Source organism: Danio rerio, chromosome 22 (assembly GCF_052040795.2).
Source record: "Danio rerio strain M-AB ecotype USA chromosome 22, GRCz13ab, whole genome shotgun sequence".
Lineage (NCBI taxonomy): Eukaryota > Metazoa > Chordata > Actinopteri > Cypriniformes > Danionidae > Danio > Danio rerio.
In genome coordinates, this window is record NC_141042.1 from 27,184,856 (window position 1) to 27,256,944 (window position 72,089).

At 35.7% G+C, this 72,089-nt stretch overlaps 1 protein-coding gene and 3 long non-coding RNA genes across 5 annotated transcripts; 2 read left to right on the top strand and 2 right to left on the bottom strand.

Moving 5' to 3' along the window:
- Positions 1 to 18,420: 18,420 nt before the first annotated feature.
- On the bottom strand, positions 18,421 to 35,435 carry LOC141380281 (uncharacterized). The gene is made up of 4 exons (XR_015522185.1): positions 35,372 to 35,435; positions 32,900 to 33,025; positions 19,080 to 19,126; positions 18,421 to 18,982 (listed from the first exon to the last, which is right to left on the bottom strand). It is a non-coding gene; the product is annotated as an uncharacterized LOC141380281 (long non-coding RNA).
- Positions 35,436 to 35,473: 38 nt separating this feature from the next.
- On the top strand, positions 35,474 to 47,364 carry dnaja3b (DnaJ heat shock protein family (Hsp40) member A3b). 2 transcript variants are annotated; one of them, XM_087302510.1, is made up of 11 exons: positions 35,474 to 37,070; positions 37,163 to 37,872; positions 38,302 to 38,385; positions 39,183 to 39,383; positions 40,615 to 40,767; positions 42,991 to 43,138; positions 43,230 to 43,294; positions 45,009 to 45,137; positions 45,231 to 45,346; positions 46,393 to 46,490; positions 46,608 to 47,364. In XM_087302510.1, the coding sequence occupies exons 4-11, from the start codon at positions 39,363 to 39,365 to the stop codon at positions 46,712 to 46,714; spliced, it is 837 nt and encodes a 278-aa protein (XP_087158636.1). In that variant the 5' UTR covers positions 35,474 to 37,070; positions 37,163 to 37,872; positions 38,302 to 38,385; positions 39,183 to 39,362; the 3' UTR covers positions 46,715 to 47,364.
- Positions 47,365 to 59,542: 12,178 nt separating this feature from the next.
- On the bottom strand, positions 59,543 to 64,361 carry LOC147838532 (uncharacterized). Its single transcript, XR_015522189.1, has 2 exons — positions 60,870 to 64,361; positions 59,543 to 60,802 (listed from the first exon to the last, which is right to left on the bottom strand). It is a non-coding gene; the product is annotated as an uncharacterized LOC147838532 (long non-coding RNA).
- On the top strand, positions 61,338 to 69,348 carry LOC141380106 (uncharacterized). Its single transcript, XR_015522188.1, has 3 exons — positions 61,338 to 61,765; positions 65,629 to 65,795; positions 68,019 to 69,348. It is a non-coding gene; the product is annotated as an uncharacterized LOC141380106 (long non-coding RNA).
- The last annotated feature ends 2,741 nt before the right edge of the window (positions 69,349 to 72,089 follow it).

The window sequence follows — 72,089 nt, forward strand, 5'->3', positions numbered from 1 at the left end:
GGTTCAACCACTAGTCAATCCTACATGCAACATAGAACTTACATGAACACATTTCAAGCTCCTTTCTTAAATATATAATACTTACGTAACAGTTTAGTTTAGGTCACAATCAACACTACTAACTACTGGCTTATTACCTAGAGAAGATAATTTATAAACTAATTTCGAGAGGACCACATGCTTATGATTGACCACGGCTGGTCTCGCATTAGCTAGCATATGATCAATCAATACCAAAAAATTTTAAGAGGAACACTTTTGTACTTTTTTTGTACTAATATGTACCCTTGAAGTAATAATATGGACCTTTTAAGTACAAATTTGTACCTTTTGTAAAGATACCACCCGAATGACAGCTTGGGTACCTTTATTTATGAGCGTGAAGATTAATCCAGGAGGACTTGAAGGAGGACCAGGAGGATTAATCTACACGGCAGCTCAGTTATTAAAACTGTTGCTTCACAGCTAGAAGGTTGCTGGTTCAAGTCGGCTGGGCCAGTTGGTATTTTTACAGTCTGGTTTCACAGTTCAAAGACATGCGCTACACAGGTAAGTTAATTGAATGAACCAAATTGGCACAGTATATAAGTTTTACAGTACTGGGCATTTACAGCAGAAACATATGCCAGGATAATTAGCGGTTCATTCAGCCATGGTACCCCCTGATAACCAAGGAATAGGCCGAACAAATTCAGGGGAGCTCTCAAGACCTACCTGAGCCCAGACTCAATGAATTTGAAGGGAGCCCTGGGCTCGGGGACCTACTGAGCTCAGAGCTCTCACCCGGGACAGCTAGCCAAACATGCTTTATTATCAATCATCAGCTAAGTGTGAACTCTTGAATTGCTTATTATTAAGCAACTGTCTTATTCTGCATCCCTAATCCTACCAGAAACATAAACCCAACTTCTACATTACTAACTATTAATAAGCAGCTAATTAGTAGTTTATTAAGCTAGTAAAGTTGGTTTGTTAATACCGTAATTTGTGATCCTAAACTAAAGTGTTAACACCAAAACTTGTAATAAGCATTGCTAAGAACTTAATTTGGACAGATTTAAAGGTTTTGATTTATCTGTCCAATCGCTGATTTTTTAATTTGCTCTCTCTATTTAATTTCTGGACTGGTTTTATGGGGGCTTTCCAGGGTCACTTACACTACGTCACACTCACTGATTGGCTCATGCTCTCTCCTGAAATAGCTACATGCTGTTTTCTTCTACCTAACACGGTGAGCATGTGATGCAGCACACCGTGGCAAAACTAGATCATGCAGAGTCGATTGATTACAATGGCAGCTGTCTTGTTGCACTGCTAGATTGCAGTGTTGACAAGGTGCGAGCCAGCAAACTGTCCCCGTAAACACAGAAACAGATCCGCGAGACTGTTAATGCTTCATGTGCGTGTGATTGCAGAAACGTCAGACTGGGATACTGCAATGAAGCAACCTCACTCCCTGTTAAATACTCTGGACAGCATCGTCCATCATTTGGGTGTGCTCTGAGTGAAAGTGGGTTGTGAAATTATTCACTTTGGTTCTCCAAGAAGCAGATTGAAAGTCATTAAAGTTTTCATGAACCTAAAGACTTAGTTCACCCAACAATAAAAGCTAAAAGTTTTTCCAGCATGGAAACATGCCAGATTCTGAACACAATACAAATTATACCCTAAGAAATGCAAAACAGAATTAATACTACTGGTTGCTCTCTTCTATAATCTCTATGAAGTGACATTTTTAAGTTTAAAAAATATATATAAATTTCATGAAATTGGTCAACATATTGAAGTTTGTTCCTCGCCACTGTTGCCACTAGCTTGCTTGGTTTGGGATTTGCGGAGCTGCACATCAATGGATTTGCTCTTCAGTGTTTGGACTTTCAGCAGAGAAAATTAAACCACACTGAACTGAACTAGGCGGCACAGTGGCGCAGTAGGTAGTGCTGTCGCCTCACAGCATGAAGGTTGCTGGTTCGAGCCTCAGCTGGGTCAGTTGATGTTTCTGTGTGGAGTTTGCATGTTTTTCCCGTGTTCACGTGGGTTTCCTCCAGGTGCTCCGGTTTCCCCCACAGTCCAAAGACATGCAGTACAGGTGAATTGGGTAGGCTAAATTGTCCGTAGTTTATGAGTGTGAATGAGTGTGTATGGATGTTTTCCAAAGATATGATGCAGCTGGAAGGGCATCCGCTGTGTAAAACATATGCTGGATAAGTTGTCGGTTCATTCCGTAGTGGCAACCCCAGATTAATAAAGGGACTAAGCCGAAAATAAAATGAATGAATGAACTGAACAAAACCGACCTTTAATTCTGAAAACTGGACTGACACTGTTTCAATTTTCCAGAACTTCTATGTTAATCTGTTTGACTCAATCTACATTGTAAATGCGCTATAGAAATAAAGATGAATTAAACTGAATGTAATATTAGAAGAATTATGATTTAATTATAGTATCAGTATGTTAGTTTTAAGGATATCTAAAAGTGAGTGTGTTCCAAAACAGTGACAAAATTCATGTTTAGAAGACATAAACCTGATATAAACATCCAAAGCTTGCCGTCTATCACTTCCACCTAAATGGATTAATGATTTTTTTATGCTTCAGTTCTTCATCAAATCATCAATACTGCTTCAACTGAACATAAAAAACCCAATAAGTCCAATCGATCAATCAATCAGAAATGATTTACAGTTCTTTTAGAAACACATTCCTTTTAGAGACCTTAGGAGTTAACTTTTTTTAAAACTTTTTTCTGCAAATATCGACCAATGGCCTTAATATATTTTAAAAATACATGATACTCGGATTCTCAAATATGTGAAAGAACATGTGTTCCATCTTTAAATAGCTTAATAATGGTCATATTTTTTTATCTACTGCATGATGGATGATTGATGCAGCCTTGTTAGTCTATACTGTGTGGAGAGATTAGAGACGCTGGTTTTACAACATGTTAATTCATCAACTTCTCCCGCTATACATAAAGGCTGTTTTACTGGGAGAACAGTAGTGTTAACATTCTGGTTATCACTGATATGAAACATCCAATCATGCTTACAAATAGTCAAAATTGCCCTCTCTATACACATCAGCGTGTACTGATAAATTTTATGTTTAGCTAATGCTTATGTATATTTAATTGTCTGAAAACTAAAAATAAGAGTTGTTTGATTAAAAACACTTATAAATTGTAGTTTATGACAAGGGATACATTTACACAGCTTCTTAATAGTTCTATTGCAATTCTATAAATTAAGATAAGGTTAAAGCACGATTATACGAAGACATTATTTGATTGCTTTTTTGACATATTACAACACAATCAACTAGGAAGATTAAAAGTTTTTAAGAGAATTGTGTGAGCATTATCATTTATTTACCATAAAAATTATCAAAAGAAGGTACAATCACTATCAACCAGACAAATACACTGCTAAGAGCTACAACGTTATTAAATAGCGCGTTTTTTTTTTTTTTTTTTTTTGGTCTCTTGTTTCACAGTACAGTTTATAAGGAAGTTCTGTTCTGTTGTCTTTTCTTTAAAACAAACGTACAGTAAATCTGTTGAAGAAATACACAAAGACACAGCAACGAGATAACGGTGTTTAACTCTCGACACATTACAGTCAGCAAACACAATCTCAATTACCTTATCAGCTTTTCGTAAGCCAATAAAGCTCAGAATGCACATAGGTAGAAAGTGAAAGCAAATAAAGAAATGTTTGAACAAAAGTGCCATAAAAGCAATGATGACACATGTGAACATCTGAGGCCAGGGACATGCTGCCTTTTTACAGCTTTGGGAAGAGGAAGAACAACTGTGTGTTCACAAACAAAGTAAATTTGCTGACAGAACTTGACAGAAGAGTCCTCATTTCGGCCTGGGAAAAGCTAACCAGGGTTTGTCCAGCTTCAGGCTTACAGTATGATGACAGTGAAAAGGTACTGGATTATGCACAATGCTTGGAAAGCATAAATAAGAAAAAGATTCCAGGAAAGTTTCATGCCCCATATTTAATGTCACATCTAGAGTGATATATCCTCCTTCAAGGTTGCAATTACTTTTATAAAAGTACTTATTGGCAAAATTGCACACCTACAATGTTATAAAACAACTGCTAAATAACAGGTTCTGTATTTCGGGATTTACAGGTTTTTATTTTATATACGTTGTGTTTATATACAGTTATGCATTGCATTATAGGACCTTTATGTATACTCTGTCGACTTTTGATGTAAAAAAAAAACTGTAAACAGTTTAACAAAGTGACTTTTATTAACAGTATAGTAGTAATTAAATAATATTTCGTAATACACAGAGAAATATGTCCGTAAAATAACAGAAATGGTACTGGCAGTTTTTGTACCATGTTTTAAAACACCAACCAAGACAACATAACTCTTCAAACTATAGAGAATGTCAATAAAAATCAGTAAAAGATCGAAATTCCACAATGCAATTCAAAAGCATAAATAAATGAGGAAAACATGAATCCCGGAAAACAGTGTAACTCAACAAAATATACAACTATGTGCAAGATTAAGAATAAAGAACAACTATTACAGCTTTAACCGAAATATATAGAGTTAAATTACAAATATTAAATATGCAAAGTGACAAATAAGTTAAATTAAATAAGTACAAAACTTACCATATATATATATATATATATATATATATATATATATATATATATATATATATATATATATATATATATATATATATATATTTATACAAGTTCTGTCTGGTTCTTAAATCTGATTGGCTTATAGCTGTGCGATCTTCTGCAAATAACAGCACTCATCCAGCATATTTACACTTCACCCTTATGTATTACTCCCTCCACATCCAGCAACAAGCAGAGAACACACTAAAGTTTAACATATATTGCTGCTGTTGGACAACATAGTGTACTTTTGAGGCTTTTTTTAGTTGAAAATGCAGTTGTTTAGACTGCAACTATGCGGTTTATTTATAAGGACAGTGTCTATTTTTTAAATAATTTGAATTTCTGAGACATCACGTCAGCGGCCATTAGCCTGTCATACTGAGCAGAAGATGGCAACAGAGGCTTAGAAGAGAAATAGCGCAATTTCCAACTACAGCTGATCAAAGCATTATTAAAGAGGTTAGTGATATTATAAGTTGATCTCTCTCTTTTGTATGATGTAGGGTTGTATTTATACCATATAATTGTAGTGTATTGAGTGTAAGATGGGACTCAGATATCAGGTATGTTTGTATTTTGTGTTGGCCACTCTTTAACCCTGAGTTACTTTTCAAATGCCAATTGTTTGTTTCTAATGTGTGTCCAGTTTTTTTTTTACTGCAGACTAGTCCAGTAAACAGAAAGAAAGAAGAAATGCCTCCATATGCTTACCATTTTTCCTTATCGTAAATAACAATAATTTGCTAGTGTTTGCTTTGCTTTGCCTTTTTTGGGGTAAATTATTGTGATCTCCCATTTGCAATAGAGACATAATGGGAAATCTCTGTAGACTGATGACATTTCATGTTGTTCAGCCTGATAATCTTAAAATGTGAGCAAAATCACCTGTTTTGTCATCACTTTAGACATTACGCTAGAGTATCAAATACTAGATTTGAAATCAATCAAATACTAGCTATAATATGACGTTGATGATATAGCAGCGATTTCTGCTGTTCTGGCGCCAGCTGCATATGTGAATGAATGGCGGAAGAAAGTAGTTCCTCAAACAAAAGGATTTTGAGACTCTCCGTGTTTGATTTGATTTTTTTTTTTGTTCAGTTTTATGCTGTCGAACTGTTCTATAAACACAATATCACACTCATAGCAGTGCAATAGGGCTGTATATCATCACTGGTGGGACACTGCCAACACACACCTCCCACCAGTGACAATATACAGCGACATCGCACTGCTATGAGTGAATCATTGCTCACATGTATATATATATATATATATATATATATATATATATATATATATATATATATATATATATATATATATACACACACACACACACAGTTGAAGTCAGAATTAATAGCCCCCCTGTATTAGTAGCACCCCTGTTTCTTTTTTTACCCAATTTCTGTTAAATGGAGGGAAGATTGTTTAAGGACATTTCTAAGCATAACAGTTTTAAAAACTTATTTCTAATAACAGATATATTTTTTCTTTGTCATGATGACAGTAAATAATATTTTACTTGATATTTTTCAAGACACTTCTATACAGCTTAAAGTGAAATTTAAAGGCTTAACTAGGTTAATAAGGTGAACTAGGCAGGTTAGGGTAATTAGGCAAGTTATTGTATAACGATGGTTTGTTCTGCAGACTATCGAAAAAAAAAATTAGCTTAAAGGGGCTAATAATTTTGTCCCAAAAATGTTTTTAAAAAAAAATTAAAAACTGCTTTTATTCTAGCTGCAATAAAACAAATAAGAATTTCTCCATGAGAAAAATATTATTAGACATACTGTAAAAATGTCATTGCTCTGTTAAACATAATTTGGGAAATATTTAAAAAAGAAAATAAAAATCAAAAGGGGGCTAATAATTCTGACTTTAACTGTCTATATTTATATATCCTCACTCTGTTGCATCCAAAAATTGTGTGAAACGTTCTGCATTTCTAGTAACAGGAAAACGTGTTTTATTTCTCACAGTGTCATTTATGCTACACTTCTGAACTACAGCTAGTCATTTAATGCAGATTAATCTGAGCTGAATCCAAATGGCAATAACTCCACGGCGCCATTTAAGTCTTATATTAAAACGTTCATCAGCTCAAAGAGATTGCACTCCTTCACCTTTTTCTCAGAAACAGCCACATGTCTTTTTATGTGCCTGTCTTAAGTGTTTTTTTTTTTCTTAACTAATCGACATGTTGGCGGTACATCCCTGCACACTCCATTTCAATGTCCAAAACAAGCCAGAAGAAGTACCTGGAATTTTTCCCAAAACAACAGAACACATTCACCTCAGCGTTCCAATCCAGCTGCGTATTGCTGGATTGCCTATACATGCACGTGTGTATGCAATTTTTAAGCATAAAACATTCCTTGGTTGTTATTTCAATGAAATGACTAAAAACCTTAGGTCACCTTTAACTGGACTCTTTAAATGTAAAAGTGCAGCTGTTTCAACAGAACTGAACAGCAGACCCCTGTGACTTCAGGCATTCGCTCGCTCCCTTTGTCCTCCTTTTCTTCAACACTTCGTCTTCTATGATCTCACACCTTTCGCCGTTGTGAAAATAGCCAGCTGTAAATCTAACACAGAGTTCCAGATCGTTAACAATCTGTGGTAAATATGTGAAGCGCTGAGCGAAATAACAGAAAGAGCCAGTTGCTTTGAAGCGCATAGCAAATTTAGTGCTATTTGACTGATAATTATTTGACGCTCTGATAAATTTGAAATTGCAGATATGGTGTCATGTATGATGTCTGCATTGACTGAAGTTGTGTCAAAGGATAAAGGAGAAATGATGCATGATTGTGTTAAGCTTACTGTATATACACCTACAAGTGAAGTGGCAGAAACGCCCATAGAGAATGCAGAATGGGAGTTGTTTGTTGATGGTTCAGCACAAATCACTGAAGGTAACAGACGAGCAGGTTATGCAGTAACTTCTACCACAAAAGTAATAGCTTTAAGTTGTCTACCAGATCACTAGCCAGCTCAAGCTGCAGAACTAGTAGCCATGTGCGCTAGGTTCAGGATGAGTGACAAATATCTGATTCCAGATAAGCTTTTTGGGGTAATTCATGATTTTGGTGTCATTTGGCAAACTAGACAATTTCTAACTTCTGCTGGATCCAGGGCCGGACTGGGACTCCTTTTTAGCTCTGGAGTTTAAGCCTTAGACCGGCCCACCTCAGCCGATGACTGACTATATTAAAAAAACATCATTTCCAGTTCAGTTTCAAATGACAGTAACATGTCTTTTTCAAGGACACAGCTGCTTTAGAACTTCAAATGTTTTTCATAAATATGAGAACATTAATTCTTTATAGATATCCAGTCCTTTGTAACGGTCATCATACACACACACACACACAAAAGTACCCCTATAAGTAGCCCAAACAGTATTTTATGTCTTAACCCTGAAAATGAAAAAAACATATTGTACTTTGGTGAGATTCGATAACGTAACGTAACATGCTAACCACTAGACCACAATGGCGCTGTTAAGCACTGCTCGGTTATCTGCTGCTATTGATGTCTACTCTTTTTCTCCCCTTTTTAGATTTATGATCAAGTTATGTCAGATTTATTAATGTAGTGAATCATCTGATTTTCCTTGAGCAGGTTTAATATTCATTAATATTAATTAATACTCACTAAGGTGCTGCTGTTTGGGGTGGAATGGGGTGCCGCCCGCAGGTTAATGATGATCATCATTAACCTGGGGGCTGCATTTTGCTCACGGGGGTGCGAAAAAATAAATGAAAAGAGAGAAATTTGCGGCAAATTAATGGATAAAAGAGTGAGCTATGGTCAAATAAACAATTAAATGAAAAAAAATGCAACTGCTGAGAGTGCAAGCAGCTAGGGACACGTACGGGTCCTCGCGGCCAAAAAACGGACCAGCCCACCGGGAATTTTCCCGGTTCTCCCGATTAGCCAATCTGGGCCTTGCTGGATCCCCCATTAAGCATGCTGGATTAGTGAAAGATTTATTGTTTGCCCTGATACTTCCTAGGAAATTGGCGGTGATTAAAGTGAAAGCACATCTCTCAGCGAATGGAAGCTAAAGGAGATGCTCTTGCTGATATTGCTGCTAAACAGGTTTTTAATTTGCTAATGTACAAGTATGTTCAGGTAGTTCAGCACAGAAAACAATTCTGCCTCCCGAATCAATCATTGATTTACATTTACATTTAGTCATTTAGCAGATGCTTTTATTCTAAGCGACTTACAAATGAGGACAAGGAAGCAATTTACACAACTATAAGAGCAACAATGAATAAGTGCTGTAGGCAAGTTTCAGGTGTGTAAGGACAGTGTAAGAAGCAAAACATTAGTCTTTTTTTTCCTTTTTTTTTTTGTAGCTAGTGGAGGAGTCTGAGAGGGAATTGCATATTAGTAAGAAAAGTGGAGACTAAATAGTTGAGTTTTCAGTCACTTTTTGAAGACAGCGAGTGACTCTGCCGTTCTGATGCAGTTGATCTGTACAAAGATGTTCTTTTATATCAATATAACAAGTACACACTTTGAAGTAACGGCAAAATGGTAATTATTTTACCAAAATAAGAGGGATCATTTGAAACTTCAATGCGAGATTTGTCACAAACCAGTTTGAGTTTCTTTCTTCTGTTGAATAGAAAATATGATATTGTGAAAAATGTTAGAAACTGGTAACCATTGACGTTCATTGTATTTGTTTTTGGATGATTGCTGGTTTCCAAAACTCTTCTGACTATCTTACTTTGGGTTTACTAGAGTAAAAAAACTCATAATGGTTTGGAACCACTTAAGAGTGAGTAAATGGTGAGTACTTTTTTCGGGGGTAAACTATCCCTTTAATGTATGGGAAACTTGAAGTTTCTAGAGCTTCTGGAAGGCATTATGCTACAAAAATGCTTGTGATTAATCTACATTTAAGAATATATTCATGTATATGATTATATATAATTGTTTACAATAATATTCCTTCAACTTTTATGATTCTAAAACATAGTTCTATATAGAGCAAAATAAGTAATTCCATATATGAATTAGATTATGAAGAATTATGAAGATCCTGCTTTAGCTTTAATGCATCCTTTTCGCAAGTTATTTACAATTACTTTAATAAGTGAATTCCTGCAAATAATGTGGTATGAAGCTATACTGTATGTGTGTCTAGGGCATCCTCTTAAAATAAGCTGAAAAATATAGGTTGTACATTTAAGAAAACAACTATTTTTATGTCAAAATAATGAGAAAATTAAGTTGTGATAATGAAAAACAACCTTTAATAGGTCAAGATCACAAGAAAATTAAGTAGTGAACACGAGAAAACAACTTTTGATAGGTCGAGATCATGAGAAAATTTAGTGATCATGAGAAAACAAGAAGGAAAAGTATAATAATGTATGGCCTTTAAGGACTTAAAGTTGCATTGTGAAAAATGTATATATATATATATATATATATATATATATATATTTTAGAGTAAAGATATACATCAGGGTTTCTGCAGGTTTCATCCTGTCAAATTTAAGACTTTTTAAGAACCTTTTAAGACCGTTAAAAATGAAAAAAATGAAATTTTAGACTTATACAGGGTTTTCTATTGGTTTATTTTCTGTATTATCATGAGGAATCAAATAATAATTTTTTGTTTTGTTTTTTAATGGGGAATTTGCAGCAAAAAAAGTATCCTGCAATAAAAAACTTAAACATAAAAAATAAGGTTTTATTGAAATAGATTGCTGGTGATTGGTTGTATGTCGGCCCGATTAAATAGCTTAAATTAGACAAAATAAAATAAAGACCTGTTTAACATTTTTTAAAGGGCCATGAAACCCCCTCGTTTCAGCAGGGTGTTTTCACACCTCTTCTTTGGAAAAAGTCAGAAAAGTGGGGGTGTCCAGCTCTGTTTAGGGGGGAGTGTCGGAGAAATTAAAGTGGGAGGGTGTGGGAGTGTCTATTTGGGCACGCGCGAGTTTCAGTCAAAATACACAGGAGAAAGGGATGGTGTTTAACCTACATGGACATCTGTAGTCGAATTATTTGCCAAATTATTAAATGTCGGACTTTAACTGCAGTTCGGCTCTTTCATTCAGGGAATTCATTCATGCCGTGTATTTTTCATGCAATGTTTGATACCGCACGGCGAATGACAGAAAAAAAACTCCGCATTTCCCGGAAACTTAGATGCACACAGCAGGTAGCGTCAGAAAGCCGCGTGTGTTATTCCGGTCACAAAATGCAGTGCTAACATGTTTGCACTCAATGCAATAGTTAACTTATTTGATACGAACAAACTGAATATACAAAGAGCACTGATCGCTCACTTACCAAATCTGTAGAGACAGGACAATCACCAGCAACTAGAGCCGCGTCTTTATGAAGAGAAGACTACATCCGGAATCCGGATTTCAGCGTTTGCAGATGAGAACAGCTCTCAGGTAAACAATAATCCCCCTTAGACACGTAAATTATTGTTGTCGAGCGTCGCGTACACTGTAATCCACACGTGATCCAGATAAGCTCTCACAGAGAGAAAATGAAAACGAAACTTAATGGCAGCAAACTGTAAAAGCAACACTTCACGCTTGTTTTGCCAACACAACGTGGCGTCTCTGTGGTGTAAAGACGGTGACAGTAATGAATATTAATGAAGTTGCACAATAGAGCGCGCTGATTGGTTTGAACCAAGCCTTACTCATGCATTAATGCATCACACTGTAAGACGTAATAAGGCACACTCTGGCACAGACGCCCAGTCTGCACGCCGGAATACAACGCTATTATGTCATGACCGTGACGCAGCTTCAAAAATTCGTTTCAAACAGGAAGTACGAATTTGCTTGAAATAACGCAAAAACAACCAATTTACACTTTTTAGTGAAATATAGGTGTCCTAATAGTGTTTTTAGCAGTGTGGGACACATATACGACTGTCAACAGCTCAAAAAATGTGTTTTGGTGTTTCGTGACCCTTTAAGACCTACAACCCAATAGAGTAGAGGAACTAAGACGTCACTTTGTTGGCTAATCGGCTGCTAGCATAAAACTGGTTCCCTCGTGAAAATCCCTATAGGATTTTCCCATAGGGTTTTCGAAAATAGCAAATAATAAGCTCTGTGTTCAAACTCTGTTCATTACACTTACACGTTTTGTCCACTTAAGCACTTTTGGATCTAAATGCAAATGCAAGAACTGAAAAGCTAACATTAGGCTATAAACGGACTACAGTGCCCTCGGGGTGCTCTTCTGTGATGTCAGCACCACCTTGCTACAGAACTTATCAAGCTTATTTTTAGAAATAATGTCCATGACAAAGAGTTAATCTCTCCATTTATTATATTATAATCCACGGTACATATTATAAACAAATAAATATGCAAAAACACATAGACTTATGTGCCTTTTGAATCGTTTTTACATGGGAAATACATCTGTTTTGCTTTGCAGTTCTAAAAGTTTTAAAACTGTGTATAAATCTGCCTACATAGTATTATCATGAGACATATTTAAATAAGTGTATCGCTCGCGTACACTCAGCCTGCTTACCTTAAAAGATGAGAGAAATGAGGCGTGAGAAGAAACAAGTCAATCAAATGGCTGCAAGTTCCATCATCTTGGACACAGAGCAACATTCAATATTCCTTTTATGTCACGACGTACAGTGAAAAGCAGCCCATACAGTCACATCTGCTACACATTTTATGGAGGAGTGTAAATATTACAGTTATGACAGAGTTAAATGTGTTCAGATAAAGAAAAAAAAAGACGAAAAATCACTTGATCACGTTAAAATGGCAGTTAACATGCATGTATTTTTACACATTTATTCACACGTTTGCATTACTGAGAGCAGGAGGCTGCACTGGTAAGCAGTATCTTCATAATATTTATTAATTAAAAAAATGATCAACAAATGAATGTGTCTCGACTGTCTTTATAAGTGAAGGAATTATCTACACACAATCTGAATTCCCAATTAGAATAATACAACAAACTATAAAATACCATTCATGAAAATACCTAAATAACAGACAAATCCAAATGCCCAACCCAAGCGAGCTGTGCTCCAGACCAGATCACCTTGATGACGTATGTCTACGACACACTTGTAGTCCAATTTAGCAACTTGATAGCAACTGTCTTTTTAAAGAAGCATAACCGATTAAAAATTCAATAGTATGCTGTAACTGATGTGTTTTATGTCATAGAACAAAACATGAAAGTATCTTAAGTTTGTGTTAGCCACGGACCTTATTTAAGCAATTTTACTGAAACTCTATTCAAAAAACCTATTGACTTTGGGACGAGGGAACCGGAAGTGCTAAAATGCTAATTCGCTTCCGGGTTTTTGCATACAAATTGACGTCATAGTTTCTCCACTCTATATTTCAGTGAATTTAAGACATTTTAAGACCCAGTGGACACCCTATACATACAATTCTGTAAATGCATGTATAGGAAGACAAGTAGTGCTATAAATGTAAATACAGTATTTTTGCTTTAGATGATTTACAGTAATTTAATGGCGAACTGCTGCCAGTAAGTTACAGCACAGGAATAAATTGTTAAAAGTGTGTGAGCTCTTAATCTGAAGAAAGTTCCCTTTGCGGCCATTTGTTTTTCCACTAAAATATCTATTTGTGTCCCACTCAGTCAATGCAGGACTAAAATTCAGAAATGGCCATCAACATCTGCATAGGACTGTTCTCGCACACACATAGGGGAAAGCAACCTGATCGCTTATTTTTCATACGGACATACATAAATAAGCAAAAAACCAGCACAGACGCACACAAACTCTAGCCTCATTTTTCTCTTTGCTAAATTGCGGTGCACTGAGCTCACTATTTCCATCTGTGTAGATGAGGCCATTTACCCCGGTATAGCTGATCAGAGCCAAGCAATGGGCCATAAGTAAAAGTGCAGATTCAGTATGTTTAACTAGGACATAGGTCCAAAATCTACAAAAAATATTTATGTGGGTTATTTGACCGAACAGAGCAGTACAGTTTTAAACGACTTGGCTGTAGAGAACCAGCAATTAACAGTAACACTAAAAAGGAACGCTGCTTAAATTATGTTGTCGTAAAAAAGCGAATCATCATCAATCGTAGCAATTACCCTACCATTTTTTTTCTGAGATTGATTTCAAAAGAACAGCTCAAGGGAATAATGGTCAGCAAGTGTGAGAGGTTTAGGCCGTGGTGTTTGTGTTGTGGGAGTTGTGAATTTTGACAGCTGCATTAAAGGTCTGTTAGTCCTCCCAGCGGGTTGTTTAGAGCCTCAGATGCCGAACACACACCAACAAAGATGAATTATTTGACTGAAATAGCAACAGTCTTATAACCTAGCAAGCTACATAGCATCCCATATGGTAAAACAATATATTTTTTCCTGGCCAAAATATATTGCTGTATCTGTGCTTTTTTAATTATATATATATATATATATATATATATATATATATATATATATATATATATATATATGTATTTTTTTATTTATTTTTTTTCATATTTATAATTTCAACAAAATATATTTCTAGATATATTTTTGGGCGAAGAAAATACATTTCCAGCCTTATAGTAAATGTGTAGAGAGATCTAGCATGCATTATTTAACATGTAAAATGTATATATATATATATATATATATATATATATATATATATATATATATATATATATATATATATATATATATATATATATATATATATATATATATATTAGCGCTGTCAAAATTAACGCGTTAACGCATGCGATTTATTTTAAATAATTAACACGTTAAAAAAAATTAACGCAATTAACGCAGTGGCAGTTTTTTTTTTTTACTTCCTGTTGTGGTGGACGTCTCCAAAGTTTCATGCAATTTCGGGTGTTTCATTTTTAACTTTCGACTTCTGTTGTAAGTTGATACCGCATGGCGAACAGAAAGAAAATCCTCCGCATTTCGTGACTCGGTGTTCCTTTAAGGTAAGGTTCCTTTTAAGGCTACACGGTAGAATTTTAATAAGAGTATTATCTTAATCATATTAAAATAGGAGTATTGGTGTCCTATGTGAATGTACTCTGTCTCTGGTGAAGTCGCGAGCTGTCAAAGACGGCATTACTCTGCCTTTCAGCATGAGCCTCCAAGTTTATCGTGTTTCCTCATTAAACGCAATGAAAGAGTATGCTTCGCGTTGTTGTGTCAGAATCCTTGTGAAATACATTAATACTTTAGGACGCTTAGTTTAAGCAAATTTGATGAACGTGATCATGCGTGTGTTGAATCTGAGGAGTCGCTCCAGTATGGAAGGCCGTTGGGGCCAAAACGTCTGCAGTGCGTTGTGTGTTTGTGTCTGTGTGTGTGTGTCTGTGTCAGGCCCGTTGAGGGGTGTCAGGGGTGGAGTGAGCGACGTATCTGAGTAGGGGCGAGAGGGGTGTGCAATGTATTTAACGACTGGTTTGCAAGAAATTATCATTCATTTGCGGGCATTTGGGAGTCTCTGTGCACTTGCGGGATACTCCTAGTCTTAGCAACTGGATGAATGTAAAGGAGGATTAAGCAAAATTGTTTCTACTCTATAATTAATGTTCTCAACTCGCAGCAATAAAACTTTACAATGAGTGCAACAGTTTGTATTCTATAGTTTATTATTAAAATTTTTCATTTTCCATATCTGCAATTCCTGTATTTTGGCATTTTTTGCAGTCCACTTAGAATCCAACATGGAAATCAATGTTTTCTTTATTGGCATTGATTGTTTTGAAATTTAAATGTCATTAACATGCCTGTGTTTTAATTTCTGTAATAAATATGGCTGTCAAGCCAGGATCTTGATGGTTTATTTATGTTGTTTACATGAAGAAATCTGTGTTACAAGTTAAACAAAAATTCTATTAAACAATTATATTTTGAATTAAAATATTTTTTTGTCTTGCGTTTACATTCATTTTACATTTAAATAGCCAAAATTACAAGTTTCAGTATTTTAAATGTGATTAATCGCGATTAATTTTTTTAAAAAGGTGCGATTAATTAGTAAAAAAATTTTAATCGATTAACAGCACTATATATATATATATATATATATATATATATATATATATATATATATATATATATATATATATATATATATATAATCATATTCATTTTCTTTTCGGCTTAGTCCCTTTATTAATCAGGAGTAGCCACAGCAGAATTAACCGCCATCTTATCCAACATATGTTTTACGCAGCGAATGCCTTTTCAGCCGCAACCAAACACTAGGAAACACCCATACATTCTTGCATTAACACACATACACTATGACCAATTTAGCTTACCCATTTCACCTATACCACATGTTTTTGAAAACCCACACGAACATGGGGAGAACATGCAAACTCCACACAGAAATGCCAACAGGGCCAGCCGGGGCTCGAACCAATGACCTTCTTGCTGTGATGCCCTACATATTAGGGCTGCACAACATATCATTTCAGCATTGACATTGCAGTGTGTAAATCTGCAATAGTCACATCGCAGGATCTGCAGTGTCCAGATGGGATTTTAATTAACCATATAACACAGAACGTGATTTGTGAAGTCCTTGCAAAGTTTAACTGTAATCTAAACTAAAACTAAACTAAAAATGAAAGTATTTTATTTGGATGGAAAACAAAAAAATATGCATATAATAAATCATATTAATGATAATAAGAACATTATACGAAAGCAGGCAGTGGTTTCTATATTTATGTAAAAAGTAATAATTTCTGTAATATTTTAATGCTTTAATTCTTTTTCATTTGTAAAGATATTTGTGTATTGCTGTACATCCTGCGTGTTTTAAGCAATGTGTAAGCGAGGCGCACAACTAACGTGCTATGCGCTGGATTTTAGACCTGCTCTCAACTGGTCTATTACACAGTCTATTTTTGTTCCTCAAAATAGCAACACGCCAACAATGTGCCTTAACACACCTCTTTTCTAAATCAAAACAGCCATGAGTCCACGAAGTGGCGCAAATGGATTTGCAATGTAAACAATGTGGCGAAAAAGGGGAAAATTATTATCTAGGCTCATCACCAGCGGATGTTTCTGGAGACCACGAAATACGTCCCGGGAGGTATGTATTTGTGCAGTTTTTGTTTTCTCGAATCCGTGAGAGGCCGCTGTGAATGCTTTTTCGTATCTCGAACATCTCTCGCGAGTGCCGTTCGCCAATCGGCTGACCCACCCTTCTCCTTCCCTAAACCCGAGCAACAATTTAGAAAAGCCGTCTAGAAAAAGAAAAACCCTCGTCTGTTCTGTTTTGTTATGAACTCGTTCGCTTTATTTTTTGGATTCTGTTTTTGTCTTATGTGGTTTCTGGAACCGCTCTTCCCCGAGCTCGAACCCGGACGCCTTTGTCAACTCCTCCTCTCTGCATCTGAAGTCCGCCGACACACACGATGAGCTGACCGGACAAACTGACTGCAGCGGGAAAGCCCTCCACACAGAGGTAAGCGGTCAGCCAGCAAGCGTGAAACGGAACAGCGTCACACCGCTCCGTAGCAAAGGCTTAAAAAAATGAAATGCAGCCATACGTACCTCCTGGGACGTATTTCGCGGTCTTCAGAAACGTCCGCTGGACTACGTTTTCAGAATGAGCCTGGGTTGGAAAATTAAGGTTGCATTGGGCTGAAAATAGCAACACGTGGGGTCAAACACAGAATGCACCTTATTGTGCTGGGTGTATGATAGGGCCCATAGTTAATCATAAATAAAACTTCTGATCAACGCAGCTTACTGTAGCAATATGCTAACACAACACACACAACACAACATAATACTTGAAAATCTATGTGCTTCACAGATAAGTCAGTTTCAGTTCAGATGATGCCCAGAAAGAGCTAGTCTTTAATCTGCGAGTAGCTGAATTAACTACCCAGTGCTCCTGAATATAGCCATTGAACTAAAAAGATGGAGAATAGTTAGAAAGGACAAAGTTCTAAGTTATTAGTTTTGGTCTGAGAATCTACAGTTTAATGTCAGGTCATAGTAGCCTATCTCTCTCCTGTGACCATGTTTTACAAGTCATCTCTGGCCTGAAGAGGAACCAGGAGCCTTGTTCCCACAGGGAGTGCGACCTCTGAGATTACCCAGCCACCACGAAGCTGCATTGGGAACTCAACACTGCACGGGTTCCCCAGCATTATGGGGTTGAAGGTCAAGGCCAGCCCGGCTGAGAAGAACAACTTCTGCTGAAATCCTGCTCTGAAGGTCCCACTAAAGCAACTTTACAGCACAAAAGCGTCTAGCTAGACCTCTCAGTTATGCTTTAAGTTCCTCCTAAATTTCTTTAGCAGGGTGTGCCGAGTTTCCCCTCCTCTCCACAAAGTTTGATGCCCATAAATCTGACAAACCCCACACACACCGTCACCAAATATACTGTTTATGTTTCAGAGGCTCTAGACGAGAGGGCAGCCATGAGAGATGAGAAAGAGACAGGGTTCACACGAGCTTTCGAAGATTTAAGGATCTGTCACCTCGCACCAGAAACTAACCATCAAGACGAGGCAAAACTGCTTTTACACTTGGACTAATTATGGCCCTGGCTTTGATTCTGTCTTGTGGCATTTTCATCTAATTATATGTTTAAAGGGAACGAAAGGAGCTGTTTGTCAAATGCCCGTTGTAGTAAAAAAAGAAAAGGCCCTTGCATGACCTATAACAAGAACACACTGTGGCTAACTTACTCTAAATGGAGTTACAAAGGACAAAATTGAAATACTGTGACCAGTTTTATTGTGTTTTATTTATACTTCTTGATTATAAGTTCATAATCTTGCTGTTCCGGAACTGTAGATGACAGATACAGATTAGACAAGATGAAGCCTAGGAATTGGTAATGAAAAACATTCTCAAAACTTCCGAATGGATTTTCCATGTTAGCCTCCTGCTGGTTTCTCCTAACGGACTTTTTCCTTAGCAAAACAAGTAGAGTCTTTACAAGCAGCAATAGTTTTCTTCCCTGGCTTTCGGTCAACCTCTCTAATCACTGTGCACATGGTTAAAACAATTACCTCTGATTAAAATGGCTATAATTAAGAAACCACTGGGACAGGACCAAACCCTCACATTAGAAGGCAGGTCTAATGATACGGCCTGTTAATACAGACAGTCTATCCATCTGCTGTAGGTTTTCTTCCAGCTCATGAGGAAAAAATGGGCCTGCTTATTGATAGTGAACTGAGTCCAAAATGCCGCACCCCGCAGGATCTATCATTCCTTCTTGTTCTTTCTCTTCAGTGAGTTACAGATGAGTTATCAAACCCCATCATCCAATATCCAACTGTGTTCTGTTGAATAATGGATATTTATGTTACATTAGCATTCACCGGCTAAATAATACAGTATTTAACATCAATCTCAAATGGTTGGCTGTTCTCCTCTTACATTAGTAGGGCTTGCCATCACCGTTGCATTTTGGATGCTGGTTTTAGCTGTAATCACAAGAGAGTTTGTGCATGGAAAATTCTGTCATACAGGGCTTTGAAAAGGGCTTGGATAAAACAAGATGATTAGACATCAATAAAGCTATCGACTGCACCATATTTAAAATTTTATTTAAATTATTATTTAAAGAGGGGTCACGTTTCAATATGCTGTTGGTCTCAAGCAATCACGTGATGTAATTTCACAGGTTAGAGTTCACCAAGCTTGAACTTTGAAACACAGCAACATAAACTTGTCGCATGAGCTTGCATTTCCGGTCAGTATATGAATAGATGTCTATGGGGCGAAAAGTGCAGTGACCGTGGCTTTACATTTGTCACCATCAAGTTATTTAATTAGTATGTTTTCCAACTCAATCACTTGGCAAATCTATAGTGGCTAATCCACATTAATTTGTATTTTCTCTTTCGTATGTAGTAAGATTTGCTCATCCCCTCAATGTGTATAGGGGTAAGGTTTGGTGGCACGACTACTTTTAAAAATTGTATGCCTTCATGGCAAAATCATGAATTTTTACGAATTCACCACTTTTTGGACATTGTGTAAAATAGTTGCGTCAAACACTAGTTCACTAGTCAAACAGCTTCATTTACTTACAAGCAGATAGCTCTCAGCAAACCTAGGTAGCTTCCGGAAGTGGTCTTAGTGATATCAGTAGGGGGCACTCAACCTGCGGTTTATGTTGGTATTAACACCCCAGAATATTGATAGGGACTCTATACAGCTCAGTGAGCACTGGGTGAGACATCAAACTGAGGTCCTCACTCTCTGTGGTTGTTAAAAATCCCAGGTTGTCCTTTGAAAAACAGTAAGGGTTTAACCCCAGCATCCTGGCCAAATTTGCCCACTGGCCTCTTAACCATCCCCATATCATAATTGTCTTCATCACTTTGTCTTTTCTCCACCAATCAGCTGATGTGTGATGTGCAGTCTGGTGATGCTGCACACAGGTGGTGGATAAGGAGATTCCCCCCAAAAATGTTTAAAGCGATTTGAATGTCCAGAAAAATCGCTATATAAATGTAAGGAATCATTATTATTATTATTATTGCTTGTTTATGCAAGCTTGTCTAGTCTTGTTAAGACTAGTGAAGATAACTTTGACATAGGGCTGGGCGATTTTCTTTAATTAATTTTAATTTATGTTTTAAGACGATTTAATTTTGAATTAAATCGAGAAATCATATTTTTTTTATTAAAAAAAAAAAAAAACACATTAGATACATTATAATTGCACCAATGCTCTTTGGTTCACTCTCTGTATTACCTGACTGCCTGTCTGGGTTTCAATCATGGTAGTGACAAACTGAACACAGAGACTGGACAGCCTAATTTATGCATGAAGTTGTGGGCATGCATCGCAGAGCTGCTGCAAATACAAAAACGCTACTCCAGCATGGTCTGATGAGAGGATTTACATTCAGACTAATGCAACAAATAAAATCCTACATGACTTCACGCTTTACTAAGTCATGTCTTTGTGGATTGTCAAGACATATTCCCTTATCAAGTCGATAAACTTGATCTCATCATGGCTTCTGTATAGATCAGACAGCCTATCCAGATCACAAAATCTTAATAAACAGCATGTAAATAAATAAATATTTCAGTAAGTATTGTTAATTTTTTATTCAATTAAAAGCCGAAATATTGGGAGACAGACAAAGCAACTTTCATTTTTTGAAGAGAGCGGCTTCGGTGATAAAAGGCGCGCACACACACACCACTTGAAGGCTGATTAATTATAGATTTTTTTACATTAATCGCATAATAATCAAGTGCAAAAATGAAGAGCTGAGCTTCGGGAAAAAGTGTTTGCTGCGGTTGCCGCGATGGTTGCTTGTTTTTCTGCAGTTGGCTTGTCAGTGCTAAATCACTTTTGTTTTAATAAAAAATCAGATTATTTATTATTAAACATTGTGAGATAATGGTCACGTGATTTTTAAAATGAGAATAAGCATTGCGTAATTATAGCTATTGATCTTACCCGTGACACACCCATCCGCTTGTTGTTGTGACGTCATGCGAATCGGCTTCCGGGTCCAAGCGCTCGATTCTACTGAATGGGGAGACTCGTGAAATGGTAATGATAAACGTTTACAAAGCGATTTAATACTTTTGAAAATCACGATCGCAATATATATGTCCATGCCTAATATCCAATGGCCAGAGAGTGATTAATTTTTTTATAAATTGTTAAAATGTTGGTATTTGTGATGCAGCAAGCCCAGGGATTGTTGTGTACACTATGATTTTGTAAAAAAAATTATTTAAAAATTATTTAATGTGTGATATGAATGAAAAGTCATCATAAACGAATGATTTCTTAACTCAAATGAGTGGCGGCTTGGACCCGGAAACAGTATTACATACATCACCACTTAACAAGCGGATAGTTAAACATCAAGTAGCCGACATTTTGGTTACCTGAACAGCGGATTAAAGACAGGACTCGTGAATATGAAAGAATCGCACATAACAGGGTTTTATGCGTCGCCAATATGCAATGCCAAGAGAGTGACTCCATAAGGTAACGTACACTGCACAACTTTGTATAATGTGTGAAGTCATGAACGCATATGGGCAAGGATAACTAGTGCTTTAAATGTTCATGCTTAATCATTAATGGATAAGGTCTGGATTCGCAGGGTTATCAATAATGTGTGTATTTTTAAGGCTTGCAACCGCCTTCTGTTAAAAGATTTTTGTGTTCATCCTTTCTACAAGCAACAAAAAAAAAACAGAAAAAAACAAACAAATAAACTTCATTGAAACAATTTATGCATGGCATGGCCATTAAAAATACAGTGTTCCTTAACCAGATGGTTTTTCAAGTTACTTATAAAGAGAATTTTACTTCAGTCATTTTGTTGTAATGTTTTAAGTTGACTAGTTACACAATAAAAACATCGAAATCGAAATCGTGAATCAGTCAAATTTTATTAAAAAAAAAAAAAAAAAAAAAATCGAGATTTTTTTTTTTTGCCATATTGCCCAGCCCTACTTTGACATTAGGAACAGTGCAGAGTAAAACGCAATAAGTTTATGAGCCAAAGAGCCCTGACACAAGAGACAGACAACAAATAACTATTGGTAATGAAAGCTCATTGTGTCATCACCTTAAGTGGGCCTGGGTCTTCATTCCAGACGGTGCATGGCACATATATTTGCAGACTTAAATGCTCAGGTATTGTTAGATGACATCAAATTAGAACAGCCTTCTCCCTGTGCAATCTTGAAGTGTTTGCTAACTCAACTCCCAATCAAAATTTACTCTCTCATCGATTCAACATGCTCACTCAGCCAAAAAGCCCCTAGCAAAGTCTGACTATAGTGCTGATAAGTACTGTATGCATTTAAAAAAAACTGCACTTTAGAATAAAAACACTGCTCATCTATATTGACCTTTTGTTTTTCAGAAAAAAAACAACCTCCGTCCACACTATACAACCTAAAAAGTATAATACTGTACATCATAATTCACAATCACTATGCGTTGCATAATGTCACTAGGCATCAACAATTTCATTCTACTGCTTGTGTAATAGTTAAATGAGAGGTGCTTAATGAATCAAGGAAGATACACAAAAGACCAGAGAGAGAGATTGTGGACAGTTGGGCCAACATTTTCAACAGGCAACATTTCAGCCAATCTGCACTCAGACAAATTACCAGCATTTTCACACTAAAACAAGGTCTCTGGCATTTTCAAAACATTTAATTTTCACGGTTCGGTTGTGCCGGAATAGTGTGAATGCCAGGCATAACCATGATGAAATGTTTTAAAATGAAAACACACTAGAGTAAACAGTGCCTCAGCTGTCTGACACAGATGGTGATGGTCAACAACTGGCTTGGTGTGTCAGAGCCTAAACAAATCCAAATCCATGAATATATTTTCTACTGCCTAGACTGACATTTTTTGGAGCTCCAGGCACAACATTCCTGTTCCATGCATCCCTAATCCAATAGGAATCTTCATACCAGGTAGTTAATTTGGGGTTTTACACATCAGGAACTTTTTTATTGTTCTTAGAACTATTAGCAGAAGTAACTGCTTTTTGCTGTTTGGTAATAACCTAGCTCATAATTCAAAGAAGCATCCAGAACTACAAGTATTGAGTGTGATATAGGCAATATAGTTGTTTTTTAGGCCGAACTGATATGCCTACACTCTCTCTTTATTATAACGAAAGCCACAAATCAAGGCATTCTCCTCCCTCCAGTTGTTGATTTTATTAAATGCTTTGTTTGATTTTAATAATGACTGTCGTTCTGCTTATGTAACCTCAGAGTTCCTAGTGATGGTGCAACCAGTAAAATGGCCACAGGAGAAAATTAGTCATAGGTGGAAGGGCCTAGCGGCTAATTACTATACAATAACTGTGTTACTATAAATACACAAAGCAATAGTTCATATAGGAATATAGGAACTAGACACCAGGACAGTCTTTTGAGTACTAAATCTTCCCCTCAGGTCAGTTTCTTGGTTCACTCAAGATCACTCCCACATCTTAAAATGTAAAAATGGCAAAAAAGTGGGTACTTTTGCCAATATTTCTAGGAAATTTCAGTGCAATATCATAAACATTGGGTATCCTTAAAATCACATGCACTAAATATGTACTCTGTATTGCTGTGTGTGTAAAATCCAGCCATTTTAATAGGAATACACATAATCAAGATTTTTTGGAACTCAATGGGCCCTATCATACACCTGGCGCAATGTGGCACAAGGCGCGGCGCAATAGTCTTTTGCTAGTTTCAGCTTGGCGCAAGAGTCGTTTTGAGGTGTTGTGCCACGCTGTTTAAATAGCAAATGCATTTGCGCTCATATGAGTGTCCATAGGCGTTCCGTTCTAAAAAGGAAGGCATTCTGAGGCGCACTGCTGGCGCGCTGCTATTTTGAGAAACTAAAATAGATTTTTCAGTAGACCAAAACAAACCCGATCTAAACTCCAGCGCAGAGTTGCGCCTCGGTTACACACTGCTTAATACGTACAAGAGAGCAATAGGCAAGTATCTTTACATATGAAAAAAATGTAATATTAAGGATATATATATAGGATATAATAAGAATAGATATAGAATATAAATATAAAGGATTAAAATATTACAAAACATATTATTTTCTAGCCTACATAAATATGAAAAATCAATGCTTTTATGCCTTCTTCATCTCGGGAGGCTTTTTCAGTTCATTCATAACAATTTGCTTTTGTATAATGTTATTATTATTAGCAGTATTATTTATTATATCCATATTTATATTTGTTTTATTAAAACAAGCTTAGATTTGCCCACCTTTAAGGTTTTAGACCATATGGGGCACAGCATGTGTATTAGGATATAACTCAGGTTTTTGAGCACACTTCGTTATTATTGTTCATTTATTCGTTTGCTGGAAATTAGAACTGAATTTAGAAATAGTTTTGAAATGAATATTTGCGCTTAACAAACGCAATTAACTATTTATAGACTAATTGATGTCTGTGCGTAAAGGTTTCCCTATCCACGAGAGCGAAAGTGAAAGTAGATCCATTATCTCTCATTCAAACACAGTAGATGCTCTGTTTAACAGTTTTCTGTTAAAAAAAAAAACTGTTAACTGTTTGTTAGTGAAATGCTCAGTTTTTCCACTTAGACTTACTTTACGTCCTGTAAATAGCAAATGCGCTTATGATGGGACGCAGCTGTCTCTTAAAGGGAATGGAAGATGAGACTCTAATTGGTTTATTCTCAAAACACACCTATAACTCATTAAGAAAATAAACTCAACCCTTTTAGACCATGCGCCATGGCGCAAAGCGAATTTTCCCGTCCTTAAATTAGCAAAAAATGGGTTCTGACACGCCCTGAGAGCATTTGTGGCCTGCGCTTTGGTTTCAAGTCATAAAAATTCACTGCTTTAACCAACAGAAAGCTGAATGATTTGATGCATCTTACTTTAAATATTTGAACATTGTTACTTTTCTAACAACAGACAATGGGGCTTTTGTCAGCTAATTTGACCGCACCACTACCCTAGGTCTTTTATTATCCCTAAAACCCGACTGTTTCAAAGTTGGGGTGCTCAATTCTACTCTTTCCAGATGATCAAGGCTTTAGGGTTGATTTAAAAACATAAACTCTGCAGGAAGGTAAATCGCCAAGAGCAAGAACGAACACCCTTGGTTATAGGAATGTTGTTTCAAGGATGTTGATCCTGGTAAAGTGGAGGTCATCAAGATGGTAAGGTTTATACCCTAAACAAGCCAATAAACTGAAGACTAAGCTATAGTGTGACCAGTAAATTTGTGCTGTGTATTTGTTTTGTGATAAACATTTACGTAATCAAATTTGGATACCCAACCTACCTAACACACCTGAGACTTATTAAAAACATGCAATGTTGGGCGTACTCGAGGACTGGGGAAACACTTCACAACATACTGAAAAAGCTAACAGGATAAACTTAATCACAAATAAATAAATAAAATGAGTGATTCTAGACCAGGTTGGCGCACAGGTTTATGTGTCCCTGCAGCACATAAACACATGCTCAGTAACTCTATCCCTCTGTTTAAAGTAGAGCTGATGTGTGGCCTTGGACGGAAAGGACATAATCTATGTAATAGCTCTGTAATCTAACGCTGAATTACGGTTAATTCACGAAAACGAGGAACATCCCTCTAACCTCCGAACTTTGATCCCTAGTCGTTCTGCCCCTCGACCCTCATGTGGCAGTGATCAGAGCCAATAAGAGTGCTGGAACTGGGAATGGGGGGAAATAGGAGTAATGGGAAGCAGACTCACACACATGCCACAAGATTGTAGTTACTTGGTCTGCGAAAATCCCATTTTATGGTCGCTGAGAGGTTGGTGTCGCACTCTATGATTAAGGTTAGCCTGCTGTGTTGTCTATCATTTGTGACTTCTCTGGGACTGCATCTCTGCGGCCACACCACCTCCCTGTTTTTCCTCTTTCTGATTCTTCCCCTCTCAAGCCATTCATGGTGTATTACTCACTGTTTAATGCATATTGCACACAAAAACATCACAAGCTTGCTGAAAAATCAGCCATTATGATCTGACTGCTTGCTTTAAGAGCATTTTGAGTGAGATTTTCCAGTCTAATTTTGTGGTAGCAAAGTAATTCAGATAAACACGGCACATAAAAACCCAACCAAAAGTTGTTGGTTGCTTAAATGTCAGTTCAAAGGTCTCTTCCTGCCGAAGTGGGCAGTATTTAGCCAGAGTAATGGCACTATGGCAACACCAGATGCTTCCTAACTACCATGGGTCAAACATAACAACCTCCCCCACACCATTTATATAATGTGGACACAACTGAATATCCGAAGAGCATTCATTTGCACACAGAGAGAGCAAACAATGATTCAGACTTAAGCACATATATAATAAAGCAAAATGTTTAAGGAACCAGCATATAATCATGTGAAAGAATGCCATGCCTTGGTCTTTAATGAGTTTCGGGGCTCGTTTTTAATGAAAGGTCACAGGCTGCTCTCGGTTCCCACAAACCCGCTCTTGGACAGCAAGCAAGCTGAAGTTACCACAATAAAGTTCCTTTACCACACCAGCTTCTGATCAGAGCGACTGTCGATCTATCCCGCTTCACAAATACACATATATTTTAGTTGAAGAACATACATTGGACACATTGCATATTGCTGCTCACTATCTATATATATATATATAGGCTATCTATTTTTATATGTCAGGCTTGGTGGTGGATGAAATTATTCTATTCAAAACCCACTCTCGAAAACATTTAAAGCCAACACTCCCATGTGAATACTATTGTAATTTATAATAAATACTATAGTGATTTTGAACAATCTCATAGTAAAGTATATGCACTAATATGTAGTGTTAATTTCATAGTTGCTGCGGTAATACAACAGTTATTGTAATGTAAGCAAACGAACCATGACTGTATTTTTCTACAATTATAGGGTATATTATACTTTAAACACTGCAGTTAACTGTAGTAAAAACTAAAGTATACTACAGTATTCATTACAGTTTATCAGTTCATGACAGTTAATACTAAAGTAGAGCTGTTTTTATATTATATATTATAAATTATATTTATTTTATGTATTGGTTGTTTATCTAAATTTGATCAGATAGAGCCTTACTATCTTTATCCCCACCTCACCAGTTGTTGCTGTTGTGCAATTGGCTAGAGTGACCCAAAGGCAAACCCAATGCTGTAAAATAAAAGTGCTGATGAGCAGAGTCGAAACAAGAGAGGAAGATGACAACAGCCAATCAGAGTCAGAACATTTGCTGAGGTTTTCACTACAATCAGTGTTTTAAAAAATAAATGATTGCACCATGTCTTTTACAGTTTTTTAATCTGAATAAGAATGAATTACATCTGAATAATATTTTATAACATACCTACTGTGTGTTTATGTAAGAAATTAATCGTGTATGGCGATACACCCAAAGTGCTTCACAATCATGAAGTTAATATAAACATAACATGTTTATTTTTAACTTTTTTTTTTTTTAAACAGCAAATTAAAATAGAATTTTTCAAGGTAAATGTAATATCGCTATGTTAACACTCAACAACAATATCACATCTTGCATATTTTTCCTATAGTACAACTACTACATTATGCTGTAACTTTCATCATCAAAATATTGCACATATACTATTGGCCATTATTCTTCGTGTACGAGCCTTTTGAATCTTTTTGTCTCGACATTACCGGTCTCATTCACTATCATTCATTTTTAGACGTTAAAAACAGCTCGTTATGCTGTTTGATGTTGCAAAATGAAATTTGCACATTTTCTTATTATATTATTCTACTTGGTCTGTATAGTCATGCAAACACTTGTTTGTAGAGCAAGTAGTTTAACCATTTCGGGCGTTTATTATTCCGAGTCATTCCTCCAATTGGCAACTGAATCAGAAGTTCTAAAACAATCACGAAAACGGCTGCACTTCCGCATTGAAGAATAAGGTCAAAAATATACAATAAAATACAGTTTACGGTTGCATAATTTAAAAAACACTGTAGTGTTTATTATAATTTACTATGGTGTTTTTTTTTATGAGGGACATTTTCTTTTGATGAACTTGAAGGTACATTTACATGACACTGTTTCCAAATGAGAAAGAAACGCTTCTTCTGGCTTGTTTTGGACATTGAAATGGAGTGTGCAGGGATGTAACGCCAACATGTCGATTAGTTAAGAAAAAAAAAAAAACACTTAAGACAGGCACATAAAAAGACATGTGGCTGTTTCTGAGAAAAAGGTGAAGGAGTGCAATCTCTTTGAGCTGATGAACGTTTTAATATAAGACTTAAACGGCGCCATGGAGTTATCGCCATTTGGATCCAGCTCAGATTAATCTGCATTAAATGACTAGCTGTAGTTCAGAAGTGTAGCATAAATGACACTGCATGAAATAAAACATGTTTTCCTGTTACTAGAAATGCAGAAATTTTTACACAATTTTTGGATGTAACAGAGTGAGGATATATATATATATATATTTTGCTGTCAATCGATTAAAAAAATTTACTAATTAATCAAACTTAAAAAAAAAAATTATTATTATTAATCGCATTTAAAAGAATGAAACTTGTAATTTTGGCTATTCGAATGTAAAATGAATGTAACACAAGACAAATACTATTTAAATCCAAAATATAATTCATTATTAGAATTTTTGTTTAACTTTTAACAGATTTCTTCATGTAAGCAACATACCGACAATAAACCATCAAGATCCTGGCTTGACAGTCATATTTATTACAGAAATAAAAACACAGGCATGTTAATTCCATTTGAATTTGAAACAATCAATGCCAATAAAGAAAACATTGATCTCCATGTTTGATTCTAAGTGGACTGCAAAAAAATCCCAAAATATAAGTATTACAGATATGGAAAATGAAAAATTACAATAATAATAATAAAGTATTGAATACAAACAATTGCACTCATTGCAGGGCTGGACTGGGGAAAAAAATAAATCGGTCCTGGCATTTTGGGCCAGAGCGGCCCACTACATCAATCAAAATGCTCCCCATCTGTGCACACCCAGGCTTACCAACTCCTATTCTATAACAGCACAAAACCCATACTAGTTGACCAATTAAAAACTAAATTTTTTATTTATTTATTATTATAATAAAATTATAATCCACACTGGAAATGTATGTGCCAGTGTGTTTTGAGGGAGCCTATAAAAAATAATGAACATAAAAACTGCCTGCTGACGCACACAGTTAATGTTGATTGATAAAATAAAGATAAACAATAAAAACAATGTGTCAGAAACCCTAAAAAAAGGTTTAACTCAACAATAAAATAGCAAACGTAGCTAAAAGATTTGACATTGTAAATCAAATGAACTTAAACAATTAGAAAATGCAACAAATATTTGTTTGGGCCCGAACTACAAAACTAAACGTAAAAAAAAAGTTGCACACTAGTTTGGTCATGTATAAATATCATTATAACCATATTGTATAAATATTAGTGTCACTATAAGCCTACATAATGCTGACAATCAAAAACACAATGTCATGATATCTCATGCGATTGTCTCCTGACCGAGTGCATCTTAAAATACATGAATGACACCCATCATAGAGCTTGAGAAGCAGACATTCTTTATAATTTGTAAAATAAAGACTTGCAGGTTAAGGAAACAGCATAGGAGGAAGTTGCCGCGGGCTGTGGTGCAGATTAAAAGTTAAAAACAAAACAAAAGTATATTTATTTGGACAGATAGGTAACTAGATAGAATAGACAGGAATATATTAATCTGTGCTCCGCTGCACGCTGCAGAGCGCAGACACAAAAGGCAAATGCCTGCTCTCCGCTTCTGCTATCCCGCACGTAAGAAACAGGCGTGACTCTTAACTATTTTGACAAATAAACACCTACGTTACACAGAGCCCAACATGGAAGTTTGTGATTGGGTCAGCTCAGTGTCAATAAAGAAAAGAACCAATGGGCTGCAGATATATTATATAGCAGGGTTTCCTTATCCTATGATAAGAGCCTGCTTCTTAATTCAACCATTTTGGACTATCAGGCTGTACATGCTCAGGCACAAAGTATGTCTTAACAAAGGAATATCACCATCTCTTGGCCTGGCATACATACTGCAGTCTTATATTAAAGTCTTTGCACACACATACAAAATTTTTATTCGTGTTTATGCATTGTTTGTAATCCTAAACTAGTAGTTGCATGTGTGTATTGATAAATCCATTACCAAAGACAAGAAAAAAGACAAGAAAATAAGTAATATTGTGTCCATTGAATTAAAGTGATCTTGAACAGAGGCAGTATGCTAAAGGTATAGACCAGGGGTCACCAATCCTGGTCCTTGAGGGCCGGTGTCCCTGCAGGGTTTAGCTCCAACTTGCCTCAACATACCTGTTTGGGTGTTTCAATTATACCTAGTAAGACCTTGATTAGCTTGTTCAGGTGTGTTTGATTAGGGTTGGAGCGAAAATCTGCAGGACACCGGCCCTCCAGGAACAAGTTTGTTGACCACTGGTATAGACAAACACACACACCAAACAGCAGCATGATTCTGTGCTGCAAGACAAAGTGGATTCATTGGCTTTTGCTTATATGGTGGCCCTGAATAGTCAAAACACCTCTCAAAATGCTTGATACAATGAGAAAAGTGTGAAACATAAATAAATAACTTGACCCAAAATCTATGACAGATGGAAGTTTTGGAGGCAGTCTGTAAACATGATTGATACAAGTTTGCATGTACTTTTAAACATGCAAAAATTTCAGACAACAATTTCGGTCTTTAGTCTTTCATGCCATTTGTTTGATTTTTCACATTTCTGATGACGAAGTTCCGATTTAGCACATTTACATAACTTTAAATCTAATTTTGCATAACATTACAGTAAATAATTATTATCAAGGGCTTTACATTTAGTAAGTTGGTCCTCATCTAAAAAGTGAACTTATTTTATGCTTGCCAAAATATTAATGCACAATAAATGTGAAATATACGTTTCATATCACATGCAGGTAGTCTCTTTTTTCAAAATCAAATCATTTTAAACTTCGCAAACTTCTTTTCACAAACTATCCTATTACTTTAGCCATTAGCAAAGGTAGCATTCATTGCCATGTCTATCTCAGTTACAGTGTGTGTGTGCGACAGTAAATGATAAGTGTGTGAATGAGCACAGGGGAACAATTGGAAACAGTTGAGAGCCGTACAGCGGTGGGACTCTCTTAATTCAACACACATGTTGGCCATGACTGTTTAACTAAGGGATATTGAGGATTGTTAACTTTTACTGTATGCTGAAAGAGAAGGATGAGCCGGCCTGCCCACTCAAAGAAGATGCGTACGTGCATTTAATGTAGACAATTATCTCAGTAGAGTTTCCACTTAAAAAAAAATAGGGATTCCCATAGATGAAATAAGCAAAGCCATATGGTAAAACCATGCATTTTATCTGGCTAAACTAAATGTTAAATATATTTCGTAGCAGTGAAGTGCAATAAAACATATTTTTGAAATTGAAAATATGTTTAATATCAACCTTCATATACTAAAATATATTTCAAATATATATTTCAGGGTCAAGAAAATACATTTGCAGCCAGAGATCTGAAGAATTATTTGCAGTAAAAATGATTTTGAAGAATTGATTTCCAAAATATAGAGTATCTTATGTTAGAAATAGATGTACTAAGCACAAATATAGCTGTGGTAGCTTTTTACACTTTATATTTCTTTTAAAGTTTGTTTCTTTAGACATTAAATAAATATCTTCCTTTGTGTACTTTCTTACAAAATATTTAAACAAATGCATTCTTTAATGCATTTCAATATAAAGTTCTAATTGTTTTGATATATATTCTGACTGCTTGTTACTGCAAGTTTCTAATCAGCCAATCACATGGCAGCAACTCAATGCATTTACGCATGGTTAAGACATTCTGCTGCAGTTCCAACCAAGCATCAGAATGTGAAAGAAAGGTGATTTAAGTGGCTTTGAACGTGGCATGGTGGTTGGTGTCAGATGGGCTGGTCTGAGTATTTCAGAAACTGCTGATCTACTGGGATTTTCACACACAACCATCTCCAGGGTTTACAGAGAATGCTCCAAAAAACGAATCATCTCAGACTGGCCTCATGAACATGAACATGACAATGAGTTCCCTGTACACAAATGGCCTCCACAATCACCAGAGCTCGATCCAATAGAGCACATTTGGGATGTGATAGAACGGGAGATTCACATCATGGATATGCAACCAACAAATCTACATCAGCTGTGTGATGATATCATGTTAATATCGACCAAAATCTCTAAGGAATATTTCCAGTACCTTGTTGAATTTATGCAAAGTATTAAGGCAGTTCTGAAGGCAAAAGTGGGTCCAACCGAGTACTAATAAGGTGTACCTAATAAAATGGCCGGTGAGAGTACATTATACGTATTTTTAGAAATTATTATTGTTATTATTATTATTATTTAGATGTTATTAGATACAATTATGAATCATTTATATAAATATTTTGTAAAATTAAATACTGTTTAATTTTAATAACTTAAAAATAAATATTTTGTACTACATATTTTGGGCATTTTTGTATATTTGAAATATGAGAAAACATACATGAGTACAGAGCATATGAGAAAAGAAAGACTTTCCATACATGTTTTCATAAAGGAATGGGTGTATTATTTGCCTGTGGAGGTGGCATAAGAGACAGCGGTTAAACTCACCACACACACAAGCCTCTGCGTCCAACCGGCAACCAGGCTCATTATGACATCAGCCACAGTCATTATGACATCATCACCAGGGGGTCTCAGCGGCGTCCAAACCCCAGTCGCCACAGGCCAGCAAAACTGCTCCATAATAAAAAGAGCCACAGTCAGACCACACATATACAACTTGTGGCGTTTCATGACTACAGTAAATGTTGTTCAAAATATCATTTTCCCTCCTTAAGAAACCTCAAGGTCTGTTAAAATGCTAGTTTTGACTTCTGACTGTGGCCCTCATGGCAGTTTTTCAGTTATCTGTGTAGTGGGAAAGAAATGTGGAAATACTTAAGACAAATAAAGTCATTATTGTTAATATGATGCCCATGTTTGAGAGACCTTGGTCTGGATCTGGGCCTTAAGGGGGTTTAGTCTTGATTCTGGTCTGGACTTAGACTAGAAAATTAGTAGTTTAGATTCCAAACTTAGATTACATGATGAGTTTAAATGAAACATCATGACATGTATAACTCATAATGTAAAGGGGATTTGTATGTGGAACAGAAACAAAAAGGGATTTTCTTGGTAATTTCTTAGTTCATTATAATTTGTCCCTTTAAATTGTGTTTTTCCTTAGCAAAACTAATAGACTTTCATACATTTTAGTCATGATTTACATAGATGGCCACGGAATAAAATACCATTTAAAGTTCAGTGTATTAAAAATATTAATTTATTTTTAAAACAATATTTTTTTAGCTTTACCCGTTTAAAATATAATTAAAATTTAGTACAACTTTATTATTATTGCAATTATTTTAGATTTAAAATTATTTTTCATACTTTAATAAGCACAGTTTGGAATAAGCTTATTGTTTAATTTTTACACAAATATATATGTTACTCTGAGTGACACCCATATTATTTCACCCATATTTTCTTATTTTATTTTCACAAAAGTTGTCAAAAATAGATACTTTGCTTGCATTTAATATGATTTTGTTTTGATTTACTTTTGTAAATTTAATTTAATGGCAACACCTAAATGGGGCATCTTGTCTCTGACTTGTATTTACTGTTAATCCTATATTTTATAGTAAAAGATTTTAAAATTGCATGTATGTTTTTGTTAACTATCATATTTGATACAGTAGACTTTTGTGGCTTACATAGCATGATAGTATAATATGGCGGGGAAAATAAAACATTTATCCAGCAGTCCATACAATGATGAAATATGCCTTTGGCGCACTTGCTGATATTTATAAGGTCAAAAAATTCAGAATATCAGCTTGTGATATCATTCACTTATCTCATTTATTCATTTATCCTTCAACTCAGTCGTTTTATTCATCAGGGGGCACCAGAGTGCAATGAACTGTCAACTTAACCAGCACACTGTGTGTTTAACACAACGGACGCCCTTCAAGCTGCAACCCAGTACAGAGAAACACCCATACTGTACATGTTTTTGGACTGTGGGAGAAATCGAAGCACCCAGAGGAAACCTACGCCAACACAGGGAGAACATGCAAACTCCACACAGAAATGCTAACTGGTCAAGCCAGGACTCGAACCAGCGACCTTCTTACTGCGATGGTACCACTGCGCCACCATGCCGTCCCATCTCTTATCTCTTTATAACATATCTATACGCATATATAAATATCAGTTATGTCATATCATAATATTTATATACATATAAATATTTCTTAGTAACATTTAAATGCATGTCATATGAATATCTTGATTTGTTTTATTGTCAACATACTTTTTTGTTGGTTTGATAATGTTTTTGCAGTTTCATGATTGATAGATGTACAAATATTTAATTTCCAAAAGCCTGATGGATCGTTTAATACTCGCATTTTATTATAAATATCGTATGTTGTAACGATGTGTGGATAATGAAGTAAATCTAATGGGTTGAAATGTTACCAGTAACACAATCTAAAAGCAATTATGTTCGCTATAGAAATAAATAAATACATTAATTATCAAGAATATACAGCAAAAACATACAGCTAGATGTAGATGTTTTTACAGTAATATGAAACGGATAAAATTTTGATGCTTAAAAGTATCAAACACAATGTTGTTTTGAAGTCATTCATACATCTTATTTCAGACTGACTATTTAAAGTTCATGGTAACATTTTAGGGAGCATGTCACTGAACGAATGTGCAAATATAAAAATCCACGTTACCTCAATTAATACAATAGCAGTTTGTTTACAACATGTTTTTCAGCTAGGTTTACGTTATATTGATAAAGTAGAGGCCTTAGAAATGTAAGACATATCATGTTTGACTTGTACTTACTGAAACATTAAAAACATGCATCTTGAGAACCGTTGACGACCCTAAAGCATATTTAGAAACTTAAAGCCACTTGTTTGTAAAACAAGTTTGTTTGTAAAACAAATTTGTAAAACGCTAACTTTTGTAAAACGCTAACTTACACACAAAACATCATTCTGTTGAGCATACCAGTTGTCGTCTTTTTCCTTAAAGTGTTCGTGTCGCTCTATCTAGTGGCGAAAGTCCGCAATGCAGTTGTACATGTCAGCTTCATGCGCATGCGCAGTGCTTAACGAGTGATGTAAACATGGCAGCCTCCAGTGCACGCTGGCTGTCAGGCGCTTTTCCTGGACTTCACAGCAACTGTGCACTTTTAAAGTCTTCCAGAAATGGAGATGTTACTGCTTTGAGGATATGCTGGAGTCGTAGTTATGTGACGGAGAAGAGTTTAAGCTGCTGGAGGCACAGAGGGGGAGTGACATTGAGGAGGATACCAGGTGAGCTGGTTATGTGAGAGTAGCTACTGTATGAACTCTGTTTGCAAAACAAGTATATACTATCTTGTATTTTAATATGAGGTGTAACATATGTCACTGTTTTAAAGCCTATGTCTATTTATGACAATGGTATTAGAGAAGTCGAAAGATATGATGCAACCAACTTGCATAATTGCAAATGTATATATTAAAAAAATTATCTTACTAGCAATTTATTTATTGTCACCACCAGCAGAAAAATGTGGTGATTTAATGTTTAGACACGCATTTATTTACATCAAGTGTGATCTTATATAAAACTCTGCACTGATAAGTGTGTTAAAGGGATGGTTCACTCAAAAATGAAAATTCTGCAGTCATTTAGTCTTGTTCCAAACCTGTTTGTTTCTTCTGTTGAACATCAAGAAAGAAATATCTTATGTTCAAGAAAGAAAGAAAGAAAGAAAACTTTAAAACACATTGTGTGAGATAAAATGGTGAGGATTTTTTTTAACTATCCTTTTATTAACTTGGATTTAAATGACATTATGTCCAGTAATTTGTTAATAAACATTTGCAAAACTTCGACTAGCACAGACTAATGACATTACTTAACGAATCAATGTTTTGGGGTTAATGATCAGTTGACTTGTTTTCACCCCGAATTAATCAGATGCGAAGTTCGAAACTGCGTAAAAAGCATAAATCAAACCAATCACAGCGTTTTAAGCTCTGCATTTAAACGACTTGATTACATTGATTATGTTGATTTGCTATACAAGGAGTGCGTGGAGCTAAACATCACTTTTGACACATTTAGTTTGCTGCGACTATGATTGGTGGAATGTTTTTGTAAAGCATAACAGGAAATGTAGTTTTTATCAAACATGTCTATTAAACACAATGTTTTTTATAATAGTTTGAATTGAGTACAACAAAACTGCATACAAGCACTTAACAACTTTACTTAAAAACTGGTCTGTCTTAAATGTTCAGAAAATTTTCAAAAACCAGTTATCATTGTTAAAAAAAAAATCAGTTTCTCTATGGAGTAAACAACCAGAGTGTTTACTTCCAGAACTCAACTGTTGCGGCCATCTTCTGAGATAATGATGTAAAGAAGAGCAGACCCTATACTTCCTTTTCACATTTCTGGGTTTCTCAGTTGTGGAAATCGTCATAATTGGGTAACCCTACAGAACAGGGAATAGAAGAATAGTATATTAGTATATAAATTAATTAATACACAAATTAGTATATATTTTTATTTTGATTTGCTCAAATAACAAAAGAACTTAAAAAAAAAAAGGAAAAAAATGTGTGAGACTGAAAATAGCAAGGGCGACACAGTGGCTCAGAGGTTAGCACTGTCTCCCCACAGCAAGAAGGTTGCTGGTTCAAGCCTCGGCTGGGTCAGTTGGCATTTTTGTGTGGAGTTTGCATTTTCTCCCTGTGTTGGCTTGGGTTTCCTTCAGGTGCTCCGGGTTCCCCCACAGTCCAAAAGACATGCGATATAAGTGAATTGACTGAGCTAAATTGGCTGTATTGTATGTGTGTGAATGGGTGTTTCCCAGTAGTGGGTTGCACCTGGAAGGCCATCCACTGTGTAAAACATATGCCTGATAAGTTGGCGGTTCATTCCGCTGTGGTGACCCCTGATGAATCAAGGGACTAAGCCGAAGGAAAATGAAAGAATGAATGAATGATTACAGCATCAAGAGAGATGCTGCTGTCATAGATGCTGCATTGGAAATACCTTGTATAAGCGTTAACTAGTTTTTCATAATTTGATGCAAAGATGATACAATAAAAAGTATAGCTTTATAAAAGTACATTATACAATTTTATCCCAAATTTTAAATACTCTCAAGGATTTATTATGCTGTTGTCTGAAAAGAGTCATCACCATCTTGTGAAAAGGGTCTATAAAAAAATCAACTTTTATTTTGCAACACGTAGCGAAATGGAAAATTATAGTGAAACTTTCAATAAAAAATAGAGGTTTTATTTTTTTATCTTTACTTTTATACATAATCATCTATTTTTACAGTAATTTTGAGTGTTTCTTTGTGTTTTTCAGCATTGAGACCCCACAGTGTTTTTAGCTCTCATTTCTTCCACACTTCTTCCGGCTTCCGTCAGCAGGACTTCTATGAAGTTTTGGGGGTTCCTCGGACAGCCTCTCAGAAAGAGATTAAGAAAGCATACTACCAGGTAGGCATGGGATGATTACTGGTTTCAAGGGTTCCTGCGGCTTGGTTTTTTATGACTGCAGTATCTCTAGCAGAAAAGATATCCAAAGATACCTTTTCAAGTTGTAAAGAAATCTGTGAAACCAATGAAGACAGCGGAAGTCAATGAATTATTTGAATTATTTAGCCTGACATGTTTAATGTTCCAAAACATTTTAAATGTTTCTCAAAATAAAATATATTGTGTTCAAAGGGGAAAAAAATTTTTGTTTTTTACCCAAACATTTAAAAAGAACATATTTTAGAGAAGTAATCACAATACCGTCATATCGTGAAATTGTGATATTTTTATCCAAGGTTGTCATTCTGTCAGAACAATACCTACTACCAGGTTTGACAAACACTGTGACACCATTAACATTTAACATGTTTAGCATGTATTTTCTCTCAGTTGGCCAAGAAATATCACCCAGACACCAACCCAGATGACCCTGATGCAAAGGAGAAGTTTGCCAAACTGGCAGAAGCTTATGAGGTGAGGAACATTTAATGCTCATTTTCCTTCTATATATTTTTTATTATTATTTTTGTTGTTATGTTAATCGATTTTTAAATCGTTTATGGGTATATTTGACCCCAAATTATTACAGATATGAAAATGGTTTATTGCATATTGGTCTGATAACATTTATTTTAATAATTTCAAAGAAAAATATTGTGATTTGGAGAATTTCATTTTTTCAGAACATGACATTGCTCAGAATTATGATTTTTTTTTTTTAGAATTATGATGTTTATTATTAAAATAAAGAAAGATTGTGTTTTTATTTATTAATTTATTTCACTGTTGTCTTCCAGTAATGATAATTTTATGTGACAAACAAAAGTAGTACAGACGTCAGGCATAATGTAGCTAAATAAAATAGTTGAACATAAAATAAAATAGTTGTCAATGTTTACGCTACTCTTTACAAGTTTTGGACCATAATATTTTGACATGTGCACAATATTTCTAAATATGTAATATAAAAAATATCTGTTATAAAATATAGTTAGAACATCAATGTATTTATGTCATGTCAAAGCTAAAAATTATTTATTTATTCATTAACGTTGTTGAAATAGGTGTGCTTTATCAATTTAATACGTCCTTGATGAATATACATTGTGATTTCTTTAAAAAAAACATACTGCCTACAAACTTGTAGAACTGTATATGCATGTGACTGCACGTGTGTGTGTGTGTGCGCGCATGTGCACGCGTGTGCATGTTCGTGTGTGCGTGTGTGCGTGAGTGTATCTGTATCTCTGTGTGTCTCTGTGTGTATATAGACCCTCAGTGACGAGCTGAAGAGGAAGCAATATGACACATACGGCTCTGCGGGTCCGAGTGCGAGTGGGACGGGGCAACAGCAGTACTGGAGGGGCAGTGCCAACGTGGACCCAGAGGAACTGTTCAGGAAGATCTTTGGAGAATTTGCAGGGGGGCGTGGCTTCGGAGACATCAACTCAATGTTCGATCAGACACCTGAAGTAAGACACATAGCGAAGACTGCCTGTTATTTGTGTTCCTCCTCTTTATAACTGCCATAGACATGAAATACACTTTAATGTCATTAAATCCTCAATATACTGTTTTCTTTTTGTCAAATGTCTGAATTTTTTATTGGATTTTTTTGCTTTTTTGCATAAAAATTAGTTTTACATAATTTATGAAAATTTTTTAACTACTTTCCGTACTTTAATCTGTTTTTTTAACATTATTATTTAGTTAATTTTTTTAATTTAGCTTATCCACATTCAAGTGCTAAAAAGTTTTTGGCAGAAATAATTCTGTTTTAAATCTGACATTGCATAAAAATAACAATACATATGGAAATATAAGTAATTATTTTAAATATAGGAAATATTACAATTTTCTAAATAAGTAAATATAGTAATATTATAAATAAAGTAAATATATTTCATATAAACAATAAGTTCCATACGCATAATTCCCATACAATATTTTTGCTTAAGTTTTCTGAAAAAAAAGGCATTATGTATGTTATAAATGTTTAAAATCCTGAAAGGTTGTGAATTTTGGGACATTTTTTTAGTCTTTTACGTATTTGTGTAACTTTTTTAAATGGATGCATACGGGTTAAAGGAGACACACAGCAGATTATTTTAGAAGTGAAATATTAAAATGGAAATCATGTTTAATAAATTCATTAAATTATGAAAAAGCTAGAAAATCAAAAGCATATGTATATCATTATCGTTAATTATTGATATTTTGTTTGGTGAGTACCAAACAATTCCACCCCATTGTTGAACATGCTGTATAAAGATACACTTGTTTTCATTTGATTAAAGTAAGTGTTTCTCAACCACGTTCCTGGAGGACCACCAGCACTTTGTTTTGGATGTCTTTTTTTGTCTGACACACCCGTTACAGGTCTTCCAGTCTCTGCTAATGAGCTGATCATCTGAATCAGTTTCAATGTTTGGTTAAGGAGACATGGAAAAAGTGGTGGTTTTTCAGGAACGTGGTTAAGAAACACTGATTTAAGTGATATGATTAACCACATATTATCATATTTTTCACATAATTTATAAAGTATAAATCCCATTCTTGAGTGTCATGGGACATGTGGCAACAATTGTTTTGGATTCCTTCAAAGAACACATAAATACCACAAAATGGAGAATATATTAAATTTTTTCTTCATGTTTTAACTCTCTCTCTCTCTCTCTTTTCTCTCTCTCTCTCTCTTCTCAGTTTGTGATGGAGCTGTCGTTCATGCAGGCTGCCAAGGGTGTCAATAAAGAAATTACCGTCAACATAGATGACGATTGTCCACGCTGTGATGGAAAAGCTTTTGAACCGGGAACTAAAGTGTCTCATTGTCACTATTGCAATGGCACAGGAATGGTGAGTTTACTAGTATTGAAGAGCAGATCACATGGTATTTTTAAGTGTTCTAATTAGGGGTGTGAATCTCTATAAACTATCTGATCCGAGTCTGGGATTCTCGATTCCACATGTAGTTACATTTTATCTAGAACAGAAGTTTTTATGCTTTTATGCTATTTTATGTTTTTATTTGGTTTATGATTGGCATCTACATATGACAGCACTGCCAGCATAAAAAAATATTTATTTTATTAACAAAGTTCATGATTTCATAAACAATTAGCATGAACAATCTCTGAATGTAACAATAAAATGCTAGATTACAAAGAGCAATTATAAAAAAAAAACCCAAAAGATCTTATTCCAAGAAGAGAATTAATTTATTTTAGTTTGTTAAAAGGTTATAAACAAAGACATGGTTTCAAATATAAATAAAAATATATAGAATATATGGAAATAACAGAAAAAAATGATATTTTTTAGAAGTCTTTTATACTGTCTACTATTGGTATATTAAACAAATGACCATGAAGTAGTTTGTATGTTATTCTGTGACTCTGTGAATCTGTTTGTGGTTTCATAGCCAAGGTTGTGTGTTGGAAGCTTTGTGTTTGTGCTCTGTGTTTTGTATTGATGTTTGGGGATGTTTTTAGTAACTTATAATACTTATTATAAAAGTTAAAAAGTTTTAACTATATATATAGAATTTTTTATTCATTTATTTATGTATATATATGTATGTATGTATGTATGTATGTATGTACGTACGTATGTACGTACGTACATACATACGTACATACATACATACATACATACATACATACATATATATTTATATATATATATATATATATATATATATATATATATATATATATATATATATATATATATATATATATATATATATATATATATTATATATATATATATGGGCGACGCAGTGGTATAGTAGGTAGGGCTGTCACCTCACAGCAAGAAGTTCACTGGTATATATATTTATTTATTGTAAGTTACTAAAAACATCCCCAAACATCACAAATGTGGCTCGAACAAAGGTTTGAGCCTCGGCTGGGTCAGTTGGCGTTTCTGTGTGGAGTTGTGCATGTTCTCCCTGCGTTCGTGTGGGTTTCCTCCAGGTGCTCCGGTTTCCCCCACAGTCCAAAGACATGCGGCACATGCAGTAGGCTAAATTGTCCATAGTGTATGAGTGTGTGTGTGTGTGTGTGTGTGTGTGTGTGTGGGTGGATGTTTTCCAAAGATGGGTTGCGGCAGAAGGGCATCTGCTGCGTAAAAACATGCTGGATAAGTTGGCGGTTCATTGCGCTGTGGCGACCCCGAATTAATAAAGGGACTAAGCTGAAAAGAAAATTAATGAATTAATATATATAATATTATATTTATATATATATATATATATATATATATATATATATATATATATATATATATATATATATATATATATATATATATATATATAGACTTTTATACTCCATTAAAATTGTATCCGAATTAAGCTAATTATACATTTGCTTGGCAATGCAAATAATTGTTCTGGATCATGTCCTCGCAGGTCATTGAATACAGAATCAATTCAGAACTTTTGATAAACGATTCAAAATAATAAATAATTGATTAATTTCACTAGTGAAAGAATTACGATGCATCTTTTTTTCTCCTATCTACAACAGGCATGTTTAGTGTGGTTGTGTGGCCACTACAACTGTAGTTTTGCAGTTTTCTCATTTCTGATTGGCCAGTACAGCTGGGTTCACAGCAAACACAAAATAAAACAAGATTGCAGAAAGTGCATCCCATATTCAGTGTGGTTCACACCTCGGGACAGCAAATATGTAATTCATTCATTCAGCTTAGTCCCTTTATTCATTAGGGGTCGCCACAGCAGAATGAACCTTCGCTTATCCAGCATACAGTATGTTTTTTACACAGCAGATGCTCTTCCAGCTGTAACCCAGTACTGGGGAGCATCCACACACTCTCGTTCACACACACTCTTGTACACTATGGCCGTTTTAGTTAATTCAATTTACCTACTGTATACTGCATGTCTTTAGACTACGGAAAATGGAGCACCCAGAGGAAACCCACGCCAACACAGAGATTTACATTGAAGGACAGCTACAATACGAAATGCAAATAAAAAATCCAAAAAACATCTCATATATAGTTTCATCAGATTGTTGTTATTTTCTAGCAATAATTGCTTCTGCTATGCAGGAATCTATAAACACCGGGCCCTTTATGATGCGCTCGGCTTGTAGACGGTGTAGCGGACGGGGTTTTATCATCATTACGCCTTGCATAATGTGCCGAGGATCTGGACAAACCAAACAGAAACAGACCGTCATGGTTCCTGTGCCTGCAGGTGTGTGTCTGTCAGAGAATGGATGTCGTAGCTGCGCTAAACTGGGGTGAATGTTGGAGTTATCGACTGTCTTGTGTTTGATGTTCTTTAGGTATAGCAGATGGACAGACAGTGAAAGTGCCCGTCGGGAAGAAGTACATGTACATCACATTCAGAGTGAGTGTTCTGTTCTACATGAACCCCAATGCCTAAATTAAGTTCTAAATAAATACATACATAAAAACCCAAAGGTGTGAAAGTATTTATCTCTATAAACAGTACATGCACAATTTTGTGAGTTTAAATTGTATTTTTTTTCTTCAAAGAGTGCTGAGGACGTCTTCCATTTAGATTTATTAAACGTTTAGATTTATTTTTTATGATGTTTAATAAAGTGCCATTTTTAAATGCTTTAAAATATGTCATTGCTGTCTATATGCTATTTGAGGCCACGGAATAAATTTTTTAGCATATTACTAGGATTTTTTCTTGATTACTTTGTTAATTTTAACAATTTTAATTAATATGGTAGCTTAGCTCTATTTAAATTTTATTGTACACATTTATTTTATTTTACTGTCATTTTGTATATTTATATATTTATTTACACTATTTTAGATTTCTGTTTATTTAATTTGATTATTTTTCTTTCTATTTTTATAGTGAATTTTATTGCATTTTTAACCTTATATTTTATTGTTGTTTTCATTCTGTAAAGTTTAGTTTCACAGCTGTGCTTTTACATTTCTTTTAGCTATCTTAAATTATTTCAACCCAACTCATTTTTGTTCACATGTTCTCAGATTTTGTTATTTGATTTAATTTAATATTTACTTTATATTTATTTGATTTCAAACTTGTTTTAATGCACAATAGTGTCTTTTTAATGCTTGTTTACTTTCCCCGCCATTGCATTTATTGCCTTTTTAATAAATCTGACTTTTAAGGAAAACATGTATTTTATTTACTTTCACATTGCCTGTTATTGTTTTTGTATTTTAACCTAATGTTAATGTAAATCACTGTTTCAGTTTATATTACATTATTACAATTTTCTCTTTATTATTTACTTCATTAGTACTGATATTTTACATATATTTAGCAGGGCTGCATAATATATTGTTTCAGCATCGATTTCGCAATGTGTGACAGCAATAGTCACATTGCATGATATGCAATGTTGAGTTTGGATTATAGTTGATCAGCACAACAGTTGCTGAAATACATGAGATTTGTCGAGTCATAGCAAAGTGTACCAATACGAAAGTGAAACCTTATAATTTGTGTGTGTTTTAAAGGCATTCAAGAGAGTTTAAAGCATTCAGGCACAAAAAAAACGGCACTTTCCGGAACTTTTTACGAAAAACCATAAAACACTGTTTATTTGATTTTTTTTTTTTTTGTTATTTTGTTTTTCTATTGTAATTATTCTTGCTTGCAATTAGCTTATTGTTTTTATATACATGATTCACACCCTACAAAATCAGCCCAATCAATTGAAATCAATCAGTCTTGTGAAGAATTCATGTCGCAATAATATATTGCAGAGAAACTAAATATCGCAATGTCAGATTTTTCCAATACCCTGCAGGCTTAATATTATTTACCCTTTTATAGTACCTCTTTAATGGTATTCTCATATATCGCACATTTACTTCAACTCGTATATTTGCTGATTGTGATTTCTGCTTTTATACTATCGTTTGTTGCTGTCTTTTGTTATTTATTATTCAAAGTTTTTACCAGCTTTTAAAATATTTTCATGTACTTAATATTAAATAGTTTCTATCATAATTTATTCCTTTTATTAACATTTCTAATTTATTAATCAAATTTAGCTTCTAATTTTCTATCATCTTCTAAGTCCTTTTTATCTGTTATCTTATTGTAGGTCCAGAAGAGTCCAGTGTTTCGTCGTGACGGTGCTGACATTCACTCTGATGTAATGATTTCAATAGCGCAAGCCATTTTAGGAGGAACCGCCAGAGCGCAGGGCCTGTACAGCACCATTGACATTGCGGTTAGAAAATTAAAGGACTTTTATTGTGCCTCACTGTCATTTCTAACTCTATTTTATGACTAAAAGAGCACATGTTTTTTTTTTCTCCCACAGATTCCTCCAGGCATTCAGACAGACCATAAAATCAAGCTGGAAGGAAAAGGCATCCCACGCATGAATAGTTTTGGTTATGGAGATCATTATGTGTATATCAAAATCAAAATTCCTAAGTAAGAGACATTCACAGACACATATTTACTTTTTTAAAAGAGCATTTTAATAAACTAAAGTACATTTCAAACAATGAATAAGATTTCTTGGTTGTTAATGCTAAAAGCAAACATTTAATTTTATATATTATGCAGCTATATAAGGGGAAATTAGAAAGCGTTTCTATGAATTTATATTACTATATATATATATATATATATATATATATATATATATATATATATATAAATATATATATATATATATATAAATATGTATATGTGTGTATGTGTGTGTGTATGTATATATATATATATATATATATATATATATATATATATATATATATATATATATATATATATATATATATATATATATATATATATTCCTACATGTTCAAACTACTTATTTAAAATCAGCTGAAACAACACAATTCTTGATTTTTTTTTTTTTTTTTTGTGGGGGACAACCTAAATTTATGTTCAATCAACTTAAAATTGTAAAATCCATTAAGGTGATATTAAGACGAAATGCCATGTCAGTGTACTGGATGTATTAGGTTTGGGTTAATATTGCTGTTATTAGTTTTGACTGAGATTATTTATTTAAAATTTATTGTAGAGTATAAATTTATAGCTTTTTTATTAAAAAAATGACTATTCGGGGCAACAGATATTACTTTGTTTTTCTATTTTTCCCTCTTTGAATAAAAAGAAAATAAATTGCTATGGTCTAGAAAAATTATGGCATTTTAATTTTATTTTTAATTTTTTTAAATGACAACATTTTAATTTGAAGTTTCGGAGTAATTTCATCTGAATTTACAGAAAAAAATCTAAAATAACATTGTACTCAAACACATACATATAAATCATCAATCTAGAGCGGTGGTTAATTCTACTGTGGTGACCTCCTGATGAATAAAAGACCAAGCCAAAGAAAAACGAATGAATCAATCAATCTAGAGAAGCTGAATTTTGAAAAATGGTCTAATTGTTTTTCGATAGCTATATATACACTTCCAGTTTGTGTTTGTCTTATAATTTTTAATGATAATCTACAGGAAACTGACAAGAAGGCAGAAAATGCTGCTTTTAAGTTTTGCTGAGGACGAAGAGGATGTGGAGGGAACGGTTAATGGAGTAACCAAACCAGACCCTGGTAGGTTAACACACAACTCCATACACTCACAGACAACATGCAGTAAACACAAAGCAATCTACACTTACCTCGCACTTCATTTCCTTTTCTGCTCTTTTGCTAAATGTGTTCATTCAGGTAGATCTCAGGCCGGACAAACCTCGACATCAGGACAGAGCAGAGAAGAAGAGCCAGAGAAAGAGGAAGAGGGGTTTTTCTCTAAACTGAAGAAGATGTTCACCTGAAGATCATAAAAGCAGCCATTAGTATAGATGTATGATATTAAAATCTATGGTTTTGTACTGTATGTTTAATATTTAAAGCCATTATAGAGTTCAGAATTGTACCATTTCACATATATGACCACTAGTTTTGAACAGCTGACATTGGAATTTCTGTTTCTCAAACTGCTTGCACAAGTTAAAAATATTTAACTATGGAGATGAAAATATTTCTGTTCTTTTTGGAGGACAAAGAAGTATAAAAGGAGTACTAGAAAGAAGTGTACTCGCCAAACTAAGGACGTTTCCAATCAGCAAGTCATGTCTGCTCACCCAGATTAATTACCTTAAAAATGAAAGGATTGAAGCTTCCAGAATCCTTCACTAGAGTTTAGCTAAATTAACACTTGGCTATCCTATGCTAGCTAAATGTGTGCTGTTTGGTGTATGATTGTTGGAAATGTCTGAATAAATGTCACAAGAAATCAGTTTTGTTATATTATGTTAGCCTACGTATTATTATTAAAGCTCTCTTGTTAGGGTTTGACTATTTCATGCTATGAAACTCTTTATTTATTGCTATATTAATTGAAGCTTAAGAGCTTTGCTTAGTCCAACACACAGCACATCTTTAGCTGTGACTAAATTAAAAATAAAATTTTATTTGAAATCGATTGTCTCATACTAGACGTTTTCATTCTGCAATATGACAGTGTTGTTTAGTAATTAAATGTCACTGTGTAATGAAGAATAATGCTTGAAACAAAGTTTGATAAAACTAAAATATTTAGCTTAATACGCTAAACTTAAAACTATTTTATTTATATATATATATATATATATATATATATATATATATATATATATATATATATACAGTATATATATATATATATATATATATATATATATATATATATATATATATATATATATATGTATGTGTGTGTGTGTGTGTGTGTGTGTATATATATATATATATATATTTGTAATTGAATAAAGCAACAACAAATAGAAAAATAACAAATAACAAAAATAAATCAATTATTACGCTGCAAAAAAAAAAGAAAAAATGTGCGTAAACAACCCAAAGGTGACCTGCAGGAGCTTCTCACAGAATCAATATCAGACGACGATAAACAGAAACGTGAGTACAGATGTACTTACAGATGTACTTATATGTCGCTCTGTTGTAGCTTTTTGACTAAAAAAAACCTCTTTTTGTTAAAGGGAATTGTGAATATGTTTAATGCAGTACAGCCACAAGTACGCAGGGTGTATAGGGCCTCAACTCCAGAGGGGGGCATCTCGGCTGCTCAAAAAAAGAATTATTGATATTTGTTTATTAATATCAACATAAACTGAGTGTAGATAAAATATATATATATATATATATATATATATATTTTTTTTTTTTTTTCAAATGTGTTGTTAAATGCATATAAAAAGTTCATTTTATGACGGACGCAAAAACAAACGTGACATTTTTTTTTTCATGTAGGTGCATAGCATGAGCGGGGCACGGGTCGGTCCATTTATCTTTGCGGAATTGCGCCTGATATTTTTGCCCAAATTTTATACACAAGTGTAAATTTTGTAAGCGTAAACCTTTCGGATTTTTCTTCAAGATTCTAAATCTTTATAAGTCCAATCCAATATCAGAAATACATACATACATACATACATACATATATATATATATATATATATATATATATATATATATATATATATATATATATATATATACATATATATATACATATACATACATATATATATATATATATATATATATATATATATATATATATATATATATGACACACATGATACAATCTATACACAAACACACACATTCTATACACACTCTACATACATATGCACACACACAAATTACACTCCATATATACACACACACACTATACGTTCTAAACATATACACAAATGATACACAATACACTCTATAAATTTACACACATGATACACTTTATTTTATATACATGCTCTATACATTACATACATAGGGACACATGATACATTCTATACATACACACATAATACATTCTATACATATACACACTCCATACATGATACACTCTTGTCAGCATCTGGGATAGAACCCAGGTCATTGATGTGAGAGGTGAATCACTTACCCACTGAGCTAAACATTTGTGGATTGGTGTGTTTTAATAGGTCGGGTTGTCATTTTTGTACATATCTATATCTACATATCTATACGAAATAGCAAAACTGACTCATTCTGTGATTTCTGAAAGATCGATAATATAAAATGAGTCAAATTACTGTAAGCCACATGTCATAAACCATTTTTATTGCATGAATTCATTTATAATATTTTTTTTCGTGAATGTTAAAAAAGATTTTTGTTTAAAAACACACTCATTAATTCTTAGAAAGCACAAATGTCTTTGATTTATACTGACAGTGAGGGTCAGTTTTTGTCACTATAGATTATTGTGCAAGTTAAATCTACATGTTGGTTGTAGTTTGTAAACATTATGAAGAGTGCTTGACTAGACCATTGTTTTAATGGTAGGTCATCAGTTTTTTTTTTAATTATTAATTTCTTCTGTATTGTACATGGAGATCAATGCTGAAATTTGTCACAAAAGAAGATGAGGTGGCAAGACCAGCACTGCTCCAGAGGCACCAGCAGCTACACATGTACAGACACAGGATGAAGCACTGAGGACAGTCCATCTCTACAGGTACAGAGAGCGTATTATTCCTTACCTATTGTAAATGTTTGAAACTGGAAATGCTTCTGCAGAAGATATATCAGTTTTTATTTTTAATGTAAACCATTATTTTGTAATGTAAACATTTGAAGGTTTAAGTATAATTTTTAGTGTTTAAATGCATATTTATGTGTGTAAATAAATAAATACATGTTTAAATACATATGTTTGTGTGATTTTTGTTCTTCCGTGGGGGAACCACAGTAAAATTTTGCATAGGGCACTCTTTTGGCCAGCAGCGGCCCTGACTTGTCCTTCATGTCCACTAGATGGAGGTCTTTCTTTGAGATTTTTTTAGAGACTGCAATTCAGTGAGGAGATTGAAATGAAAAGTCTTGAATAAATGTCAAAATTAGTTAGTTAACTTAAGCACTGATACCTCTCAGAAATTATATTTAAGCCTAAAATAAGCCTAAAACTCCTTAAACAAATGAGATCAAGTTCTGTCATGGCGTAATATCTCAGTCTAATAAAATGATTAATTTGGGGGTTTGCATGATTAAGTTGCTAACAGCTAAAAAAAAATGCCACACTGTTGAACAAACTGCTTTCATAAATGTTGTTTAGCATACTTATTTACCTTAAGTCTCTTTTAGCTTCTGCTCATTCATCAATTGCAGCCGGGTAAAATTGGCATTTCAAAAAGTTAACGAAAAAAAACTGTATACACAATTCTTTTCATTATCTTATTAAAAGCATATTAAATTTTAATAATTCAATGCTTGCCAAACACTTTTTTTAAAACTTTTTTTTATAGTATTTTTGCCAACTCTCGAATAGGCTAAAGACAATTTAGGTAATGTGTAGAAAAAAACAATAAATCATAGCAAGAAAAATCCTTTTTGTTATATTAGAGAAACCGTTCTTACATTTTAACACTTGAAACCAAGATGACATTTCACTTGTGCATACACATGCAGACACAGTCAGAGAAACACAAGCTCTTCTAACCACACTGTCAGTTCTGTTTCCAACTGTCAGTTCTGTTTCCAGTTCTGTTTACCCCTAAATCGGTAAAAATGAGCTAAATGGCTAAATTTGCCAAGAAGTCCACTGTCTAGCATAAATGCTAAGGGCACATGGCACTAGAGAAATTAAGATTAAAATATTTTAATTTTAATGTTCTGCTTTTTCTATTGAAATTGAGCTAATATTGACATTTTACAAAAATACTCTATGATCTGTGAATTCTTTTAAACTTAAAATATATTCTCACTGGGTGACGTGGTGGCGCAGTAGGTAGTGCCATTGCCTCACAGCAAGAAGGTTGCTGGTTCGAGCCTTGGCTCGGACAGTTGTCGTTTCTGTGTGGAGTTTGCATGTTCTCCCTGTGTTGCAGCTGGAAGGGCATCCGCTGCGTAAAACACATGCCTGATAAGTTGGCGGTTCATTCCGCTGTGGCGACCCCAGATTAATAAAGGGACTAAGCCGAAAAGCAAATGAATGAATATATCCCCAGTGAGAGTGCACACCTCTGTCAGTGCTTCACATCATATCAGCCAGGGAAAATTCCAGCATTATCTGTTAATTCCACTAATATGGTATGGTAACAATTGACACAAGATTTATGTACACACATTTTTGTCTGATACAAGTTTTATTAAAACTATTTAATGTTGTAGTATTAGGAAAGTTATAATATAGAGCTTTTATAAATACAAACAATTAAATATTACCAAAATAAAATATGATGGGAAAAATACACAAACTAATTCAGAATTCAAGGAATTCATGATTTTTGGCAATACAAGACACTTTTTACAGAACATATTGTATTGTTAGGGGGTGTAACATAGTTGAAAATAAGTGTCATATTTTTTAAAGAGCCGCTATTATGGATTTTTGCAAATGACCAGGGTCAGCTGGAATCTGCAGATTTTTTTTTTTGCTATTTCTGCTGAGAATTTTGGTAAAAATCTGCGGATTTCTGTGGAATTATTTTGGGAGTATCCAGCGTTTCATAACTAAAACCTTAATATATTAAATAAAAAGTAATAAAATACTGATTAAAAACTGAATAAATTCAGATTTACACATTTACTCAAGTAAATAAATAGAATTAATAATAGGCAAAAAATTTGCAAAAATCTGCAGAATACTGTGGAAAATCTGCAGAACTCTGCGCGCGCAGATTCCGTGTGGGCCTACAAATGACCTTCCATGCAGTGTGCAACACAGCTCTAAGTGCATGAAAACATCCAGCGGAGTTTAAATCTGAAAGTGCAGCTTGTTTAAAAATATCTTTTTTTTTTCATAAAATAGTTTTCATAATTGAACATTTATTAATGCATTATTAACATTCAAGTCCATGCCTGTTAACATTAGTTAATGCACCATGAGTTAACAAACTAACAATGAACAACTGTATTTTCATTAACTAACATTTATTAACATGAATAAATACTGTAGTAAATGTATTGTTCATTGTTTGTTCATGTTATTAAATGCATTACTTAACATTAACTAATGAGCCTTTTTGTAAAGTGTGACCGAAAAGATTATTGATGTATGGGACTTTGTCAGAGCTTGGCAGGAACTTTATCAGTACACAGTTCATGGATCAGTTTCTTCCTCCATTTTACACGTGTAAGTGCGATTAAAATGGTTGCCTTTTTGTTTTCTCTAGTTTGTAAAATAGGTATTTATTTGTGTTTTGTTACTTGTAATCTCTCCAAGCGGCTTGTACTGTATCTAGTTAACTCCTTATATTCTCATATCGCGTCTAAAACCACATTGGAAACGTGATGCATGAGATTTTCTTCACGAATTTAAGTGCGTTTGTGAGCTCGGATCCTCTGCCATTTGCCATTGCTATGGCCACCGTCAGCTGTTCCTAAACACAGGTGGCGGTCCACTTTCGAAATAGTTCAACTTTTGCCACTGTGGATTAATACTGAATGTGTCACTGTTTTTACTTATGGTTAAGAATAGAGCAATGTGCTGGTGTTTAACTGCATTGCTTTAATGCACTCCTGCATTGGGCTTACACATACTGTTTACTGGGCAGTTCTTATCATCTCACACTGAATGTAGTTGACCAATCGCAACAGACTGGGTCATCGAACTTATCAGCGCAGATTAGCATTGCGCTAAGAAGGGGTTTGGGAACAAATGAATTGCCAAACGAATCATACAACAGACATTGAAATAATTAGGCATATTATAAGACAATGAAAGTGTTTTTTGACCTTTCATGCATATCAGCCTGTTGTTAGAGACCCCCAAAACCAATATATGACCTTTTATCATGCATATTAGCGGCTTTTTAAATAATTACAAACAGTAAAAAAATATGCGTTTTGTAGAAATGTATTATTTCCTATTTATGCTTATAAACAATTAGTGTCTGTCTTTAGGTTGAACAAAACTAGAATGGTTTCACATTGACTTCACGTGACCATGAACAATTACAGCATCAACCCATGTTGTTTTGACTAGTAGACAGTCCTCTGCACTTTGAGGATGAGGAGTACGTGGAATCTGGATTTGTATAAATGCATGTCAACCTAGTCTCCAAAACAGCAGCACCATCACAGCAACGTCAACGTACAGAGACTCTTAAGTACAGACACTGGCTCCACATACCCAACTGACACTCAGATACACAGTAGCTTTGCCCAGAGGAAGCCCAGAAAGAGACTGCGTTTGGAGGAATGTCAGTCCATGGCTGTGTTTGTTCTGCGCTGCTCCTTGGATACTCAAAGTCTATCACTCGTCACAGTGTCTTTACAAAGTCAAAGAGACGTGAACTACAAAAGTAAACTATGTACGGTGCACACAAACTGACCTGCCTTAGAGCAAAACCCTAAAACTCTTAAGTCAACAGGCTGCTGTAGTGAATGAATGGGTAATGTATAAACCTGTAGGTTGCAGTATGTAGGTCGTTCAGACAGTCAGAACAGTCTAAAGACACTTTTACATAGTGCTGCTTGTATATGCGCCTCGGGCAGGATTACATAGACAGGTCGAAAAAGGGTGAACTACAAGTCCATATGGAAAGAGCTAAGCATATCATTTAACTGTTAATGCAGAACTAATTATAAGCCAGAGCTTTACCTAATGAAACCCGTTGCATTTAAGATCCTTATAATCTTGTGTGTGTGAGAATTTGGTAAAATGTTTTTTTTTTTCTTATTACATTCCATGTAATTACTATAGTAATAACAATAAATTACACAATAATTACATGCAACTAACCCTAATTAGTAAGTACTAAATTATACTATCCAATATTTAACCAAATGTTTTAATAAAATTCAAATGTCATGTGGTGGAACAAACAAATAAACATTAATTCTTAAAATGGTATTATTATATTGAATCATTCAAGAACTTTTTATTTATTTAGTGTGTATTATTTATTTATAGGTCACACCACATGATAATTGAAACTACAAGGCTTGCTATCTCCCCTTTAAACAAGTAAACAATAGTAAAAATTGTCAAACTATTTATTCCAATATAAAACACACACACACACACACACACACACACACACACACACACACACACACACAAATACATAACGAATGTGTATATACATAATATACACAAAGAATGGTGGAAATTTATTGAAGAAAATGTCACAATTTTTCTCAGAAAACATTTCCAAGGCCCAATCCCAATTCTACCCCTTAGCCCTTCCCTTTACCCCTACCCCTCATTTTGCACATGCACGTCAAGGGGTTTGGGTGTCCCAATTCTCTTTAGCTTGAAGGCGTAGGGCTAAGGGGAAGGGGTGAATAGCCCTTCGAACAAGATTGTTCAGGACCACACTTGAAACCAAGGGATAAGAAAATTTCCCAGAATACACCAGCCACAGCGGCAGTATTGCTGAACCAGGAAGTAAGGAGATCCACAAATTGGTATTTTTTGTCATTATAGCGAATTTTTACGACAAACAAACATGTTTTATTATATTCATAACTGCGTTCGTGTTTTACCATCATGCTTTAAAAAAAAAAAAAAAAAACGCTAAATTTTGCAATCTAAAATTTGGATTATAGGGCCATATTAAATAACTCCAGTACAGCAGTCCCACAGCATTCTGACACTCGAATATCTTTCAGTAATGTCTAGTGGCTGTCAATGGGCTTTTTACAGTGTCTGCTATAATTTTAATGTTGTTTTGTTGTGTTTACATTGATGAATATGGCCTCTGTGTAAATGGACAGTAAAGTTATGATCTTATTGCCACATTAGATCTATATCACAACTGGAATCACTACAGCAGTCGCCATCATCTGATCTCACATGAATCAGGAGATCGCGAGGACATATGATGACGTGTGCAGGTGGTGTAGTGCTGTCCCAATTCTTAGGGGTAAATTTTGAAGCCCTTCACCCTCGGTTGTAAAGGCCAAGGGAAAGGGGAAGGGATAGGGGTACAAAAACAGAATTGGGATTGGACCTAAAGTTACCATCAATTTTTCACCCGATGTTGATAACAACCAAAGAAATCCATATATAAAAATAAAATAAAAGTATTTCCACCTGGGGGTCCCTAGAGACTATGCAGTGCCATTGATGTGATCTAAGACCCGTGAAGAGATGAACCCAAGATATACATAATCCTGGATCAGGCGGTATCCCACCGGACCACCGTGACGGACGAGTCCCCGCATTGATCATTTTGGCCAACCTGACCCCCCACCTTTGACCTACTCACACCTGCAGCTTCTCCACGATGGATATCCAGCCTCTCCAGCCTCCGGCGCCTAGACTGCAACTCCACACAAGAAGTTTGGCCAGAAGAATAATGGTCATGCCCAACAGAGCCTAGTTCATCTCAAGGTTTTTTTTCCCCCCTTCACTTTGTAAATTAGTGAAGTGTTTTTCTTCGCCACTGTCACCACCAGCTTATTTGGATTGGGACTTGTGGAGCTGCGCTTCGGTGGATTTGCTCTTCAGTGTTTAAACTTTCAGCAGTGAAACCTAAACAACACTGAACTGAACTGAACTGAACTTCAGCTCTGAAATCTGAACTTTACTAGAACTATGTTAAGCTGCTTTAACACAATCTACATAGTGAAAAGCGCTATATAAATAAACATGAATTGAATTAAAGTTTACAAATGAAGTTATGTGTAATGAAATGAAATGACGCAGGGAAAAAGTAATGAACACATGAAGAAAGGGAGGTGTAGAAAGGCAGCGAAAGCCCAGACAGCAGAAATCTCTCAGTAGTCCTTCAGCAATCCTCTGCCCTTCATCATTGTAAATTAATATTAGCTGCTTCAATCCAACATCTACATTTGCAGGATGATAAAGATGAAACCAGGGTTCAGCAAGACAATGATACAAAACACAGCCAAGAAAACTCTCAAATGTTTTCAGAGAATGAAAATCAAGCTGTAGAATGGCCAACCCAATGACCTGATTTGAATCCGATAGAAAATACAAAATAAATATCAGATTTGATAGACAGAACCATCAGGATTTTTACACTCTGTTGAACCTAATAATGGCCACATGAAAAACATAAACATCAGATCCAGAACTGAACACCAGTGCTTGTGTGTGACTGTAGTCTCAAAGAACAGCAACATGACGAACCTACTTTCAAAACATATTATTTAAACAGATTCTCGGTTCTCACGCTCTCCTTCAAATGCATTATGCAGAATTTGTGTAAAGTGTTACACCAGTAATGGTCAAACCATGCAGTTTCCGGTTGGGTATTTGATAGTGCTTCCATTAAAAGTGAATCTGGTAAAGAAGAGGACGTTCAGACATTGGCTGGCGACTCTTTTCTGGAAGGGCAGCAAAGGGGAGAAGGGCTCCTTTGTGTGTCTGGCAGAGGAACATAAAGTACAGTAGTGAGCTCTGATTACTCACTGTTGTGTGTGTGTGTGTGTGTGTGTGTGTGTGTAACATGAAGTGGGTGGAGGGCAATCAAGTGGTTCTGCCCTGTGTAGCGCTGCTCTCAGTACTCTACACTGATATATATCTTTCTCCCGCTTAAGCGTTTCCACAGGAACTGCAAAGCTCTGATCAAGGCAACAAATTACTGGATTGCCACCATTCCCACCGACTGACTACTGGGGTGTGTTGTAATAAAATATTTTCCAGGCCCTAGAGAAAATTTAGTTTGTTCCATCCCCAAACGTAAAGCTTGTCAAAGCTCATTAAAAGTGTACAGTGTCAATTAATAAAGGTTATTATTTGGCATCTATGGTTCAACAAAGAACTTTTTTATTTTATAAGTGAGTCTTTATAGTGGAAAAAAAATATAAAAATTTTTTAAATGTTCAGATTTGGGTGGCGTGGGTGGCTCAGTGGTTAGCATTGTCTCCTCAAAGCAAGAAGGTTGCTGCCTCAAGTCCTGGCTGGGTCAGTTGGCATTTCTGTGTGGAGTTTGCATGTTCTCCCCACGTTCGCACAAGTTTTCTCCAGGTGCTCTGGTTTGCTCCACTGTCCAAGACATGTGCTATAGGTGAATTGGGTAAACTAAACTGGTCGTAGTGCAAGGGCAGATTTGCTTTTGACATTGGTGGGGACATACATCCCTAGAGCTCCTACATTGCGCAATTTGTTTTTGCGCTTTTAAAAACATGAATAAAGTGTTTAATAATATGAAATAAACACTCAATAATACAAATAACAATTAATGAATCACATTCAATGCTGCAAAATTCAAATTACATTATTTTACTGCAATCTAGCTTTTAGGATGCATAAAGTAGAGAAACTTGGAGAGGTGTGTGACGCAATTTAACTGTTTTAACCCGATTATTGAGTTTTTGATTAATTGCACAGCTTGGGTTAATAGTAGATTGAAATTAGAGATTTCAGTAATTGGTAGATATTGGTGGGGACACGTCCCCGTCATCCATGCCAATTCTGAGAGATGGTATGTGGTTAGTAATGGGTTGCAACTGAAAGGACATCCGCTACGTAAAACGTATGCTGAAATATATGGTTTATTTCCCATGGTGACCCCTGATAAAAAGGGATTAAGCGGAAGGAAAAATATTGAATGAATGAAATGTTCAAATTCAATCTTCAATTTTTTAAAAGTTATTTTGAGAACCAATTAGTAAAAAAATTGATTTACTCTTTAGAGACAAGCATTTACCTTTTGAGAAGGTCCTGCCTCAGTGACAGCCCTTGTACCTTAATTTCTGAAAGTTTACTTCAAAATATTTTAAGAGACATTTATACATGTTATACTAAGTCATACAAATCTTGACACCTGGAGTCTCCTTTAAGATTTGAACATCTCATGAAGTTGCATCTTATATAGTCTGAGTGAGCATACTTTTAATAGTTTAAAGCCCCAAATGATGAAACAACAGGAAAAAAAATAAATAAATAAATAAAATAAAAGCTAGATATACAGCCACAAATCAAGAGTTTGGTCTCCAATTTAATTAATTTGTTACATAATTTTAGATAAATAGTGACACAAGCCATAAAGAAATTCAACCCAGGCTCATTGTGATTGCGTACCCCTATATACATTTCTGGAGAGATCAAAATACATTCCAGGAGGTATGTTTTTTTGCAGTTTTTGTTTTCGTGAATCCACCAGAAACCGATGTGTACGCTTATTAAGATCTCAAATTTCTCTCGCGAGTGCCTTCCCTCTTCCATAAACCCAAACGCAGAATTTTAAAAAGCAATGCAGAAAAAGGTAAGCCCTGGCCTGATTTTTAGATTTCAGATTTACCACATTCTCACTCTGATATTTACTTGTTTATTTTATTTTTTAGCTTTAATTTTTGTCTAACCCACTTTCTGAAACCAGAATCGAACCGGTTCTTCACTGGAATCAAACCCTGTTGTCTCGCTCAACTCCACTCTGCCTCTAAAGTCAACTAATGTACATGTCGAGCTACCGTACAAACTAGTAACAGTGGGAAAGCCGTCAATACATAGGTAAGCGAACAGCTGGTTACAGTAGCTAGAAACTGAACAGCGTCATACTGCCTCGTAGCATTCGTTTTAAAGATGAAATGCAGCCATACATACTTCTGGCTACATAATTCGTGATCTCCAGAAATGTATATAGGGCTACATTTTCAGAATGACCCTATGCTAAATAAATCACACCTTGATATAATCAAACTACTGTAGAATTTGATAAAGGACTATATGAGTGTTTTAATGACCCGCGTGTCTCCGGAGAGTCTTATAGTCTACATAGCACAGGTGTGCTGGATTACCGGGTGGAGGCCAGGTAAGTATGTAAGGGTCTTTGCATGGGGCCTTTGGGTCAGTGGGCCGTCATAAACTTCAGTCTAAACACAGAGCGGGAGGTGGAGGAGACACCGGTACCAGCCCTGCCCTGGGGCTGTCCAAGCAGAAGAATGATATAATGCAGACCTTCTGCGAAAGACAACACACCCAGCGCCGCTTGAACCTGTTGTAGCCTCTGGACGTCAGAGCATGTGTCTGCATGCACCTGTACAGCTTGAGTACTGTACAATTAGAGTAATGGATGTGGACAGTTTAAAACTGTTAGTTCACCAAAAATAAAAATGTATTAACCTTCATATTGCTCCAAACCTATACTTTTATTCATCAAACTGATGTAGACATGTTTTAATCAAATCTGAAATATGTTTGTCCCTCCACTGAAAGTCTACTTAACCAAAAATCTGAGGCTTTGAAATGTTACGGAAAAAAAGGAAAAATAAATCCATATGAATCAACCATTTCTAATGCTGTTTAATACATGTTGTTTAAATCGGTATACTATGGACTACTATATCACCGAATTGGGCACATTTTTGATAAGTAAGTCTAAAGTAGCACTGTACATTTAATCAAGACGGTGAACGCATTTTCATCTCCCAGATTGGTTTAAAAATGTCTTCATCTGTATCGTGAAGATAAGCAAAATTTATATGGGGTTTGGTACAACTCAAGGGTGAGGGTAAATAATGACAAAATTGTAATTTGGGTTGTCAACCAACTCTTTAATCTCCAACTTTAACTGAACAGCTGGACGGGATGGATGGTAAAAATGATAGAAGATGTTCTCTTTGAAATATGACAGATGACAGCCTGTGATCTTGGTCATGTGAAATGCATCACCTCAACCTCTTTGCCATTTCTCATTATGGGTGAGCTTTTGTTCAGTTCCTCTTGTTTTTTTTTTTTTGTTGTCTTTTTTATGCTTGCTTTCTCAATCAAGTCCTCATGTATTTCCCCTCAGAGATCCTGTCCTCTCCACTGCTGTTTAAACTCCATGCAAAACAGAAGACTTTTATTTTTTCGTGTGTTGATATACTTCCAACTAAAGCAATATTCAGTGGGAGCAGTACTTTCTTTTTGCACATTATTCACTCATATCAAACTTACAGTAACAGTGGCTTGATTAAGAATATTGTGGCAGAAGCATCAAATTTAAGTCAACAGGGAATGACTGCCACTCCAATCACAACAGCTAATGGTCAGACTTTGATTGAAGATTACCAAAACAAATATTTTTATTCAGTGGATTAACTGTTCACCTAAATATTAACAACATTGTAAATTTTGATTTTATGTGACATGCAAGAATGAATCTCATTGGCTGACATGCATTAAGCAGGCACACTGGAGCTTCCATGACCAAATTTGGATGATGTAATTATTGTTTGCTGCTCAGTCTTTTTGGGTTCTATTTTAACAATCTAGGCGCAAAGTCTAAAGTGCATGGTGCAAAAGCATCAAGAGTGAGTCTGAATCCACTTTTGCTATTTTAAGGATGGACAAATACGGTTTGCGCCACGGCGCATGGTCTAACAAGGCTGTGCTTATTCTCTTAACCCTCTCAAGGCAGGCGTTGCTGATTTGCAACAGTTAAAAGCATAGACTTTGCCTGTTTCTAAAATTTTATTTGAGCCTGAAAGGGTTAATGAGTTATGGGTGTGTTTTAAGCATAACATGCATTAAACCAATTAAAGTATAATTTCCTGTTCCCTTTAGGAGTCAGTTGTGTCATGCCATGGTGCATTTGCTATTTAAGTGGAAAATCTGAACGCTTCACTCGCAAGAAAAAAGTTAAACAATCTGCAGCACGAGAATAAAGAATGAGCCTCCTCCATTCGGCATCTGTACTTTCTCTTTACTTTTACACTTTAAGCAGTTATATTTTAAATCCCTTATTATGGTCGTCATATCCCTTATTTTCAAATCCCAATGTTGACAGGTATGGCATAGGCACATAACTAACGTGCTCTGCGCTAGCTTCAAAACCAGCTTTTAATTTAGGGCCTTGTGCCTTTTCGCGCCGGGTGTATGATAAGGCCCTATATCAGAGGTCACCAATCTCAATCCTGAAAATCTGGTGCCCTGCAGGGTTTAGCTCCAACTTGCTTTAACACACCTGCCTGGGTGTTTCAAGTATACATTGTAAGACCTTGATTAGCTTGTTTAGGTGTGTTTGATTAGGGTTGGAGCAAAAATCTGCAGGACACCGGACCTACAGGAACAAGTTTTGTGATCCCTGCCCTATATGTAAATATGGCAAATATTTACTACTAAAAGACAAAAACTTTTAACTGAGGAGCCAAAATCTCTCAGTTTCAGAGAGACTGTTCAGAAGATCAAAACTAGGTTTGATATTACATAATGTTGAGTAAATGACATTTTTATTTTGTGGTGAACTAACGCTTTAATCTCCCACTGTAACTGAACAGCTGGATGGTGAAAGACGGTTCTCTTTGAAATATGACAGATGACAGGCTGCGATCTTGGTCATGCGAAACGCTTCACCTCGACCTTTTCGTCATCTCTCATTCTGCGCGGCCTTTTGTTCAGTTCCTCTTGTTTTTGTGCTTCCTGTCTCTTTCTGAGTCATGAAAATACTTGCAATTCCCTGCTGAGATCCAGTCCTCTCTCCCGCTGCTGATTGTTCAAAACCTCTAAACTGGGAAAATAGGATGTGTATGTTTCTTTTAAACACAGCTTTTTGCGGTTTCGCCAAGCGTTTTTCCAGCGAGGGCTGTTTTAGCATTACACGATAAAAAAAAACCAAACTGAACTTAATCACGTTCCCTCCTCGCCACTTAACGTCAGAGGAACAAGAGGCTCTGAAACCAGACGATATCCTGAGGAGACCCAGACCAGACCACCCACATTCACACACACAGAAAGAGAAAGAGAGAAAACAGGGGGACTCGCACTTGACAAAGACCTCGCACGGAAAACCTGAGCTGGCTGCGTTTCCACAGCCGCCCTTCTGTTCTCCAAGAATACCTGAAGCCATGACTTCATTCTTCATCTGGAGGAGACAGAAAATAGATGGCTGTGATCTCCTGAGGACAATCATGCACTGATGACTGAAACATATCAGAAGCTAGAGATCAAGGAGCGCGGCTGGGTGTGTTTATGAAAGCAGCATGGGATTTTATGTGAATGAGAGCGCATGTGTGTGTATGTGTTTGAGAGAGAGAGAGAGAGAGAGAGAGAGAGAGAGAGAGAGAGAATGCAACCATTTCAACGAGTCTGTTGTAGGAGTTCATGCATTGGTTCTGTACACATACAAAAAAATAATAACTGAGTGAGATTAGCTAAAACAACAGCTTTCCACTGGTTGGCTGAAAGCAAGATAAAAACTAAGCAGAGACCATGCAAGATTAAAAGAATTACTCATTAACTAACTTTATTGAAAAGACTCTGAAGGATAACTTCAAAAGTTGTTTAAACTAATAAAATCCCTTAAACAATATGCATCCCAAGTCCCAACATAAAAAGGAGGCCTTTCTATGTGGATTTTGCAAGTGTCTGCATGGGTTTACTCTGGTTTTCTCCAACAGCCCAAAGACAACTGATTTGAAGATTCAAAATGGTCTCTTTCCTGGCTTGCTTGTGAGAAACACTGGTGAATGTTTCACAGGTTCTGAATATCAAGTTGATTAAACGGTTGCTCAAATATCTAAAATAATTATAGAATTAAATAAAATGTCTTGGAAACTAAAATAAGAGTCCTTCAGGAAAACATTACTAGTATTCTATCTGGATCCTAGTGAATCGTCACAGTAAATTATACCACATTATGGGTGTTTCCCAGCACAGTGCTGGTTTATGGCTGGAACCAAATTAGGAACTGAGCTGAAAAAAAATTATTGAATAAATAAAATAGTAACCAATTATTAAATACCCTGGCCGACCTAAAAAAGTCACTCTCTTTAATATTTTACAGAACCACCTTTAGCTTTGATCACAACATGCATTCGCCATGGAATCATTTCAATGTGCTTCTACAATGTCACAACATTTATTCCTGGAGTGTTCTTCTCCAGCACAACGTTTTAAGATTCTTAATAGAGTTAAGCTCTGGACTCTTGGGTGGCCAATCCATGTGTAGCAATTATACTTCATGCTCCTTTTAGAATTTGAGCCAAATTAATCCTGGCATTGTCATCTTAAAATATGTCCTTGTCACGAAGGCTCGGCAGGGCAGAGTAGTACAGTCTTCCTCTAAGATGATGGTTCTCCACTATTCTTTTATTTTTATAATGCATTTTTCACAGTTATACAGTTTTAAGCCAATTGATGTTGTTTCAACAATCTCTTCAGATATTTTGTTTGCTTGATGCTTGCCAATAATTTCTCTTTTCTAAAACAGATTGATATCTTTTGCACGAGCACAGGATGTGTCTTTGACTTGGTTGTTTAATAAAAGAAAGGCTACACTCTACATCAGCTTGGTTTAAAGGTGCAGTATGTGATCTGCCAAAATGCTAACCGCTTAGCATATTATCTTTGGACGGCGGGGAGGGACTGTGATTCAAAGCCACACCCCCTGAAATCGCGAGCGCACGCACCGCGTCACAACAGCCGACAGACAACCCACTAGTTCATGCCATTCACCAGTTAGTTAGTGCCAGCGCCGTGCAGGAATTACATGAAATACTTTGCCACACTTACATGCTATTTCAGAGCGAATATTCAGAGTAGCATGGTAAACAGTATAGGAAGGCTATCATTGTTCAAAAATAACCCAATGTGAATATAAAAGCAACTTCAGCTCAATAAAGCAGGTTAGGCGGAATAGCGCTATATACTGGTGTTTTTGTTGTTAAACTAAATATAAATCTACATTATAGATGCTGTCAAAGAACCTTATGAAACTGAAAATAATCACATCAATCTTTCACTAAAATAGCTTCAAAACAGAACATTACCTGTCTAACAGTAATACTTCAGCCATGGTGTCATCCTTCCTCCAGCGTGCTCGGAGCGCATGCGTTTGTGATGCAGACGGGCACGCGCTAATGGCGGATCTGCGTGAACAGATGCGCAGAAGTCAGAATCTACATTTGCTGACAGACAGTCTGACCTGCCTATCAGAATTAAGGGAGATGACGGTCCGACTCTATTTAATTGGATAAACATTTTTTAGTTTTATGCTTTACCCAGAATATAAAAATACATATAAACACATTTAGATCATTTACTGTAATCATTACTATTGGACTATGAAGAGACTTTCAACCAGCACAACAAAAAATGTTTCTGAAGACAATCACCTACTGCACCTTTAAGTAACTTGTAACCAGCTGAAACACATAATCCATGCAATAATCACCCAATGGATGGCTATTACCTATTTGCTAGTTAAATCTAAATTGAGTATTTTTGATAGACGATGTATAACTACATTTGAAATATTTTGATAAATGCACAAGAATTTTTAAGAATTATTACATCATTAAATTATAAAATAGTTAGTGACTATTAATTGGACCCTGGAGTTAGGGTTATAAGTGGATTATAATGCTCATATAATTACAATTTGGTGGGAAACATTAATGCATTAATGTGTGGTTACATTCTCTGGACTCCTACGTTGGTTTGAGCAACCGAGAGCTAAGTTCAGCTAAGTGCTGTTATCTAATGATACATTAGTTTGGGAAAAGCCATTTTTAACACCAGCATGTCTGGCCCGCCTTATTTTGACCACAGGTTAATCCTGCTTGTCCTGAAGGCATCTTCACATTTATCTGACCATATTCCTCTCCACAGTCCCAGGATAAATCAAGGGCCTGTGAGATTTGAGACCCCAGCACCTTTACAGAGTTTTTAGTGTCTCTGATGTTGAGGTCGGTGACTTCCTTACTCTGTAAGCCTCTAGCTATAGGTCAGCATGTCTCTCTGTGCAGACACAGATGTGTTTAAGCGTGGTATGCCTTATCTAGGACCACCAGGTCTCTGACTTTACTTATAGCCTCAGGAGGGGAATCAGTCCCCGAGCTCAAAGGCCAAGTCCAATCCCACTGTCACCATCTCAAAACATTCCACTCTTGCTCAATCCTCAAAGCCTTGAGACATTTTGGCTACATGCCCTGCCAAAAAAATGTTTAGGATTTAGGATTTTAGGATTTAGACACCTGAGGTAGATTTTATGCTTGTTCGTCTTGGCGAAGCTCGGTGCCCAAAGGCAATGAATTAAAAATTAGCCTCCTCATATCTTAAAGAGTTCTGAAGGCTGAACCAATCAAATCACAGCAGATGTTGCAGAGGCTATTGAGTGCAACTACTTCCTATTACATTGCTTGGAAGCACACACACAAAGAAAGCTTCTTTTTGGCTATATTTAAATGTTCTGTATTACCCTTTATACCTGGAATCATAGTTTTAAGTGATTTTCTAGTGATGGTTGATGCTGAAGGGCAAATTACCATTGCTGTCATCTAATCCATTTGTAATGAACATGATTTCTGCAAGTGTCCTGTAGGATGTAATGAAGACAACTCCCATCATTTCAAACTCACAGCAGCATCAAAATACGCCTTTGTTCAACCCAGGCTCATTCTAAAAAAATGTACTTCTGTAAACATTTATGGAGATCATCAAATATGTCCCAGGAGCTTTTTTTTTTCAAGTTTTTTGTTTTCGCGAATCCACTGTGTATGCTTTTTGACATCTCAAATTTCTCTTACAAGTGCCATGCACACCTGCTGTTCTCTTGTAAATGTACCAGAGGCTGCTGTTGACTGACTGTTTTCCTGAATGACTGATTGACAATCGACCAAACCAATAGTTCTAATTAAAAAGCACTCATTGACCAGCGTCCACCCACCCACTTCCCTAAACCCAACTGAAAGTTTTAAAAAGCAATCCAGAAAAATAAAAGCCTTTGACTGATTTTTACTGATTTTTACTGTTTTCAGATTTTACCACATTCTCACCCTGTTATTTACTTTTGAACTCTGATTTTGTCTTATACCTGCTTTCCAGAACTGTTCTTTACTGGACTCGAACTTCGTCATCGTGGTCAACTCATCTCTGCATTTCAAGTCTTCCAATGTACATGGCGAGTTACCGGACAAATTGGTAAATTGGAAAGCTGTCTATACACAGATAACGGGTCAGCTGGTAATCGCGAAAAGGAACAGCATCATACCGTATGGAGACCCAGAAGGGACATGATGGTGGGGAAAAAAAATTTGTTGGAAGAAAAAAAAATTGAGTGATACGAAAACATATTTTTAAGTTTTTTCCGTTCCCTCGCAAAGATGTTTTGCGTTATCTCGGAAAACTGTTTCCCCACAAACACTTCCTGTTCACTTCATTCACGTAAACCGTCACGTTTTTGCCGAAATTCTCCCGTATTTTACCATTCTATCCCACTATCATCCAATCATTAAGTAAGTTTTCCCATATTTCTGATATATTTTTAATCTTGAAAGCACGCTGAAATTAATATTAAAATGTCTGCATTCACTTTCTTTATATTAAAGCTGTGCGTCAATCGTCGTCTTTCATATGCAACCTCTGAACCAGTGAATGCATGTATAAGAGCTGATTCACAGATGCGCTCCGTACAATAAACTGATCCCAGATCAGCTTCTGTACACGCCATTTAAAGAGGAGCAAAAGTGCAAGTCACTTGGATTCGGGTGTATGTTTAAACAGACAGACAAATACACTGAACAATATGTAATCATCTCCGTCCTGCATGTTTTATTTTAAACAGCTAATTTCCTCCTAAATAAGCACAAACAGTTTTCTAAAGTAGTGGAATGCTTTCATTATAGAACTTAAAGAGACTCCTCTGTTATCAAACTAATCAAAACGAGAGATTCATTTGCTGCTCACTTGTTTGATAACAGAGGTGTCACTTTAAATGGCGTGTACAGAAGCTGATCTGGGATCAGTTTATTGTACGGAGCGCGTCTGTCAATCAGTGCTTATAAATCCATTCACTGGTTCAGAGGTTGCGTATGAAAGGCGACGACCGACGCACAGCTTTAATGTAAAGAAAGTGGGATAGAATGATAAAATGTGGGAGGATTTTGGCAAAAATGGGAGGATTTACATGAATGAAGTAAACAGGAAGCGTTTGTGGAGAAACAGTTTTGAAAGATAATGAAAAACATCATTGACGGATAACGCAAAACATCTTTGCAAGAGAACGCAAAACATCTTTGCGAGTTAACGCAAAATCTTTACGAGGGAACGCAAAAATCTTAGTAGCCTAATTAGTTTTCCTATCACTCAATTTTTTTTTCTTCCACCAATTTTTTTTCCCCACAATCACGTCCCTTCTGAGTCTTCGTAATACCGCCCCATAGTATTCATTTTAAAAACAAGATGCAGCCATACATACTTCTGGCTACATAATTCGCGATCTCCAGAATTGTACACATAGCTCTACTTTTTCAGAATGAGCCTGTTCCCTTTGTTTGTTGTCAATTTGTGCCCTCTAGTGATGAAAATTACATACTGGGCCTTTAACCAATTCTCCACTTAAATAAACAACTCTGAAAGATGAGATAAACAAAAAATCTGTTGTTTGCAATTTGTACTTGCTAGAGCTAATTCCATGTCAAACGTAAAAGGTGTTCCAAATATAGTGTTGCGCAATTAACACTCTATGCATGACAAGCTCCAAGCACAATTTGAGCTTCTCAAAATATTTTGTAATACCCAGTCCCACTATTAACATTTAAAATTATAGCTTTTAAATGTATATGAATTTCACTTTTTCACAAATGTATATGAATTAATAGCCTATTGATTGCTTCTTAGCATCTATGCTTGTCATTACACCCGATTCGAATGTTATCCCTCGATTGAGTGGGCATTATCAGTGGTTATCAGCTGATAGATAAGGGCCAGTAGGGGCTTTCTGCACCTACTGGTAGGCTCATAAGACTGTTATCATCCATCCACATAGTTAATCAGCTAAACTAATAGAGAAGACTCCAGATCCAGATCTGTTTTTCCATTACTGTGATGGTTGGGTTTAGGGTTAAATTATTAAATTAATGGAAAATTTTATAAATCATATAAATAATTCTCATCAACTTCTGGCTGCAACTGTATGTGATCTATAGCTGATTAACCATGTGGATGGAAAATAACAGCGTTCTGAGCCTACCAGTTGGCACAAAAGGCCCCTACTGGCCCATATCTATCAGCTGATAACCACTGATAACGCCTATTCAATGGAGTGATAATATTCAGATTGGCTGGTCATTATTAGTTTGGTGACACTAGGATCTCAGTCTGTGTCCAAAGTCTACAACCTACTTCATCCCCAGCACCACCTGTCTAGGTTAAGCTCTGATTGAATTTACTTGTTGATTTTTTCTACACTCTTGGATTCTTTGCAGCAGAAACAGCATGTTTTCTTTCCGTATGTCTTCAGCTTTACAAAATTAATGATGGATAATCTCAGATGTAATAAATAGATACAGAGCTACAACTAAGCTGGCAAACACATTTTCTGTTTTAAAAGAACTTGTATTTTTCTGTGGAAATGCAAAGCTAGTTCTAATCAGCCCCAAAAAGTCCCATGATCAATCAATACTTATGCCTTGTACAAGAAGCGTTACATCAAAGCCAAGATAGATGGAACATGAATGAAGGTGAGCAAAGTGGCAGATGAAGAGGGTGCAGATGGAGGGAGAGGATGAAGACAGCTGCAGTGAGAGGAAGATGAGAGGACGAAGAGCAGGGATGTTGACAGGGCAGCTCTGGCTCACAGGCACACATCTGGCAAGAGATTACAGCTGGCACGCCAGTATGCATGAGCGTGAGTGCTATACATTTTCACCAACTGCACATAGGAAGTCATTAATTTTCATTGCCGATTTGAGAAACAACAGCGGCTGTTGGTCATTCAACAAAGTCAAGGCAACAGACAAAAGAGTAGTGAATTGATAAAACTAATAAAATGTACAAAACTCAACAGGAGAAATAAATTTACCTGTCACTGGTTTTACTAGCTGCTTTGAAGTCCATGTGAACACTGCTGAGACTTTTATTTGCATATATTGATTACTATTGAGTGGGGGTGTGACTTTGTTTTAACTAAAAGGGGTGTGGTTTAGGATATCATGGCTGAAGCTGTCAAATTGACATTAACAGAATAGGACCGCCACTGCAACCACAGAAACAAATGGTCAGACTTTGATCGAACATTTGGTCCCACTTTACATTAAGTAGCCTTAACTACTATGTACCTACATCAACATTAATATACATTGTCCTTAATGTGTTCATAATGAATTGCAGAACACTTCAAGGAGGGATATGGGTTAGGACAAGAAAAGGTTTGGTGGTATGGGTAAGTTTAAGAGTGGGTTAAGGTGTAAGTGTCAGGCAGTCGCCAGAGCCACCCTGTTCTCCTGGACTCACGCACACCCGCTCACAATCACCTGATTACTAATTTCCATCACCTGCGCACAAACACACACCCTATATAAAGCATGTCCACTCACACTGTGTCTGCTGGTCCTGCAACTCACACCCTGGGTCTTATCCTGATTATCTCCCTGATTCCATGTTCCTCAGACTCTGGATTTCTGTCTGCTCCAGCAATCCCTTTGGTTACATTGACTGTTACTTTCTGGATTCCCTCTTGTGTGTCTGCATCGAATCCCGAACACTCATCTCTCCAGCTAAGACTTTACACTTATCATCCGTTCAATAAACCTTGTTATTTATCATATGCCAGTGTCTGTCCTCTGTGTGTCATGACAGTAAGGTATGGTCAATGCAGGTATTTAAATCAAGCACAATTATAGCGTAAAACATGTATTTACACAATAAGTACATTGTAATCAATTACTGATTTCAGTGTAAGTACATTTTAAGGGTGCACTCACACTATGCTATCTAAACTGGCCAGGTGTATTTCAGTTGGCCGGCCTTGGCCTGGTTGGAAGAGGTGTGCCAGAGCGCGGTTCAGTTGGGTTTTGGTGCAGTACACTTGTAGTGTTAGTGCAAAGCGTGCGTGAGCGCAAAACTGAAGATGCAACATCTCTTTTAAGGGGCTATTTTATCTGCGTTTATTAATCATTCTCACTTTTCAATGAATGCAAATTGTCTTAGTTTGTTTATTAAAGACACAAACCCCTCACTGCACGATAGCTGCATCTTTAGCAAACCTCCTAACACGTGCATCACAAGGACTTTATGAACATTTATGAGCATCCTAAGTGCTTGATCTGTTCAGCAAAATGACTAAAAATGATACAAAACAATATAACTAAGCAGGGCAGCATTGTGGTGCAGTAGGTATCGCTCTCGCCTCACAGCAAGAAGGTCGCTGCTTCGAGCCTCGGTTGGGTCAGTTGGCATTTCTGTGTGGAGTTTACTTGTTCTCGCCATGTTCAAATGGGCTTCTTCTGGGTGCTCCAGTGTCCCCCACAAGTCCAAAGACATGCGGTATAGGTGAATGGGGTAGGCTAAATTGTCCGTAGGGTATGCGTGTGAATGGAAGTATTTGGGTGTTTCCCAGTGATGGGTTGCAGCTGGAAGGGCATCCGCTGTGTAAAACATATGCTGGATAAGTTCATTCTGTTTTGGCGACCCTAGTTTAATAAAGAGACTAAGCCGAAAAGAAAATGAATTAATGAATATAACAAAGCAATCTCTACTGTGCTGAGCAAAAGTGCTTCTCTTCCTTTTAAACTAATCAGTTGCATCATCGATAATGTAAGCGTGCTCAGGTTCGGTAGGTAAAAATGAGTGCTTCGGCATGGTTCAAGGCAACTGTACCTACTGTAGTGTGAGTACGCCCTAAGTCTGTAAAGGCATCTCTCACTAAGATCAACATCCAGATGAGATTCAAAGTGGTCAAAACATGAGTGGTTGAGGTCTGAGGCACAGCAGTTTAGAAACTTGATCTGGACATGAACCAGGGGTTCCCTTACCGTAATACACCTAAAACAAGATTTGTTGTCAAAACACGTCAATGGCGGACAACTACTATCTCTCAATTGACAAAATACCTTGAGGTCAACAGAATTAGCAGTGATGGTTTGTGATCAGCAGTGACTATGGATGGGAGCTCAAATAAGTTTAATGTATTACAAATTAGCAAATCCCCCCCAAAATTTTTAAATTCAGCTGCCTCTTTCTTCTGCCTCTTTCTTTCCCATCTCCCCTCTCTTTCTTCTCCATATCATTTTCTGCACCTCTCCCCCCACCTTCATTTGCCCTTTGATGTGAAATGCATCTCAAATCTGAGTACATCATGATCACATTAAAACAGTTACCCGCTTGCCAGTGAGGCATTCACTCTTTGATGAAAGAGGAAAAAATGAGAAGAAAAAAGTGACAGAGGTGGGCTTGTCAAACTCAAAATCCCTGTTCGGATCCTGCCTCGGCACGCACAGACAAGCAGGGCTTTCCCCCGAACAGCTTTGAACTAAAGCAGCATTGCTATAAATCACATTAGATTTTTTTCTCTCTATATATATAATTTAGTGTATAATGTCTGTTTTATGTGGGGATGAAGGTGAGATATGATTGTATTGCTTCTATTCTGCCATCAAACTACCCTACAAATTTGGGTCTCTCTCTTCACGTCTCTCTTTCTCTGACCCGCAGGCTTTCCCCCTCTTTATTGCTCTGCTCCTCTCATGTTCTTGCCCTAATCTCGGCTGTTCTGCAAGTTGAAAGACACTTTTCTCTGTTTCCGCGCTGTTTGATCTTGCGTGTCAAGCTTGAGGAGACTTCTCAGAGTCAAGAGACCCCGAGGTGAGGGTAACTTAGAACAAAGGCCAGAATATTGTAGCTTTGCTCACATGAAAACAGATATAAATGCTGTTTGCACTTAAAGAGGTCATTTGATGCGATTTCATGTTTTCCTTCGTCTCTGAAGTGTTACAAGCTGTTCATGCATAGATACGATCCATAAAGTCTCAAAGACTTAAGTTTCAAGCCTGAAGAGATATGCTTTTAAAAAGTTAAAACTCATCAATACTTCCTAGAAAACCTAGTTCAATCCCAACACCAAAAATCTGCATTCGTTGGTGAGAAGCATTCCCCAAAAGTATACACAGAGAAAACAGGCATAACTTTATTTTGGCTGTACTAAACAACTTGGTAAAGCAAACAAAACCTTACCAATCTCTTATGTTCTGCTTAAGTTGCTAAACTTTATGGTTCAGATTCAGCCTTGAATTGAAAAGGTAGTAAGGGTGTAACATTTATTCAACAAGCTTGAAGTTTAGCCAATCAAAGCATACCACACTTTTCAGAATGATGAACTTAACAAATATTAGCATGTTTTAGAAAGGAATAGCAAAGATGAGCAACATTATTGTAGCTTCTTTAAACCTTAAACCATGTAAACACATTGCAATAATAACTAAACTGTCCCTCAACTCTAAAAACTTGACTGACAATTTACTAGAACCTCTAGGTTAAGCTGCTTTGACACAATCTACACAGTAAACGTG

Coding starts and splice junctions, on each gene's coding strand:
- dnaja3b (XM_087302510.1), top strand. CDS start 39,363: ATGTTCGATCAGACACCTGAA. Junction 40,768..42,990: donor ATTGCAATGGCACAGGAATG/GTGAGTTTACTA, acceptor TCTGCTATGCAG/GAATCTATAAACACCGGGCC. Junction 45,138..45,230: donor ACAGCACCATTGACATTGCG/GTTAGAAAATTA, acceptor TTTCTCCCACAG/ATTCCTCCAGGCATTCAGAC.